The sequence below is a fragment of the Parambassis ranga genome, chromosome 3 (assembly GCF_900634625.1).
Source record: "Parambassis ranga chromosome 3, fParRan2.1, whole genome shotgun sequence".
NCBI lineage: Eukaryota > Metazoa > Chordata > Actinopteri > Ambassidae > Parambassis > Parambassis ranga.
The window spans coordinates 13,950,607-14,022,695 of NC_041024.1; the positions used below are offsets into that span (position 1 = coordinate 13,950,607).

The 72,089-nt window shown below is 39.3% G+C and overlaps 3 protein-coding genes across 3 annotated transcripts; 2 read left to right on the forward strand and 1 right to left on the reverse strand.

Moving 5' to 3' along the window:
• Nucleotides 1-8,989: 8,989 nt before the first annotated feature.
• myom2b (myomesin 2b) lies at nucleotides 8,990-36,480 on the reverse strand. The gene is made up of 39 exons (XM_028401968.1): nucleotides 36,331-36,480; nucleotides 34,208-34,311; nucleotides 32,552-32,609; nucleotides 32,134-32,288; nucleotides 31,856-31,942; nucleotides 29,032-29,120; nucleotides 28,640-28,690; nucleotides 28,329-28,493; nucleotides 27,717-27,878; nucleotides 27,471-27,612; nucleotides 26,921-27,120; nucleotides 26,704-26,757; nucleotides 26,506-26,633; nucleotides 26,166-26,349; nucleotides 25,879-26,053; nucleotides 25,673-25,794; nucleotides 25,379-25,566; nucleotides 25,096-25,222; nucleotides 24,814-24,992; nucleotides 24,103-24,217; nucleotides 23,729-23,891; nucleotides 23,509-23,615; nucleotides 22,449-22,493; nucleotides 21,666-21,802; nucleotides 21,301-21,445; nucleotides 20,768-20,830; nucleotides 20,418-20,485; nucleotides 18,827-18,940; nucleotides 18,501-18,588; nucleotides 18,239-18,277; nucleotides 17,249-17,354; nucleotides 16,576-16,642; nucleotides 14,613-14,709; nucleotides 14,154-14,190; nucleotides 12,748-12,770; nucleotides 12,611-12,666; nucleotides 12,438-12,527; nucleotides 9,801-9,926; nucleotides 8,990-9,466 (listed from the first exon to the last, which is right to left on the reverse strand). The coding sequence occupies exons 2-39, from the start codon at nucleotides 34,288-34,290 to the stop codon at nucleotides 9,239-9,241; spliced, it is 4,263 nt and encodes a 1,420-aa protein (XP_028257769.1). The 5' UTR covers nucleotides 34,291-34,311; nucleotides 36,331-36,480; the 3' UTR covers nucleotides 8,990-9,238.
• A 1,434-nt stretch (nucleotides 36,481-37,914) lies between these two features.
• On the forward strand, nucleotides 37,915-43,659 carry rnaset2 (ribonuclease T2). Its single transcript, XM_028401582.1, has 10 exons — nucleotides 37,915-38,067; nucleotides 38,781-38,858; nucleotides 38,942-38,996; nucleotides 40,853-40,902; nucleotides 41,445-41,502; nucleotides 41,692-41,756; nucleotides 41,987-42,100; nucleotides 42,212-42,257; nucleotides 42,430-42,504; nucleotides 42,589-43,659. Exons 2-10 carry the CDS (start codon nucleotides 38,788-38,790, stop codon nucleotides 42,778-42,780), a joined length of 726 nt encoding a protein of 241 aa, XP_028257383.1. The 5' UTR covers nucleotides 37,915-38,067; nucleotides 38,781-38,787; the 3' UTR covers nucleotides 42,781-43,659.
• Nucleotides 43,660-45,832: 2,173 nt separating this feature from the next.
• rps6ka2 (ribosomal protein S6 kinase, polypeptide 2) lies at nucleotides 45,833-57,829 on the forward strand. Its single transcript, XM_028401581.1, has 22 exons — nucleotides 45,833-45,945; nucleotides 48,266-48,382; nucleotides 49,326-49,407; nucleotides 50,030-50,110; nucleotides 50,207-50,286; nucleotides 50,628-50,734; nucleotides 50,823-50,860; nucleotides 50,945-51,087; nucleotides 51,940-52,010; nucleotides 52,248-52,336; nucleotides 52,726-52,784; nucleotides 54,240-54,342; nucleotides 54,479-54,615; nucleotides 54,890-55,012; nucleotides 55,115-55,204; nucleotides 55,319-55,477; nucleotides 55,577-55,738; nucleotides 55,837-55,913; nucleotides 56,086-56,203; nucleotides 56,297-56,353; nucleotides 56,583-56,663; nucleotides 57,149-57,829. Exons 1-22 carry the CDS (start codon nucleotides 45,841-45,843, stop codon nucleotides 57,296-57,298), a joined length of 2,229 nt encoding a protein of 742 aa, XP_028257382.1. The 5' UTR covers nucleotides 45,833-45,840; the 3' UTR covers nucleotides 57,299-57,829.
• The last annotated feature ends 14,260 nt before the right edge of the window (nucleotides 57,830-72,089 follow it).

Here is a 72,089-nt window from a genome sequence, read left to right on the forward strand (position 1 = left end):
AAAAATGTACACCCAAACACACATCGCTACACTGACTGCTCACATAGCTTACATTTTTATGTTTCACTGTTACAGAATGGTGGGATGTGTGTCAAATCATACATTTAATTCTCTTAAAAAATCACTGGAAACATTCTGTAACCTCAGTCTGTAATAATATAAGAGTATATACACACACACACACATATATATATCTATAATGTATTTTTTTTGGCCATAACTTGGCCATCTATTTCTAGAAAAAATATTATTATACATTCATGTCTCTGTGCACTATATACTTTTGCTGACAAGAGATACTGTAATTAAATGATTGCTCAGACATTTATTCTGCTCCAAATTGCTGCTCCCAAACTGCAATGACTGCATTCCTTTCAAAAATATAGATTATACATTTAAATGTGAGTACTCTACTCCTGTACAGTATCTGCTATGCTGTTTAACAATGTGTGTGTCTCTGTGTGTGTATGTGTTTGCCCTCATGTATATGCTTGTGTGTGTCCGTGTGTGTGTGGCATGATATCACAAATTTGTCTAATCTCCGAGTGCACAATGAAACATTTTGAACCCCTACTCCAGCTTCAAAAGATCAATACAGGTCTCTTTGTGGTGTGCATCTGGAGCAAACACACATTAACTACGCACTCAAAGATGTGACTGAATTATTTTCAGGACCACTGAATACAAGGCTTTTTTTCCTCAGGCTGAGATGTTCAAACATGGTCAAGGACTTGCGATATACAATTTTGCTGCATCTTGTTGATGTCTTCCACTCTATGTGTATATGAAAAGAAAGAGAATAACAGGTATGGGTGACTGCATTGCTGACCCTCATATTACTAGAGAGAGTAAAGGATGTGTGTGTGTGTGTGTGTGTGTGTGTGTGTATGTGTGTGGAGGAGCTGCGGTCTTCTTGACAATGATTAGTCATGACAGGGGAAGTGTACAGACCTGCTGCCAGGAGCAACAGCATCCTAGAACTACACAAAGACACACGGAGATACACCCGGCCCTTCTGTATCCTGACTTTAAATGTATTTATGGTATGTTATGCTTAAATGTGTCTACAATTGTTTTCAGTGTTGCTATTCCTGTTGTCCACACTGCTTCTCTGTTTCTAAAACAAACAGTTTGGTAAAATGATAGCCTCTCATCCCCTAATGTGACAGTACATCATGACAATATCACAAATGACAAGTTAGAGAAAGCCTGTATAAATGAACGGAACATTAAATATGCAAATAGCTGCACAAAGGGCATGATGGGTCACTGACTATAAAAGTGATGTGAATCAGATGGTATTGACTGGCCTTGGGGCGACTGGGGATCCTGCCTTGGAGGAGAAGGAAGAAGTAGCAGAAAACAGGGAGGTCAGAAAGGCTTTATCACTGCCATCAAGCCCAGAAAATGCATTCTGCAAGTTTCAAAAAGGCAAAAACGCATTGAACATCTGTGCAGTAAAAAACTAAATTAGTTTCTGTGATGATGTTTTCTACCATGCAACATTCAGAAGTGCAATGGTTAATGTAACACCTAACATGTACTTCTTCCTTATGGCCTGTTTCACAAAGGAGGCGTGCTGCAACAGGTGAAAAAAGTTCAAAGTAAATATTTGTATTTAACATAATGAGGGGTGAAAGCAGATCAGAGAGCGAGGAGATGACCTGAAGGCTTTTATCTGAAATGTTGCAACTTTTAAGTCGTTTCTTGTTTTCATTGGTTGGATTTACAAAGGTGCAAGATTAAAGAGGTGAAATAAGAAAGAGACAGAATGAGATTGACCACGAGGTGACCTGAAAACAATAGCTTTGTTAATATTTCAACCTTCAGCCTCACTGTGAAATACAATATAACATACCCGCAGTAGAAATGTCATACAGTAGGTCAGTGTACAGTATAATGACTGCAGTCATAACCGGTGAGTCACATATTTGAGTCTGTCTCATTAGACTGCCACTGGTGAATCTGATCCCTATGACCCCATGGGTAGGAGTCCTCTCCTCTGATTGTAAGGTCACTGCCACTGAACTCATCCATGCATATTAACACACACTTTCATTCAGCAGCAGCATCTCTTTACTGGACTTAAGCAGCTACCTTTCCATTACCAAAGGCTTTTTTACCCCACATACTGCAACTGTTCAAGTTATTTAGCCCATTATGTGCCTATACAGCTGCACACCAAGAAATGATTATCCTGCCTGAGCCAGTTTTTATTAGATTAATCAAAATGTAATAATTTCTAATAATTTCTGAACCACACAATGAAATGTACAAGTCTGAGTTATTTGTGCCCACATATCAACTCAAAGTTTAAATTAAAAGATGGTAAAACACTTACCGGTACATTTGTGCAGATGTATGAATATTTAAAATACATTCATTCTCCACAGCACTTAGTCTCAGGAACAGGTAGAGATGCACAGGCCTCCCTTTCCAGCAGGTACCCTTTGCGCCTCATGGGGGATCCCTCAACTGCTCCCAGGACAGCTGAAAGATATAAGCCCTCCTGCCAGGGCTTGGTCAGCCCTGGTTCAGCTGCCTCCTCACAACTACAGCACCTGCATTACTAGAAAAACTGAACTCAACTTTAAATCTCATCACTTCACCTGCAATGGAAAGAAAAACAAATAATTGTTTGGTTTGTTTTGTTTTTTGCCTTTAAAAGAATACTTGTCTCTATTGACTCTTATAGTTTGATAGTTACATTGCCTGAGTTAGTTATTAAGGCAGCTTGTTGTAAGCTTGTTGTCATAGCAGAATGAATGGTCGTATTGTGTTAAAGCAGAAAATAAATGAAAAAATATGTAAATTGCATGTTTGCATTTTTAAACATGTACACACACAAACATGAATATCTTTACCCATCCTTCAAACTACCAATATACCAAAACCTATAAGTATCACAAATATTTGTAACTTGTAAAATAAAGATTTATAAATGGATCTATATAAATATGCACATTTTGAAACTCAGGAAATCATTGCCATTAAACTGTTGATTGTTGTATCAGTTTTACAAAATTTTCCTCAAGAAATGTTTAAAGAAATGTTAACTCTTCACAGCATCAGAATGAATAAAGAAGGACCAGCTGTAAATCAATAACTGTGTTTATTGCAGTAAGAAAGGAAAGATGTCTGTATCCGGGCAGCACTGTAAAACATGTGGTAGTATGATACATGACTTTAATATGAAAAAGAGAGTGACTCTTTGTGACTCCTGGCTGTGTTGCTTACAGCTGGTGGCTTGATGATTTCTGAGGTAGTGTGGAAAGCTGAATTTAAAGGGGCTGATTATGATCAAGCTGGTTCCTGTGAATCTGCCCTTTAGCCTGAGGAGGTGCAGACACCTGTTCACTGTGCTTGGCAGTTCAACGCAAAAAGTCAGCTGATGTACTAAAAAAAAAACAGATGAGGCGTGCCTGTTACGCTGCCTTCATACAATAATCTCAGTGAGACAGCTGGCCCTCACACATCAAGAAAAAAATGATCATTTCCAGCACAATCGACAGGTTCCTTTGTGTCACTGTGACATGCATCACACACTTTCCAAAGAATTCATTTGTCTCTAGCTTGGGAGGAAATGCGGTGCCCAGCAGTGCATTCTCCAATGCAGATCATACATGTATTATATATTATTCATGTTTTATTGATAGACTCTGCTAAACTGCCAGCTGAACTATCTGCCTTCCCATCTCTCTCTTTCCCCAGCTGCATCTTCTGACTGCCTTTTTCTCAGTAACAGTTTCAAGGAAGCAACTGTATGGGCTTGTTGGCACCTCACCGGTATTACCACTTTTAGGTGTGAATGGTGTTTGTGTGTGTGCGCAACAAAGCAAGAGATAGTTAAATGAAAGAGTGAATGTGTGCAAAAGAGAAAAAGAGGGTGGGAGACTTCCAGAGTGTCAGTGTGAGTCTATCTCTCTGGGTGGGTGGGTGTGCTGCAAGATCATTTCAATTGGGAAAGGAGTGGAGGAATACTCACTAGTGATTCTGATCTGAGCCAAATTCCTCTGTCAGAAAAGTCCCTAACCAGCTGCCTTGCAATTTTACAGTGATTGAAGAAGGAGTGAAAAGAGTGAGAAGCGAGAGAAGACACAGAAGAAACATGAACAAAAATGAACAGAAGAAAAGACGTTAGAGGATGACAGAGAGCTGACTGAAGAGAATATGGTAATGCTGAGTCCATTTTTGTTAGACGAGAGTCTAACAGTTTGCTAGAATAAGTAGCAGGGAGTTAAATCACACATCATTTTTTTAATTGTCTCTCATTTTCATCAACTGCATTCAAACTACCCCAGAAAACATATTTTCAAAGTTTCCATGAGCACCTAACACTTCTATCTGCCCACTCCCTGTACCCTGTTTCCTGTGAGGGCACGGTGACACAGGCTCAGACATTTATAAATGTGAGCAATTTAGAGACTTCAATCAAACTACTGTAACAATACTTGGAAAGAGAGAGCTGTGGGGATCAAATAAAGATCAAAACAGCTGTGCTCCAATACTGATCAGGTGTTCTCCACAAAGAAATAATCAAGTTAAAAAATAATAAAAAAACTTTTTTGAACAATTTATGATACTTGTGCAATGCTGAGCACAGAGATAGATGTCTAAGAATGAATAACTTTGTTAGAAGCTAAAGGTGTTTATACTAAAACAGCAAAAAACATTAGGAATGAACATCTTGACGATGACATGCATGCCGTTTTTAGCTTCTAGAAAATAATGAGCTACTGTACTATTCTTCCAAATGCGACTCTTCTGAGTACAAAACACATCCTTGTATTTTTTTCCACTCTACAAGATGATTTATTGTGCTGTGTTGACACAAACAATGCTTTTGGATTTTAATGTGTGTAAGGACCCACAGTACCAGCAGAGTGGCATTATGGCTACAGCATGGAATGGCAAGTAGGCCTGCTGTCCTTGGAGCAGAGATCCAGGGTTTAAGTCCCCAGGCCTTGTCAGGCTTCCAGCCTCCAGCAGCCAGACACTGAGTCACTACAAGTTACTGGGGAGCTCTTGTGGAGCTGAGCTACCTGACTTCCCTGCAGAGAAAGGAGCACATTTACCTTATATATAAATCTGAACCTGCTTCCTTGTCAAAATGAAACATTTCCCTCTAGATGCAAATCCAGCCTTTAAATTAACAAGTGTGTTTGAAAAAAATAAAATATGTTTTTGACAAATAACTGAAGAAAGGACAAAACTAATTGGATTAAGATGAGCAGTATGAATGGAATTAATCTCTTTGATGTCTCCTGAAACTACCCAGTTAGCCAAAAACAGCAGTGCACAGCAGTGCAGCTGCACTAAGCAAACCAAGGCTTCTGTAGAATAATTTCACCCCTTTTTTCTTTCCAAGCCTCTTCTGACCAAAAAAAATATATATAAAAAAATAAAATAAATAAAAACAAAAGTAGGATTACTATGTTTTAATTAGTGCATGTAAAGTGCCATGGATGCCAAGAATACTAAAGAAGCTTGATGCAGCTGAAGAAAGTTTGTAATATGCCTAATGATGAAAAAAAGGCCTTTTCTAATCAGAACTTTGATCTAACCAAAAATAACAAAATATTTCAGTAAAGTGAACAGGAAATGGTCTGTTGTTAGAAAAAGGGCTGTCTGCTGGGCAGTATGTTAATCTGGAGTTTTTTCAATTATTGACTTCCTGACAGGACAGATTCTGACATTTATATGTACGGCAGTGTTCACCCACACTTTCATTCTTTATATCACCATCCCTTTGTTCTTTGTTTCATGTATTATCAGTGAAGGTTATGTCATCTATATTACTTGATTTGTACAAAACAAAAATGTCCATAGTAAGACCAGGGGCACAATGGAGGATTACTGGACTGATTTACTCTGGCTCTGCCACCAATCTGAGGGGAAATCCGAGCCAGAAGTTAGATGGGACTGATGGTCAGCTAAGGATTATCAGGTAGTGTGAGGGGTTTACAGATGAATGTTTTTTACCTCACTGATGAATGAACAGACACATTCCAGCTGCCTCAATTATGTTAAACGTTATATTTACTCCCCATCTATTTAGTTCTTGGTTGATGTGAGAGTTGGCAGGACACTGGAGGAGCTGACATGGTTTATGCATCAGGAAACAAGCGTGTTTACGTCAGTTTAAGCAAACTGTGACACTAGACTGTTTTCTGGTTGTGACATGATGTTCTGAACAAAAGTTGGGGATATCTGACAATGCGATTCAAAAATCAGATCTGATCTTGTTCCTTGGTTAGATCAGCCCAATCCTAATCTCTTCTAGCATCCCTTGCTCTTTTCCTGCCCTGCTTGTTTCCTTCTCCCCTCCCACCCTCCCTCCCTCAGTTCTCCTTGTATCTCCTACACATTTTCCTCTCCCTCATTGCTCCCTCCCAGCTTGATTTCTCAACACCCTCTCTCTCCCTTAACATTATGCTTACCTTTTTTCTCCTATAGCTAGCTTTCTTTTCCTATAGCTGTCTTTCCCACTCAAAGTAAAAAGAGAGAAAAAGACGAGACAACTTTGCAGCATAACATGCCTCTTGTTCCTTCTCCCTCACTGCTGTCCACGAGTCCCCCTCTCCTCCACTTGTTCCTCTGATGCCTCCCTCTGTCACAGTGTGCACCTCTCTCCTCCCTTCTCATTCTGGCAAAAATTAGCAGTAATCAATATCATCATCAGAATAATAAGCCTTTACTTGCAAATTAAAAAAATATGTGTGTTTGCATGTGCATCTATGTGCGTGTATTTGTGTAATAGTGTTATTTAAAATGTGGCTGTGTGTCTGTGCACATCTACAAAATGTCTCTGCTCCTAGTTTATCTCATTGTTTGAACAGTCCTGCTTTAATTAGGACGGCCCTATCTATCCGTGTGTGTGTGCGTGAACAAATGTGTGCATGTTCCCAAAAGTCAGTACTCATGTTAAGTTTGTGTGCGTGCACCCATAGTGCCCCCATGTGGAGGACTGTGGTGAAACTAGTCTATAGTCGGATTTCTCAACACACAAGCACACACGCACAGACTTCAATGACACGGTGTTATATTGGGAAACACAATTTCATGCTATCTGTACTGGCTAGCTATTCCATTTAGATAGCAGCCATCTATATGTGTGCCTGTACGTGTGTGCGTATGTGTGTGTCTACATGTATGCATCTATTTGTGTGTCTTTTAGTGCACAGAGTGTCTGTGTGTTTCACAGAGACGAGCTATTTTCCAAGTTTATTGAAATTAAAAGTTGGTTGCCATGGCAACATTTGGAATCTCAGTAATTATGTTGATTAAAAATGTGAAAATTAATTAAAAAGTCAGGAAAATGATCGCACAGCAGATGATCAGCAAAACATCAAAATGATTCAGATCTGTCTTCTTCCCCTCCCTCCCGCTCCAGTTAATACACACAGCCGCTCTCTCTTCCTGTCTTTCTCTGTCGCACTTCAGAAGTCCTTTATTGCCACAACGCTGAATTATCTACATTCATCTCTCGCACAAGCTTTGTCTCACTCCGTTTCTCCCTTCCCTTCACACTTATATACGCATAGTTTTGTGACATGATGAAATTTGTCCAAAAAAATGTAACTGCATCCTTGTTACTATATTTCTCTCCTTTCCTTTCCTTTCCACTCAATTCATTCTCAAGTTGTTAACAAGCATGACAGGACTTGTCACATACCAACAGAGCAGACTCACCAGCAATGAAACTAACAGAAAACACACTAGGAACCTCACAGTCTCACTTTCTCTGTTTTAGTCTCTTCATTACTTCAGTTCTTTCACTCCCACAACCCATCTCTTGTTCTCGGTCTCTTACCCTCTGACAGAATGAATAAACAGGCTCAGCAAAGTGTAATCTCTTTCTTTTATTAGCAACAGCAAACACAGAAACAATGACTTTCCCCTCCCTTCCTCTTCTCCATCTGCTCTTCTCCTCTCATCAGCTTTAATGAACCACAAATCTCATCAGAAATCTTTTCATCAGCTCTGCCATCACCACTTCCTGCACTTCAAACCGAAATACTCAGCATGTCTGTTTCTGCTGTTGGCTGAGGAGGGCTGTACATAATTTATATTAAGTATATATTATAAATAAATATATATATATATATAAATATATATATATATTTATATTAATAGTAAGGTAGAATGCATATAGATCCCCCCCCCCAAATATGTTGTGCTCACAGTCAGAGTTGATATTAAGAAAAATTTGGAAATGACAGGAAATTTTCAGAAGCGTTGGTGTAACAGTCCTGCTTCACAGCACTGCTTTACTTAGTGGTGATTCACTGTCAGCTGATCTTCAGCATGTTCAGCATCACACCATGACGTGACGTTAAGGAGGACGGCGTTATATTTGCTGCTATCACTTGACAGTGTTGAAGAGGTGGCAGTATGACGACTGCTTTGTAAAGCACAATCTATTTCTCGCTATACCCGTGTTAACATCGTCTTTGTGACAGATTTTTTTTTAAAAAAACTAACATAGCATACAGTGATCTTGGTGGATGTAGCCGTGACCGGGAGTTTTAAGCTCATGTTGTTTTGTGCATCAATCAACATTACAGGAGAGAGATTTTCCAAAACATGTAAATGTGTAAATGACTTTGAGACGGAGCCAAACCACTGATCATATGCAGAACCATATATAGGCAGAGTGGGCCCACTTCTAGGCCATGATGTGACTTGGCACAGGCTCCAGCTTCAAAGGGTGATGGTGAAAGTGATGTGTATGTGAGAGAATTAGGAAATTTTGCCAAGAACCCTATGAAGCATGGTATGTTGCACATCATCCAAAACACCGGCAAAAATGAAAACATAAGACATTTCAGCAGGATACTGAGGGCATATCAAAGCTAGCTTTCTAGTGTTCACTTACCATAGTGGAACATGTTATGTGACCAAAAATATGCTCTGTAGTGTATATTATATTGCATGTATTAATCTCTGTTGACTTGTGCACAGGGCTACAGTATGAATTTAAAACACATTTCAGGTTTTATATTTAAATTTCAGCTTTATTCAAGATTCACTAACTTCCAATTTTGTCATTTTCTTTTTAATCATTTCAATATATTTTAGGTTGAAACATTTTGTCTTCTATTACAAGAATTATTTTACTTTTCAGGAGCTTCTTGGCTCTCTAAGCTCATACCAAATAGGTAACACCAATTAAATGTCTAATGTATGTGTGGTCTACATGTGCACCAGCATTCATCAATAGTGACCAAAATGCTTTTTACTTTCTTCGAGTAGGAGTGGGACTCTTTACCCCTCTTCCTGGTGCCTTAGGAGGGGCGGGGCTTGGAGCACTGGGGGCAGGACTTGGAGCACTGGGGGCGGGACTAGGAGCAGGCTGGGCCTTAGGCTGAGGGATCTCAATGGGGAGTTTAGGGGGGATGATTGTTTTGGGAGTCAGAGTTGGTTTTGCCTCAGGGATTTTCTCCCCATGGCGGTACACACTGACCTGGAGAGGAAGACGGAAACAAAAACATTTTATTTGTATTTATTCATCACAAGAAGCAGAGGAGAGATTTGAGTTGTTACCTCTGGTTCCCTTGCTAATACAGAATATTGTGGACCACAGGTCTGCATTAGTGCATTAACGTAGACTGCAATGTACAGTCATTTTTTGTGTAAAAGTCCTGCACAGTACAGCTGTAGCAGCTTTGTGCTGCTGTGAGCTCAAAAATAACCTTCAAGCACCAATGAAAAGGTGAGATTTCAGCCACAGATGGTCAGAAAAATTTCATGGCTTTGAGGAAATCCAGTCATTTGTGGTACAGAGCAGTGACACTCACCACTATATCCACAGACTCCCCTCCATATTTGTTCTGGACAATCATGGTATATCTGCCAGAATCCTCCATGGAAACACCTTTGATCGTCAGACTGGCAAACTTGCCCTGGTCCAAGGAGACCACATACTGAAAAACGAAAGGTTAAGCAAGTAAGAAAAGCAGTATGGGGAATTTATAATGATTTATCATTTGAAAAGTGTGTCACTTAAGTTTGATTCAAAAATGGATTTATCTCTAACTGTGAGGCTTTGATTACATGGCTGCATGCGCTAAAATGGACATGAGAACTACTAAGGTCTTCCAGTTGTAGTTGAGCCTAACTCAGCCAAAATATGATGGGATTAAATAACAACAGAACAAGTGCCCTGTGTACCTCCTGAAACCACCAAACCAAAACTATAAGCGTTCAGAGTACACTTCTGTCTACATTCTTCAGACACCTGAGAGAGTACTCATATTCTCACTCGCTCAATGTGAGCATTGCAGAGAAGTGTGCTTAATTTCCCCTCTCATACCTGCCCACTCATTTGTAAGGTCTGGACATTAATACATTTTTGTGGAGTGGCCCTTGTAGCAGGCTAATTACATATCTATTAAGAGAAGCACTTGCTTTTAATCGTAAGAAATTAAAAGCTCTACTGGCCTAAAAATGCTAAAAATGATGGCCATTTTTTAATTAACATGTAATGTGGTCTTGGATAATTGCATTCATTTGTTTCGTGACCAGTGTAGGTTAATCTGTGAATTTGCTTGTTTTTACCTTGTTGGACTGGTAAAATAACTATGCTGCATGAAAAACATCTGATAATTATAGTTGTTTTAGTGACAACAAAGGTACACAAGCACAGAAAGCTCATACTTGATGACACACTAAACAAAAGTGTTTACTTGTTATTTTCCATTTGGTCCAATGTACCCATATTAAAGCCTGTATCGTTCTTCAGTCATACATGTTTCTACCCTAAGGTTCAGTGCAGTATTTTGGATCTGTATATATTCATCTTTGTTTATCTGTTGTCTTCATATCCTCAGTAGCCTCTGAAGTAACTAGGTATGGTAGAAGCACTCCTGGGGTTTTGAAAACACATCACTAAGGAACGCAATTCTTGTTTTAGACAGATTATTAGCAGGTGAGAGAATGAATAAACAAGAGGGCAATCTTCAACAGAAATTCCTCCTGGACCGTGGTTTTCAAACCTAAATCTTCAAAGCCGGTAGGAGCCGCAGGATCCTCATGCTGTTGAAAGCCTTGACTGACTAGGGACAGACCGTAGACTTAATGTGTACCGGTTGGCAAGTAGGTCAATAAGTTAGGAGAGGTAAATTTGTTCCATTACTGATACAGGAGTGTGCTGCCAATAGCTTACTTAATGTTCCCCAAAATAGGAAGAAGCCTTTTAAAGGACAGGATGTTGGATGACTGAGGTGTATGACCTGTTCAACATCAGGCTGAGATTGATCTCATTGTTATAATGACTGAGTTCTATAAATGTTTGCAGAAACCATTGCCTTTAGCTTCAGGTTTGAGTGATACATTTATTCAACAAAATGCTGGGTGGTCTATTACAGGGACAAGAGTCTTGACACACCATTTAAATACTTAAACTGCAAAACACAAATATAATCTACCTCTGCAGTCACACTGTCTTTGATGTTGACAGCCACTCCATCCTGCATTTTCTAACTGTATTTTTGTTGCTTTTAGTCTAATTATATAGTAATTGTGTGTTTAGCATATTTTTATTTGTCCGTTATTACATTTTTGTTTTTGTTTGCAATCTGGGCAAACAACCCTGTTTTTTGTGAACACAATATTACCGGTACCCAGATTTGGAAAACCAAGATTGACTTACACATTTGACAGCAAACCCTTGAGACAGTATAGAGTAGTTGAGATTTTTGTGTTTAATAAAGCGAGATAAGATATTCTGGGTATGCTGATCTTGATATTTAAGAAGTGTACTGGCCTCTGGTGACCTTAATCGTAAACACGTGGAGGGCTTTGGATTGATAGGGACTTCTAGCAGTGTAATCAGGCTGCTTCCAACAGGGAACTGAATTGTATTACCGGCATTTAGCTTCTTGTGCACTTAATCAATTTTGTGTGCACACATATTAAATATTTTTATTCCATTATTGTTAGGAGGTTGTGAAGGGTCAGGTTTCTTGTTGAAGAAGAATGATATTAGAAGTACTGCTGTCATGGTTGTCCATTGCATTGTGACTGTATACAAATCAATCGAGAGTGTAAGGAAAATATTGAAGGCTCACAAGGCCACAACATAACTTAAAAAACAACATCATCTAGTAGAGATGTAACAATATAATACATCCAGTAGACAGGTAAATAGAAACATACAGTTGCAATTGTCTTGAATTAATAAGATAATCATAATAAGAAAGGAACACAGAGCGAGAGAGAGAGAGAGAGAGAGAGAAGGAAGTTAAACAGCTCAGAGTCAGCCGTAGCATTTAAATTAAATAAAAGAACAAGGACCTGTTTGAAGCACTGAACATGAAGCAGAAAGCTGCAGATGACTCACACGCACAATTTAATTACGTGCTTGGTGGTAAGTTTAAAAACAAGTTGAGAAATATATTCTGATCCCTGTGATACATGCAGTGAAGTGTCTTTACCTGATCATCAGGTTCGACTTCTGTTCCATTCTTCAACCATGACACCTGAGGCTTGGGGTCTCCACAAACTGTACAAGTTAAACTCAGGGTCTATAGAAAGCAAAAACACACAAACAAATTATACAAATCTGCACACATCTGAGACAGAGATGTTGTAGACATGTAGACCCTACCTTCTTCTCCATAATGGTGACTACATCGGGCAATCCTCCCACCACCTTACCACGGTCTGCAATAAACCATTGTTAATTTATCAAGCATCTCTACTGAACATAAAAAAGGAAGAAAAAGGAGGGGAAGATAAACTCACTCTTCTCAGCATAAGCCTCAGCCCTGAATCACAGAAAAGAAGATGCTTATCAGTATAAAGAATAACATACTCCTGTCATTATATTTTACTTTTCCAAATATACGTTTAAACAATAACAGCTGTTATAGCACCAAATTCCATGATTACAGCAGCTACATTCGAGGCAGGTTGGGTCTGCTCACTATCCATTACCACACAAACAACCTTTTTTTTTGGTTAAGTAACAGTGGTCAGATGGTTTGCCACCAGGTACTCAAAATTTACAGCCAAACCACATTATACTGTTGTTTACTGCAGGAGCTTTCCGAATCTCTTCCCGGAGAAAATTAGATTGTTTGGTGAGGGTTGTCAGAGCAGCATGGCAGGACCAGAGGTCAGCAACAGGACCAGATGGCTGGGGGAACCCTGCTCTCTTCTTGGCATGTTGATGCTCAATCAAAAGGGCAACAGACTGTACTGTGTTTCAATGTGTTCATAAAATCTTGTGCTTTAAATGGCTTCCTTTGAATGTTAATTAGAAAAGGGATTTGGATGTTTCCACTCTGCATGCAGTGTTTAGTGTTTGGGGTTTCAAATGCTTTTTTTCCTAAATGGATTTGCAATATTCAGTGTGTAGAGTTTGCTTTGGCCCAATTAGTGAAAAGACCCCAAAGGATCCCCGCTACCTGACTGCTTCTATTTTTAAACACAATTTTTTATCTTAAATTGTAATATACCAGACTTTTTGCACTCAGCAAGGCTTGGAGTTTTTGAATTGAAGTCATTTTTACCGTTGTAAGTCCAGCAGTTATCTTAATTTGCTGGAGTTTTGTCAATTTCTTTAGTTTGATAAGCCACCATACTAATCTCTACATCAGTCTGGGATCTCAGAGAGACAGAAAACACTCACACTGCGTTAATCCACATTATCATTGTGGCCCATAAAGGACCACAAAAAAGGCAGCTATGTTGGAAGTTCTACAATATTTAGTTGTATTAGCAGTGTATCCAAACCACACAGTAAGAACGGTGGAGTGAACAGTGCAGGGGAAATGGGCTGTATGGATCTATAAGCATCCTATGGTCAGGTTGAATATGTTGTGTGTGCAGTCACCTGCCTGCAATATGCTAAGTGCCACACATTTTACGTTCCTTAACACAAACCAAGAAAAAGTTTTAATTTCAATCAATTCACACAAATATAAATAAAAAGTAAAGTACTCACAGGTAGTAAATTCTAGACAAAACGTCATATTTTTACAGTAAACGTCTTTGGATGCTTTATAAAGTAAGAATAAAGATGTGGTTCTCTGTTTATGAATAGAATTTCAAACTTGCAGTTATGAAGCAAATGTAAGGGGAACAGTGATTCGTCAACAGCAGTTAGTCTGATAAACATATACAGAGCAAAAAAAGTGTAGTCTTACTTTAGCTTCTGGAACTCAGCAAATGCCTTCTCATATACTGTAAAACACAAAAAACAAAGTCAGCGTACAGCTGTGTTTAAGAGTGACATGATACTAAAAAAAAAATAATAATAATAAAAAAAACACTCAACCCAAGCTTTAAAACTTTGGCAGCATACTAAGAATATGGAAAGAAAACAGGCTGCATGAGGATTTCAAGCTGACCACAGCTGCAGTTCTTTAAGAAATACCTTTTTTTGCAGCCAGTTTTCAGGCCTGAGGGGATGAGTGTTTGATACTCAAAGAATAGTTTCTGATTGCAGTATCACTTGAAAGTCATAGACTACAAATTGAAACAAGGGAAGCCATAAAAATAAAGTGAGTGTGTTTTTTCTATCCTTCGTTTTTACTGGATTATCAATGAAAAAAAGTAAATGACTTCAAGAGAGCAAAAAAAAGAAATAGTGAAAAGATACTGACCATCACCACTGAGGTCCAGGATACGTTTATGTGAGCTCTCAGCACCAGCAATCACGATGGAGTAAATGCCCTTATCCTTCTCCACAGGTTCAATCACCTGTGAATCATATGAAGTCAGGTGACTTAAAAACCAGTCAGCCCAGTCTGTGTTTTTAATCAGTTTTAAAACACATTAATTTTGGTTCTCTCTGTGATTAGCAATTTGTCTCATAAGTTGCCTGAAAAGTCACTAAGAACGGGTTAAGCATCATAGATGGACCCTAGTCCCACTGTCTAAAATGACCTGTTGTCATGGAATTAGCCATGTGGGACTCAACCAAGAAGTCTTTTATGCCCCGTTCACACTGGGGAAATCAATCCGGCTAGAGCGAGGGGTTTTTGACAGGGCTACAAAAGAATAAAAACTGCCACTATGAAAGTTACTATGTGTAGTTTTTTTAACCACACCAGAGTGATTATCACACTGGCTTAAACTCAAGATGGAAAAGGGATGGTGATGTGGCCTTATTGCTAATGGACTAGTCAGTATGTAATCGTTAGCATAGCTTCTATGTCGTCTACAGAGGAGGCTTCTACCACAACAAGTATTTACGACAGTGGCATTGAACCCAAACTATGGACAGAGCTTCCGTGACATCACCCGTTTGTTTCTGAAGAGCCATTTTGAAGTTCGGTGGTAGGGCTCAGGGATGCTCTGGCAGCCGCCATGTTGGCAGCATCACAGTCTGCCAAAACTCCAAATACGGACAAAGAGGGGGAGCACGAGCGGAGTTGAGGGGGTCGAGCGATCATGGAAGCAGGAAACTCGCGCTGTGAGCAACCACCTGTCACTCAAAGCTGCAACGCCCAAAATTATGTGTAATTTTAAGTCCAAATATAATTAAAACAAGTGGGTTCTAAAAACATTCACCCTTCGTACATATTCTCCGTGGTTCAATGAATTTTTACATTAATGTTGCTGTTGTTAGCAAACATATGAGTTTAATTGGTAACATGGGAGGGAGGCATAAAGAGGAAAGGCTTTACTGTAATGTTTGGATAAATCATTGTAAGTGTAATGGAACTTATTGAAGTCTTAACTCATAATGAAAGAAATGAGAAAACAGCGGGTGAAAAATATTAGGTGTTTGAGTTCAAAAGAAAGACCCAAACTCAGACAGACCAAAACGAATGAAAGGAAACTAACAAAGTATTAAACAAAAGGTCAAAGGAATAAAACCTGGACAAAGTGCATGCAGAAGACACTGAAGACACAGGACAAGACAGGACAAGCACAAGACTTAACTACACAAAGGTCGATGCAAAGGAAAACAATCAATCTTTTTTATTTTTTTTTATTTTAGATAAAAAAAGTTACTGTATTAATCCCAGAGGGAAATTCGTTACGGCTGCTGCACAAGCAGTGTCATACAATGACTAGCAAGGCGCGCCACAGGCTAGGGTGAAGTGTCTTGCCCAAGAACACACAACAGTGACTAGGGAGGAGTTGGGATCGAACCACCAACCTTCCGGTTATTGGACAACCCTGCTATCCCACTGCGCCACTGTTGCCCCCAATCATGACATCAGTAATACTTAAATGCTGCAGAAATGTTGATTTAAGAGATGAAATCCAAAATAAACTGTGGTGTCCCACACGCTTACATGTTTCCTGCCTTGAGTGTTTTTCAAAGTACTGTCAGTATAGAGAAAAGAAAACGCATGACGCATGCGCGCTCGCTCTCCTACTGCGGCCTGAATTGTCTGAATCTTACAATGTTCCACTAGCAGTTTGGAGGACAACAAAGAACCTGGGTTAAGATGGATTGAGCGCGGACACATGTGTGTCCTAGCCAGATTTTAAAATAGGTCTGAACATATCCAGCTTAAAAGCTATCCGGATTCAGTCCCACTTTAGATGTATTGACTTTCTCCAGTGTGAAACGAGCCTTACTGTTCAATGTTGTACAGTAGACAGTAATACCTCTATTGTTGCCATAGCAGGGGTTCCTCCAATCACAGACTTGTCACTGTGGCAGAGTTTAGTCTCACTGAGCAGAAGACAAGAGAAAAGAGGAGACTTAGCTTGTGTATGTGTTATGTGAATGGTAAAGGTCTGTTACATATGTACTGCAAAATTATGTTTACATGGTTCCCTATTGTTACCCTTATCTTACACAAAAAGGAGAGGTTAAAAACTTTAAGTAACTCCAGAATTTTTAACTCTTTTTTTGTACTTTTTCAATCCTTCCTTTGTTCTGTCCACTTGTTTTCATTAAAAAAGCCCTCAGTAAGTAAGACAAAGTGCTTCTAAGTGCAGAGGAACCTTGTTTCTTTATAGAAAACGATAGGGGTGTGATTTCTGTCACAAAGCAGGGCAATTACGCTGCAATAACCAGGATAATGAAAACACTTGCCAGCAGCCATCACAGGTTTTATTATGTAGCTTATTGTTTTTGCCACTCCTGGTGGTTAAACTTGGGAGAAAGGGAAAATAATGCGTTTGTGGTCAGCATGTTTATGGAGAGAATTAAAAAGAATGCTATAATTTCTTTCAAAAGACACTGCTGTGACTACAAATACTGAATTCCTCCTGGTTCTGTTCTTTATTACTTATCTTGCTAGTGATTGTTAGTCTTATAAAAATAATTCCTTACCCATGATACCAGGTGACATTCATCTCTGAGGTATAATACTTCATGTGACACTGTAGCTGAATGCCTGTTGCTGTGCAGTTAATCACCAGCTCTGCTGCACTGGCTCCTAAGAGAGGTGATGGGGGTGATAGTGATAAAGAGCACATTTGAAATCAAATTAAAACATGTTTCCCACCTGCTGCTGGATAACATGCCTCGCTCTGCTGCAAGAGCTACAGTATGCATGGAAATTAACAAAATAAGACTTGAGTTTGCGGTGTCTATTTTAAGATATCTCCGCTTACTGTAACCTGTGTCCAGTGTGGTGAGGAAAATTGCTCTAATGAAGCGGAATACTGATTTTAGACTGCAGACTGTTTGTCTGCAGCATTTAGTGAAACACTTCAACCCTTCTTAGGTCTTATTAAATTTTTTTAAAGCCATTATACTTAAAAGGGCATTTCTTATGACACAGTGTCGGTGTGGGACTGAACATTACAAGTGGACAAGTGTGTCATCCACCTGGTCGCATCACCATGGTTTCCCATTATCACAGTAATGAACCCTCTTCTCCTCTGCAACCACTGCTGTAACAATTGCTGCAGAGCTGTCAAGTGACTGTCTCTTAAAATAGGAGTAAGATGCTCCTCCACACTGTCACTGTGACAGCACAGTAGAATTTAAAAGTGATTTCACCACATGATGGCATGATGGCCAAATGCTTCCAGCATGACAACTTCTGCCACATGCTGATAAGTGTGTGTGTGAGGAGCAGTGGGATTTTAAAACAGAAACATATCAGCCTGGTGATGGATCTACTAAATCTCTTATCACTGTGGTGATTGTGTCATGTTAAATTTAGATAATATGAGCAGGATCCTACTGTGGGTTGAGGAGGAAGCTGGTGATGTTTAGTACTGTTTTCAATAGCTGTTAAGAACATAATTGACGTTTAGGTATTCACCTCTATGTATGTAGACATGTGTGTGTGGACAGAAGGTGGATACCTACCAGCCAGCTGGTTGAGCTTGTTTATGGCATCGTCAAAGACTAGAAAAGAGACGAGTATCATGAGGTCAGGGACAGAGCCAGAAGGATGGAAAGGCATTATGATGCCCTCTGGTGGCTGTGTTTACACTGAACAAAAAAGGTTTAAAGTCTCCTCTAATAGGCCATTACACTGGATAGGTTTTTATTAGTACTTTCTCAATTGGACCAAACGTGTTAAGTATCTCTTTTATTAAACAGTAATATAAATTAAGAGAAAGTTTACCTTTTCCTGAGATGTCAATTTGGCTCATATCTTTTCCTCTGTCATCACTAATGATGGCCTTATAAACTCCTGCTGTCTTCAGTGAAAACTGGAGAAGAAAAGAAAAGTTACCACAGAATCCCTCAATCTGAGCACATTGTTTTGTTTGTTTTGGGAATGAAGTGTCATTATTTTACGGTCTGCAGAGATATAATTAAGCTGTGTGACACTGTAGCAGAAAACCACTACCAAAATTATAGTTATAATTTCACATGACCACCACGCTTGTGTGTGCAATAAGGAATAATATTGTACAGTTAAAATTTAAAGCAATAATATGAAATTACCAATTTAATGGGCAGTTTACAGACTCCTGATCCAAGGTCAGGCTTCACATCAGGGATAATCTCTGTGTCTTCCCTGTACCAGTGAAACTCTGATTCCTTCTTCAAATTGGCAACCTGCAAAGACAAGCAAAGACAAACATAACTGAAATAGTTATACTTTTCAATTAACAAGACATGGAAGTTTAACTGCAATTTGTATTAATAACAAATGTTACTCATCACATGTGTGACCTTTTTCTTTTCAGACTAACAGGTCCATGTAAATGTAAATACGCTTTACTTTCACTGTACCGTTCCATTATTGACTAATGGTTAATTTAATTCTTATTAGATAAAGGTTAAAATATATAAACATAAAGAAAAGCGGTTAAAGGTTTTTTTATTTGGTGTATGCAAAATTTTGGGAATTGAAGACGGCCCCAACAGCGAAGTGATGAAACAGATTCAATAACAAAACCCTTTTTCATGTTTTTAGGTTTACCCACAGATTTGATGATGCTTAAAACAGGTTATGAAGAATATTTTCAAACATACACAAAAAGACATTTCTGTCTTCCAACACCGCTTTTTCTTCCAAACTGTTGAAATTTGTCATTGAATTTGGCAAAATCGCCTTTATGTATGAAGTGAATTATTCCAAATTGGCTATCCTAATATTGCTTTTAAAACTGACATCTCTGTTAAAGTTACATTATGTGGATTATTTACATTTTGTTTTTAATTAGTTCCCCTTAACTGCCTTTTTTCCTAATGGCAGTGCTGCAAGCCTCCTGCTTTGTAGGCATCAGTTAACTGCATTTTAGATTCTCAATCAGTTGGTTCGAGGTTACTGAATGGCAACAAAAAGTTTGTAGTCAGACAATTTGCACTGCAATATCATCAGCTGACAGTTGCTCTTTACAATACTTCACATGCCTCACAAGTCCTGATAAATCTATTAACTGAGCTAATGCCATTCTAAAAAGTAAAAATACACTTTAAATGTTTGATTTTAAGTCCATGAGCTAAAAGATAACAGAGGATTAATATTTGAAGAAAGGCTTGTTTTTGAATGTCTGTTTGCTGCAGGGCTAGAATTTACTACTTTTCACTTCAAAAATCAACAAAATATCTAATTTTTTTCAGGAGTGTCCTATAGGCACATACTCTCACCCCCTTCATGGATCATGAAGGGGGTTTCTTTTCACAAAGAAAGCTTTAGTTTGTTTTCATTTCATTCATGAATAAGGTGTGCCCTAAATATGTGCAACATTGAATACAAATACAGCATATACCAACATTAATTCTGAAGAATGCAGATACATGAGTTAAATTAACAGATAAACAAATTGTCTGACAAACTGTCTGGAAGGATATAAACAACACTTAAATTTTAAATTACCTTAATGACATATTTAAAGGTAAAGGCAGGACAAAACCCTGACAGCGTAATTCTGGTTATTTTAAGTCTCAATCTGGACCTTATCATTACAAAACATTGTGGCATTCAGTACTCAGCCTCCACAGAATGTGTAATCAGCTACCCATAAGTCAACTTTCTGTTTGTTTAGAGTGTAAATATTCAGTTATTATTGAGTTTGGCTGTGTTTACCTTGCAGACTAAAGTGACAGAGCAGTCGTCTCCAACCTGAAGTGACAGGAACTCACTGAAATGAGGACCTAAGATGAACAGAAAAAAGCCCAGGGAAGGTACACATGGCTTGTATTGAATTACTTAATACCTGCATCATGTATAAGTCAATTTATTATACAAAATACAACTTTGCCATTTGAAATGGCTCCTGATCTATGTAAAGCTAATTCTAACCTATGTAATTCTATACTTATACACCTGACTGATTAGTTGTCTCCAGGCAACATAGTGCAGCAGTGTTCAGGCTCAGACTATAAGAATGAGGCTCATACAATCTTAAAAAGTGGATGATGTTTTGTATTTCTTACCCTCCTTGACTCTGATGTACTCTCTCCTCTGGTAGTCTGCCTCAGCCAATGCTGCCTTGAAAGCTGTGTGCACACACAGATACACATAAACAGAGAATAATTAAAAGATCAAAGAGTTGCAAGTAGTTGCTATAGATTCTTTCTGTGTTACACAGCTAATGGTCCCCTGCATGAGAGTGGAATAATAATTTATGATTTATGAAGCGTTTTCGTCTGAATTTCAATGTTCTTCATACATAAAGTTCAAACACACCTACATTTATCATTTACATACATTTTCCATTATTCATTCTGGTTCAGGAAGCATCTATCTTTATGTAAGAACAAAAAAAAAATAACAAAAATAGCTAAAAATGTCAATTCTTGCACACATATAAATATATACTTATAGTACTGTTGTGTACCTGCTGGAACAAAATATTTTACTGCCCAGTGATCAGTATCTAGTGAGTCCTTCAGGTGGGAGGTTTTTAGTTTACAAACACAGTGCAGTTGTTGACAGGAATGGAGCAGTCACACCTAGCCTCTCTTACCATCTCCAATCAGAACCAATGAGCTCTGTGCTTTGCCTCCTCCATCTGTGATCTGGCAGGTAAATGTCCCCTCATTTTCCTCAGTGAAATGGTCCAAGATGAACTCAATGATACCTGTAGAGACGTCATGACCCATCTTGTTGGGCTGCAGAAAAATATACTTGCATTGTAAAAAGCCAATAGCAGACTTAACAGATGTTGTAAAAATTGGTACTTTTTCACTGGGATTACAGGTTTTATGCTACAACTGGCAGCTGCCTGAAACACTGTCGGATGAATAGACATTTTGTACACCTTGAAGTAAGTAAGTATACTTTTCTGCTCTCTTGACAATGTTAACAATTTTTAAAACTACAATATCTTACATCAGCCCCAGACAGTTCCTTGTTGTTTGCAAAGAATTTGTAGGTGACATTAGAAGAAATCTCTTCAGCCTGCAGCCAAAACCTCATTCTGCCTCTCTCCAAAATCTTATAGGCCAACTCGGACTTCAGTGGAATAACTAGAGGAAATGGGAAAGAAGTTAGAAGTTCAAAAACATAATTCCACTTTTTTTTTTAAAAAACACAAGAGGAGAGGCAGGGACAGAACATAAGACAGGTTAAGATGAGGACACACAGACAAGGAAAGGACACTAGAGAGAAGACAGAAGAGAAGACATGATAGAAAGGAAGAAGACAGGAGAACAGAGAAGACACAACAGAGGAGATAAAATGGGGGACAAGAGGGGATGCAACAGGAGAGGAGTGATGACAAGAAGAGATGAGAGAGGAAACAAGACAAGAAGAGACACAAAGAGAAGGGAAATGAGACAAGATGAGAGTGAGGAGGACATGAAAGGGAAGAGGATACAAATAAGCAGAGGACACAAGAAGAGAGCGGAGACTAGACGAGACAAGAGAAGGATGAATGGTGGTTAGGCAGGTGATGCAAAAACAGGTAAGACTTTTTTGTCTCAAAGAGAAATGTGCCACTAAAAGAATAAAGAAATCTGCAAGGTTCAAAGCCGTCAGAAGAAAGTATGAAAAGGAGAAATGTTGTAACAGAGAAAGAAGGTAGGATAGGTTAAGACATGGCCAAGAAAAGAAATTAAAAGGGACAAAGAGAGAGATTATAAGAGAATGAAAGAGTCAATCGGAGGTACCTACTTGGGTGTCTGATATCATAGCTGAGTGCCAGCATCTTTGCCAACTCTAAAAAAGGAGAGACAACTTGTTCATTACATGCAGTCAGGGCCACAAGTAATATTACATATTACACTTTATGCTTGGATGTAATTTCACCATGATGAGGTGTAAGTACCAAGACCAGACACTGCTTTCATTGTGTTTAATAGACAGAGACTTAAGACTGAAGCAAATATAGCGATATGAAAGACACTGTATTGTATCTCAGTGTTCTTCATTGCATTTGAAGAGGACCCTGAGGCTCACTCTGAAACTCCTCCAAGAAACTGTAATATGAGTTAGAGTATTAAATTACTGGAGCCTTACCAAGTACCTGTGATATATAAGTGAAATAAATGAAAGCTGTGTAGCCTATATGAGCAGTCCAACAATTATGGTGAGACACAGGAAAGTAACTGTAGGCCAAATCGGAAGCCATCAGTGGAAGGCACACTGAATAACATATTATAGCCTGGTAGCATAGTGGTGCAATAGCAGGGAAAATGCACTGAAACTTTTTTGACAGAAAGCCTTTTGCCATGAGGATGCGGTGGTAAAACACATGCAGATGTCAGACATCAGATGTGTAATGAAATTATTTGTTGCCTACATGCCAGTATGATCGTTTTAAAGTAGAGTTTCATTACTTTCATCTTTATTGCATCCTACACAGAGACTTGGTTCTTCTATAGAGTGCTTCCTTTTGATTCTCTCTCTCAAGCCTGTACTTTTGATGTACTTGTCTGGATCTTGCTGTACAGCTGTTCAAATTTTCATGATCAAGACATGAAAGATATTTGCATGCGCTAGAGGAAGGAAACAAATATTGGATATATTGCTACGTGGTGTAAATGCTGATGAGATGACACAGAAAATAATTATAACAATTTAACTAATGGCATGGCAGCAGGAATACATTTGCTGTCCATCTATGTTGTGTTTCAACAGTGTAAATACCAGGTTCTGTTTTGGTATGTTTAGCATACAGTCTGGATTTATGTTTTAGTAGCACAGCTAAACTTAGCAATGAAATAAATCCTACCTTCAGCAGTGACTGTGTAGCTGGATGACACCCCATTTGTGTTGGTGACAGAAACAGAGAATGTCCCAATGTCCTCTTTATCTGGGTTTTTAAAGATCAGCTTAGAGCTGTGATACATGGCCGGGGAGAGAGAGACACAGAGACAGAGAGATGTAAAAGATTAGAACAGTATGCAACTGTTTGCACATAAATACTGCAGCATGTGCATCTTTAGCCTTACTGGTTGCCTTCAGTCTTAATCACAACTCCTTTAGAGAAATCTGTGATTTCTTTATAGTCTTTTTTCCAGATGAATTGAGAACCCTCCTTCATTTGGCAGGACTCAAATGACAGGACAATGTCACCTGACTTTTCATCCACCACACAGGACACTTCCTGGGAACCTTCAATATACAGACACACACACCATTTCTGTCTCTGAAAATGGCACAGAAATCCTTGACAGACCTCAGTATTTTTTAAAAAAATAAATAGATTTAAATTTAAATTTCTATCTTTCATCTTGCCTGACATTTGAGGAAAGAGTGCATTAAAATATAGCTATAGAATGCTAAATTTCTTGATCTCCCACTTTCTGTGATTAAACCTTCCTACCTTCCACAGCCTTGGCAATCACAGGATCAGATGCCATTGAGGCCATACCCACTCCCGCTGCATTGACCGCACGCACCCTTAGCACATAGCTGGTGCCCGCCTCCAGGCCTGTTACCTAGGAAACAGAGAGTGGGACAAGCTAGTGTTGTTAGGTGGCACAGAGCTGTGCACATTGGTACACAGGTGTGTTGACTGTGAAATTAATATTGTAACAGCATTTTAAAATTAGCAACTGCTATAGGTAAATATGACATACTACATGTGACAAATATGTGACAATAATAGAGCATGGCAATACCCAGTAGTTAAAGCAGTGAGTAAATGCAACTTGTGTTTTATTCCCCTGATCTAATCTGTGCTGTTTTACAGTCTGAGTTTAATTAGACTTTTTTTTAAATGACACTCTTGTGGCTCATATTAATTAGCTTGTGCTGTAAATCCAGTAATTGTATACTTTATCCACTAGGTGTCACTGTTGCAATATAACTGTACTATAGAGGCCCAGTGAAGCAATGTAGACTGGTACAGAATACTGAGCTGTAACATATTATAGTGTGAAAAACTACACTGTAATTAGCAGAAGCAGGTAGAAGTGTAGAGAAAATGCAACACCATGTATCAGTAACACAGAATGTTAAGCGTTTATTGTATTTATGACAAGTTGCATGTTATAGATGTCAAGGATATAAGTTGATAGAAATATGCTCTCACCTTCAGGAAGCGGGAGCTGACAGCTTTCTCATTGGCTGTGGTCCAGTCAGAAGTGCCCTTCTTTGCGTACTCAACATGATAGCCTGTAATAGCTCCAGAACCAGTATAGACAGGCTTTTTCCATTCAACTACCAAAGAATTATCTCTCACTTCACAGAAAGTCAGGTCATAGGCAGGACCTACAGGACACACACAACAAGAGGAGGAACAAACATGAAGCATGAGTGTTTGATTTAACTAAAGAGAGAGGTCAGATCAGTTTAGCAGATAATATTCACTAACCAGGCTCTGGCATTGTCCAGGCTTCACACTTGAAATCAGCTGAGTGTTTGGAAGCTGGTCCCAAACCAGCCAGGTTGGCAGCATAGACCTGGAACTGATAGACTGCTCCCTCTGTCAGGCCCTCCACCTGTCAATAAAAGGAGCCCATGGCTGATAAGATCATCTTTTAAAAATATTGTATGCCCAACAATTAAAAGTTAAATAGATTAAAAAAAACATTGTTCATAGATTCATGGTCACCAGATTGCTTTAAAACATGAAGTGGCATAAAAATAGAATGTACCGTGTAAAGTCTTTCAGTGACTGGTGGGATATGAACTTCCCTCCACATGGTTGTCCCACTACGTCTTTTATCCACATAATATTCCTTGACTTTTGCACCTCCAGAATGTAGAGGCTTCTTCCAGTTCAGAACCATGGAATGGCCATCACAGTTCAACAGGCCAATGTCATAAGAAGCAGAGGGAGGGGCTAAAAAAAAGTACTGAATATTAATCCTTAAAAACTGACCATTCAGTGTAAAGGGGAGAGCAGATATTGTTGCATTTGTAATGGTTATCATAATGTGAATACTGACTAAGAGCGGCCCTGACAGTCAGAGGGGCAGACTCTTGGGATTCATCACTGAGGCCGAGCTCATTGATAGCCTGAACACGGAAAACATAGGTTTCTCCTGTAGTCAGACCACTAACCACAAACCTAAAGAAACACAATCACAGACAAAGTGTAAGGTATTGTTACCAAAAAACTCTGAGAGAAATGTTTGTTGGGTTTAAAACACACTTGGTTTCTTTGCGAGGTTTGTGATTGGCTGATGTCCAGTCCTTGGACCCCTTCACACACTGGTCAATGTAGTAACCAATCAGATTGTTGGGTTCCTTTGGTGGAGCCCACTGGATGAGGACAGAGGTGTCTGTTTCCCTTGTTGAAATTACCTGACCAGGAGCAGATGGTACACCTGAACAAAAATAACAATAAAGTACAATAGATAATCATAATCATAACAACAATATCTGCTGTTGTTTAGATTACTATTCCACTTTCACCAGTAAACAAGTGCTGACCCTTACCTTTAAGTTCCTGAGTCTCAATAGGTCCAGTTGGCTCAGATGCCTCACTGGTTCCATACATGTTGGCAGACAACACTCTGAACTTGTATTGTTTTCCCTCAGCCAGGTCAAAGACAGCATAGCGGGGAGATCGGATAGGGACCTGAGTGTTAACACGCTGCCATGCTCCACTGTCAACCATGCACTGTAAGGACACAGAGTGACAGGTATTAGACTTGTCTCACTAACATTATGGCTTGTTTTAATGAGATGTTTTATACACAAGTTCCATATACTAAATGTTTAAGGACAAAATAGTAGCAAAACCACAGCAGTACTGAGCAAAATAATGATATATTACCTTTTCAATGTAGTACCACATTGGAGCCTTGCTGGAATAAGCAGGTGCTTTCCAGCTCAAAACAACATAAGTTCTGTCTGTTTCTGAGGCATACATTCCTGATGGAGGGCCTGGTGGCTTTCCTTCAGCTAGACAGAATCACAGCAATTAAAAAACATTTTAGATATTAAATGTTTTTTACTCTAATTTAGACCTCACCTTCTATGTCATCATGGTAAGATACAACATCCAGTTTTCCTCCAAGCTTTTTGGCTGCAGAATGAGAAGGAATGTGGGGAGGTCACTTTAGAAAGACTAAATATAAATGTATATAATCTGACAAATAACAGTATGTGTAGTGTGAATCTGCTTAATGAATATAGTAAAAACTGGGTAACATGTTGCTATTATACATTACTATTCCAGTTATACGCACCATGCAGCCTCTCAAACTCAGTGGGGTCCAATGCAGCAATGGGATCAGACATGCGGGAGGGTTTGCTGATTCCGTGGGAGTTAACAGCTCGGACTCTGAAGTAGTAGGAGTGGCCTTCAAACAGCCCAGAAACTGGGTATTTGCAGATTTTAATGGGGTGATCATTGCACTGGGTCCAGTTTTCAGTTCCTACCTCACATCTATAAAAGGCGACACAAGAGAAAAGCATTATTGTATACTTTGTCTTGGTGGACAACATGATAGAACGTATGTCATAATAGTTGTGTTAAAATGAGTAATAAGTTAAATGTTAAGTATAGTAAAGTTGTAGATGTTGGCCCTGATACTAAGTCATGTTATTCATTAGGATCATCAACAAAACACGTGAGTGCATTGAGATGCTTGGCTACAAATACAGGCAATTTGTAACAATGATAAAGAGGTAAACTTATGTAAAGACATCAAAGGTAGCAGCTTCTTAGTAAAGCAGGCACTTTTGTTTAGTTGGTAAAAGCAATGTAGTATAGTAGTGTTTATTAACAACTCCTACTTGTCCACAAAATATCCCAGGATTGGACCCTCTGTTGTGGTATTGGGAGGCTTCCATGACACAATAACATAGTCTCTATTGGCATCATGAATCTTGATGTCCATTGGAGCACCAGGTGCATTAGGGACAGAGGGAGGACCATCTAGAAAAGAATAAGACAATATTAAAAAAAAAAACAGTATATGAATTATTGGTCATAAGCATACTGTTTGATTTCAACTTCATCTGCTTCTCTTTGACTCTCACCTTCAACCGAGACGAACGCACTGTGCTCTGCAGTGCCGCCTTTAGTGACCATGCGCAGCATGTACAGGCCTTCATCATCTTTGTAGAGGTTTGGAATAGTCAAGGTGGTGACTCCTCTGCCAGTTTCAATCTTTACCCACTTGGAATCAAACAGACGAACGTCTACAAATTAAAGAGGATTATGGATTTAGTGTCTTTGTATATTACTTATAAACCCCCATTCTAAATTGTTACATCAATATATATATTGATTTAACAATTTAGAATATGTATATATATTTAATATATATATTTTTATATAATATATAAAATATATAATATATTTATATATTAAATTTATCAAGGTTTGAATGAATATGGTGATTGTGCAATTGAAAAATTAGCCTATGAAAATGTGCTTCACCTACCCACACATATTACAAATAAAACTGCTCATGAATGCAAGATATATTATTCTATTTAAGTAAGCTCAGTATAATTAATAAGCAATAAAATAGTGTCCATAACATATCACCATTTTTCCACAGCTGTGCCTCTGGCTGCACACCAGCACTGTTCTGGCAATTATAGGGGTAATTACTTTGTCATAAAATGCTACTTTATAACAATTACCATCTCTATACCACTGTGCCTCAGGCTGCAGGTTGGCCAGGTTGGGATTTAAGGTCATAGTAGCAGAAAGAGTGGCAGATCCTCCCTCAGAAGCAAACACAGGACCAAACTTCTCCACAAAAGTAATGTTGATTTTTGTGTAATGGATCTTGGGAAGCATGGCAGCTTTGAAAAGAATGGGTAAAGACAGAGAATTTATCAACCACTGTCATCCAAACAGCACTAAACCAAGACCTTTGAGAATTAAAGCTGGTATTTTCAGATATATTCTGACAAAGCTGAAGGCAACTGGGTGTAATTATGGTGCCTACCTGTGAAGGGCAGCCATGCATATGGACATGATTCATCTTCTTGCTTGAATCCTACACAGTTAAAAATAAAGTGAAAAATTAACCATTTTGCACAACTGTAATAATAAAACCAGGAAGTACGCAGACAAATGGTAAAGCACAGTTGTGAAGTTTAAGATTATCAGCTGTAAAACATGATGACATTTTTGATGAATCTGAGTTAAAGGAAATGATCATACTTGTTAGGCATGTTATTAATATAATCAATATTATGAGATAGCACACAGCCGTGGCTCTGTGTGCTATCTCACGTGACCTCCTATCTTTGAATTGAAACCTAGAACTTGACGAATCAACTTCAACTGCCAAACAGTTTGTCCAATCTGAGATATCAGGTAATAGGAGTGACTTACTCTTGACAATAACAGAGGCCTGACTAGAGGCCTGTCCATGGCTGTTACCAGCCACAGCAGTGTACTGGGCTGTGTCATCAGTTGAACATCTATAAAACACAATACAAACAAATGTTTCCTGATCAGTATACCTCTTAAGAGACAATGTGGATTACTGTCACCAGATTAAAATGAAATGAAAGCATTGTTTAGGATTGTATAATTACAAGTTTCATCATCACATTTTATCAAGCTCTGTTAGGTAATGTGAATTCTACCATAAGTAAACTATACAGTCATCTGTGAAAGCATGGAAGTTGCCTAAACACCAGACATATTGCTTATCCATGCTTTGATGGGCCCTGATGGGAATAATTGTAAACTACCGATGATGCCAGTCTAGATTTACTCCTACAAGGTGAATAAAACCAATGCACGAAATGAGCAATTATTCCCCACATGAATGCAACATAATTCCAGGGATAATTAGCATTGAACCAGAGGTTGAGCGAAGCCCCATGCACACATACAACAGAATCAACAATACAGTTTAACCTCTTATTTTCTACAATCTTTTGGTCTTTCTGCTTCTCTCTTTAGTATCCTGACACTCATGATTATTATCCAAAACCTCATATTACACCAGTGTCATCTGAGCTAAGAATTTCACACTGTGCTGAATGCATAGGCTGATATCACACACAGCAGTGTGTGTTTGAATTTTAAATCATGAAAATACCTCAAGCAAATTGCCTACAAAACAGTGTGTCCACATGTGTCTGTAGATCAAGGATCTTGAGCAGAGAAGGGTGTGAGGTCTAAATAATCTTAAAATTTAACTTAATCTTAATCTGACTTTGCCTGGATAAATTGAGTTTTCTTAAATGTTTTCAGGAAACCCATTAACTTTTTTAAAGAAATGTATTAAAACTTTGAGTAAGCTCCAATTCATAAACACAGTGCAGGAAGTTCAATGTACAAAATGGGAAGTTGATTATATAACTATTTATAGTATGAATTATTTTTAGTTAAATTGACTTAAATTCAAATCCTTTAACTATTTAATAGTACATGTAAATTACAAAAAAAGAAAGAAAGAAAGAAAGAAAGAAACAACAAATTCTTCCTTCTGCAGGGTTTTTTAATTTAACATCAACATTCTATCCTTCATAAATGAGTGAGCTAACAAGAAAATTACTCACAGAGTTGCAGGTAAATATTATCACTTGCTGGACAAAAATGAAAGTGCTTTTCATACACTAATCAAAGTGAAGGGCACAGGGACACAGAGTCAGAAGGCTTGAGGCAGCTCAGTCCGCTCACCCATCACCATCATTGCGTCAAAGACAATTTCAGCTCTGGGTGTGTTTGCTCATCTTGCAGAGGATTCCCACAGAAATTCACTCTAAGTCATTGGTCAGAAGCACCCTAACATATCAAAACAAAAACACATTGGTAAGGATAATATATGAGCATGTTAACGCAGTCCACCAAAAGTACTACAGGCTGCATAAAGTGCAAGTGCTGTACATCTAGATGTAACGAATCTAAAAACCTGTTGTTGGTAGATTTAATCAACAGTGAGTTAAGTGTCCTAACACACAAGAAAACGTTTAAAGCAAGAGACAGAAAGTGAGTTCTACAAAATGCCAGTGAAACAGGTTAGAGTTTAAACTACGTTTCTGTTGCATTCCATTTTAAAACATCTGTCAAACCTGTTAAAACAAACGTTCTTGGATCTCACCAACAGAACTTCAGTTTGGAGACTGATTCATTAGCAGCTAACTAGCATGCTAACCAGCTAACCCGAAAATCTGCAGTAATTAGCACAACATGGCCGCTAACGCCAATTTAACACTAGGCCTACTTACAGCGGTACGGGAGCCCTCGATTCGACTCTCCACTGTTTTCTTCTCCTTTCCTGCGGCTGGGTCGGGAATTAGAGTCGCTTCTTAAGTCCATCGTGTGCCGCGGACGCTGCTCTGTCGCCAGCGCCGGGTGTTGTGCGGGTCAGTGTGTGTTTTACTTTAGTTGTAAACAAGGACGTAAATGAAAAAAGTGCTGTAGTAGGCCTACTTGATGTTGGAGTTTTCTCTCCAGATTATCATAAATCTTAATCTACCAAATTTGCAGTTTTTTCTAAAAGTAAATTAAAAATTCAAAATTAAAAGTTGAAGTATGTTTCTGGAACCACTGGCTCCTCCCTCAAGGTCACGAGGTAAAGTAATACCTATAACTTTTTTTTTAATCTACCTAAATGATTCACACATTGCAATATTGTTTTACTTTAAATTAGTAGATCAAACTTACATTTGCCAGTAATGCAATCAAACTAATCGTTTCTGTACAATGTGAGCTAACTGTTTAGATTACACTTAAAACATGGGTTTACAGTGTAAGGAGTTTTAGCTGTTGGCTGAACCGTGTGTAAGTAAGCAACACAAGGAGCTGAAGGTGATTGGATCCGAGGAAAGAGTGATGACTGAAAGAATCTCAGAGTATCACATAGCACTGAGGTCAGCACTTGAACAGCTGAGCTTCTGAAGACTGGAGCTAGAGCGGGACATGCTCTGGTCCCTGTATATAAGCCTGCACACATATTTAGCTGAGTCTGACTGAAACGAACACATTTTAAATGTGATTTTTTTTACAAATGCTTCTTGATACATTGAGCCAGCTGAGGCTCAAAAACCCAGTATATGGATTAACATCTGAATCATGCAACCAGGGCAATGATTATCTGTGTTTTCATCAGCAAATCTGGCATCATACAGCTAACGTAACCTTTTTGTGGTATTTGCATTTCTCCAGACATCCTTCATTATTGATATTTGCATCATTGTACCTTGGAATCTCCAGAGAATGGATTCCACCTTTGGCTTCAACCAGATACTTTCCAGAGGACATGCCCAGGATTGCACCGTCTCTATACCTAGAGAAGGGAAAATGTAAAGCTTTCATCCTTCAAGGCACCTTTATTTTTTAAAGTGGCTCTCTTGCAATCACTCCTAAGGTCTGTTTTCATATTACTGTTTTATCTAAAGTAGATGATAAGCCAAATCATATTGACAAAATAGTGTACAGCAATTAACCATGATTACAAAAAAGAGTATAGTGACTCACCATTTTACAGATGGTATGGGGAAGCCCTCAACAGTACAGAAGAGTTTGATTGGAGTGTTTTCATACACAGTGTGGGATCTCAGTCTGACCAGGAACTGTGGTCCCCTGATCATGGGCTCCTCACGTACATATTTGTCTCCCATCTTTGTGCTCACCTAGACAGGCAAACAGAATCATATGCACTTCTTTATCACGATATCACTACACTACCATTTAAATGCATTCAAATATATACAGTTAAACAACTTGCTGAAATTGTCATTGCACAAATATCAATTAACCCTTTCCACCCCATGCCTATTTGTAAGGCCTTAGCTTAAAAATGGCATGCCCAAAATGAATAGAGTATATCTCTTTGCTGGTAATAACTCCTAGTGTACTATGCAACTCTGGACAAAGATGATCACTAAATTCTTACCACTTCCTGGATGCGAGCTTTGGTTTTGTGCTCATATCTTTCCTCCATCGCCTCGGAGCTAAAGACAGGAACAGGAAGTCAGTTTAGCTAAATGAAAATAGCCGTGAGCAATTATAATATTATAGCCAATGTAACATAATGCTTAAAACACTGAAGCCATAATTTTCATCTTTGCCAAAGCACCATAGATATAAAACACCTGTGTCAAAAACAATACTATGATTTCAGTATGTCTGATATGGTTTTAGATTATTTTCCTTGATAACGTGGAAATTGAAATGATTTTTGTAAGACTGATGTGTCTACAAAGGCCTCTGCATTGTTTCCTGTGGAGCAATGCATAACAGGAACTTGTACTTAAACCGTCTACACAGAATGTGAGTATAACGCTGGCTTTAGTAAATAATTCAGGACAGAATTATAACTGAAATAACCTTAAATAGCAGACTATCAACATACACTCCCCTATGATCTTTTCTGTGAAGAGAGAAGAGACACAAAATATTCTATTACTATGCTCATGGCTAATGTACAAGGTTTGAGAAGATATGGTATTGCAGGACTTAACATTGCTATACATCTGTGTTTGGGATTGTAGTCTAGGCTTGTTCCTTCTGGAGGGCTTGTTCTGTCGAGGCCTTTGTTGTGTGTAGTATTTTTTGCCAGAGTCTGAATTTTTGATCACTGTCTTTGGCAAAGCCTTCAGGCCAGGAGTAACACTACTACTGCCAGTAAAAGCATCTTGCTGACCATAATGCCAAGGGGCTCTCGAAAGGTAGCAACACACAAATCAGTTATCTTCTACCACTGGGATGAAGCCAGGATGAAAGATATTTTGTGTGACAACACTTTGCACAGTCTGAGATTTGTAGGTTTGTTTCTAAATGGTGTATTAAATAATATGCAAACATATATGGAAAGTGAAGTATAGAACTATAGATGACAAGAAAAGCTTGTACTGTTTAAAAAAAACAATACCTTATAATACAGCGATTAGATCACTCATTCATTGTTCAGGGCACATTACAAACGCATGCAGACTTCTACCGGAAATAAAACATAGAAATCACTAAGAACAGAGCACTTCATTACTACACTTTATCCACAATTAATTAGCGCCCATTTTGTAATGGTTAAATGAATACAGTATCAGCAATAAAGGAAGCAACACCAAGAAAAAGACTTTTTAATATGGTAAGCATGAATAAAACACAGCAGCCAGAGCACCTATTGGTACCCCTATTAAACCACACACACTTACTGGTACTCTTTAAAAAGATTAAAAGTTATTCTTATTAAAAGTTATTTAATAGCCAGTTTTCCGTTCGAAAGTATGCCTTGAAAGTTTTAATAGATAGATTATTCCAAAAATATCCCTGTTTAACTATAGTACCTATGAGAAGCCCAGTATTGAATGGTTGCTGTAAAATGTTGGGATAGCCTCTTTAAAACCAAGAAAATATTTTAGGTTTAGCTTGGCCAGCTCAGTGTTAGTTGAGGGTGAAATCAGCGTATTGTTAACAAGTTGAGCTGTATTGTTATATTTTTGGTTATGTGGATGAATTGCAGGTTTAGTGGTAACAAAGCTTACTACTGTTACACTACTACTATTAGTAATAACACTGCTACTAGATTATAATTTGCGTCATCTTGTACCTGCTGTATTCCTTAACCACATATTGGCTCTGTTTGTGGTGGTATTCTTGGTTGTAATGTCCACGTTTGATCCACACTGACATGGTGGCACTGTAGATACTGACCTGTTGGACCAGCAATACACAAACACACAGACTGACATGGTAGCAAAGAACAACAGATCACTCACCAGTCAAATCAGGAACACGAAGACAAACATTAATTAACAATTCTAGATAATTATTAGTGTCTATACAAAAAGTAAAGAGGGGCAGAGAGGGTTAATTATGCTGAGGGGTGTCTATAATGATTGCGCTTTGCAACAATGTGTAGCACTAACACTGAGCAATATATTTCTATTTTGCTACAAGAAGAAAAGCCTTCCTGGAATTTGAACACATGTAGCTGGACAACAATGTTAAACATCCTAACGCACACACCCACAACGTGACTGACAAAGGGATGCTACATAGATTTAAAGACACCAGTAACACAGGCAAACACATAAACAAAAGGCAAGGACATGGACTATTGTTGGATAAGTAACGTACACAAACGGCAACTGACATACAGCTGCACCAGCTTAATCATCAGTTTGACACCTCCAAATTCAGCACCAGCAGTTATTTATTGAGCAGACCATAAATACTGGTATTTTCCAATGAATAGAGTGAACACACAAGACTAAACCATGTGCCATGACAACATCCCCACTGAAATAAAAATAAAATAAAAAGGGCACACTGGTGTAAAGAACTCGCAGAAGACGCACACACATACTGACAGTCTAGTCTCTTCGGATGTGTCATCTTAGACACCTGACATTTTGCCATATGTCAGCAGCCCTTTGAAAACCCTCAAGATTGAAAAAAAATATTTTGTCTCTTCTTTTCTGCCTTTTCTGTGCACTTTTTTCTATGCCAGTAGAAACATCTATTATCTGTACAAATTATTTTAACTCACTTGTCTTTAAACATATATGTTCAGACACCAACGCACCAAAACAAAAGAACAGCTTTGTCTTACATCATGCACACACAGTGGGGTATAATTGTCTTACATCACCCTGTGGTCTCCAGAGACCAGAAATAAGGTCAGCTGAAACATGAAGCGATTCCCTCTGCCCAACCTTTCCCTAAAAGCCACTGAGATGTGCTGCACAGGCAAAGATATCCCTGATTTTCACATCTGTGAAATGGTCTGTCTTCAGTGTCACTGTAACCATCACTTCTAATGCCCCAAAACTGTCAGTCAAGAAGGCAGTCAATCAAACAGACACAACCATAATGGCCCACACTCCTGACCTTTGACCTCTGACCTAAAGATTAAGTAAAAAACAACAGTTAGATTACCACTTCTGCAAATAAGAAGAATAAGTTTAAAACGATAAACATGGCAAGATGGTGTGCTTCAGCTGCCCACAGTAAAGCGGTAAGATCAGACAAGTCATTCTAGTCACATCTATCCTATTCTTCCCTGCCTCTGTCAGCCAGCCTCTGTTACCAGTACAGTAACAGCACAAACCTATGCCAATGACATTTACCTTCAGTAACAGTAAACCTCTGAAAATCTCTGCCATATTCTCTCTGTCCAACCCTCTGGAATTCTGCAGCTTCAAGTTAAACAGTTCCAGAAGCAAAAACATGATGAAGTTAATGGAATAATGTTGTTAAATCTATTTGTTCATATCTTAGTTTAAGATTAAATCTTCTTTAGGCAACAAATGCATGACAGCAAATGTCCATAACACCAACATGTTTATATTAGAAATGTTGAAATAACAAAGCCTCGTCCTTTCCAAATGAACCCATCAGGTCTGTTTTGACCATTCTATTGTAAGACAACACAGCGGGAAAATAAATAAGTGACCAACACGGGGTCAAAAAGAGCCCTCTGTTGGTCACTCATTTGATCAAACTGAATCTCCACACATCCTTTATTATTGATATATATTCTAGCATTCATCACTGTAACATCATTAGCTCCAGTTAGGTATCATGAAACCTCTGTTGGCTGTGCCCTAATCTGCTATGGATACCTCCATCCCACTGATCCCACCTGCATTTTTTGTTAAAATAAAAAAAATGAGGATACAGAGAAGACGAGCGAAGAAAACGGAATTAAAAAAATATTTTTTTTCTTACCCCTTGAGATTTCCTTTGCAGCGACTTCGGCTGTCAGCCTGAATCCACAGGGAGTCAGCCTAAACCAAGCACCAGGCCAACAAAACCACCACCCGTCTTCAGCCGTTCCCCACCTGCCTCTCCCTGAGTCCTTATAAGGAGAGAGAGCTGCCTATATATAACCAGTATCCTTCAAGACTCGTGGCCACTAGAACCAGGGAACTATTTGATGAACTGAGTTTATTCATTACAGGTTTTAGTGGATGTCACATCAGCCCATCTGCTGGTTTCTGGCATGTTATGCTAACAGCTGATTACAGTATACCAGGTGACCTAGACAATGCAGAGAATTCAACCATGAGGGTGTTATTTGGTAATATATTTTTTTAGTGCTAACAAGCCAAAGCATTGTGTGCTTTCTTAAGAGGCACAGAGAGCTGTTTGCTTCAATTTCATCTATATTGAAAGATAAAACATATTTTAGTGAGCATTTTAAAACGTATGCAACCCACACCTCTAAGCTCTTAGGTTGTGTTTTGCAATGGCAACAAAAAACTGTTTGTCATATACATTAAAATTTGTCTGCACACACAGTACTGAAGACCCTCTCTAAGATCTTTCTCCATCTGCTCATTGAAACGTCTTGAGACACTGTGTCGCATACTAACTTTTGGCCAGTATCTATTTATAAAACTAGCTACAGTTACAGCTGAACTATTTCTGACACACGGTAGAAGCTGTGAAACACATCTGAGCCTCAGTCACATGAGAAGACAACATGGAGTTCCATTTGAGAAAAGGAAGGCCTGAGATAGGCGGGGTCAGGGATGTGTGATGAGTGAGTGACGTAGACTGAGAAAACTGAAAACACTGTTCTGTCTGGACAGAATATTTAATGAAGATAGAGGTGAGGTCAGGATTATTTTGGCAACAATGAATGGCTCAAGACTGACTCACACAAACAGTTAAAATTATACTTATTCCACAGATTAGAGACTGTCATTTATTCATTGCATGTTTGTGCATCAGAGCATCTTGTATATTGTCTTTTTGGATGTGGGTTGAGTACTGAAATCCATCTGCATGTGGAAGAAAAAGAGCCCTCTGTTGGTCACATATACTCTGTAACCAAATAGCAGATTTCAATTTTCAATAAGACTTATTATTAATGTAGACTTATTATTTAAGACTACATTACAATACCTTCTAATAGTAAACAGGATACAATAAGAATTATAAAAATAAATTAAATTATGTAAATTTCTTGCTGATTAACCTGTCTCTCTAACATATGATAAAGCGATAAAGCATTTTGAAATGTGGAGGACAGAGGATTACTTTTGTTTATTTTTGTTGTTTAAATTATTTAAAATTTAAATGAAGCAACAGAAAAACTAGTTTTAAATCATTTTGTTACGATTTTTCCTCTGCGCTTTTATAGTAAAAGGGGAGATTGCATACTGTTCAATAAGAAAAGCGCTTCGAAATGTCGCTGAACGTTATCTGGGCTGGAGACAGCCGGCGGGGGCCGGACAATACATCCAGTCACTCGCTCAACCGCGTGATGACGTATGACCTGAGCGGCGCTCATGATTGGCTGAGCAGCAGAGCAGGTAGTAAAGCGACAGTGAACATAAACAACAGACTGCTTCTTCATCCTGTACTCTGAGTAATGCTTAACTGAGTTATCTAAACGAGACGCTGCTCCGTGTTCGTGAAAACATTACGAGTTTTTGCTGCAGTAAATCCGGAAACGAGGTAAGGCCATTTTAAACACTGCATCTGTTAAAACGTAACGATTTTAGTTAAAACCCGAGTTTTGTACATTGTGGATCGTTTGTGAGTGGGGAGTGTCCACTGTAAGAGTGTTACAGGCCGTTGTGCAGATTTACACAGCTAAAGAGACGAAACGTAAAAGTAAGTTTGCTCAGTCATTGAACATGTTCTCCGTCCATCGCCGTCTGTTTAACCATTTCGCTCTATTTTTGCACTTGGCCAATCAGAATTATACCCAAAGTTAGTTTGTCCGAGTGTATTTTGTCGCACTATGAACAGCAGTCTTGCTGTTTCATTGCAGTAATCATGAGTTTTCCTTATTTGAACGCTCTATTCTTTAACTGATGTGACTCGTCACTTACAATCTGCTAAACTATAGACTGCAGTTGCGGAGATTCTATTGTCTTTGTGCTTGGGAAGCGAGAGGTTATGTCTGTTTCTGTCACATGAGATTATTGCTACCACTTATTTCCTGTGGTTAAACCATAACCTGTTTTTGTTCGTTTCAGTCGCAGAATGCATTTGTCAGTTTAAATTCTTGTTTAGTCATTATGTTTTGTAACAGATCAAATATACTGACTTGCTGATGTTTCTCTAACACTGAAGGTTCTTTTAGAGTATAATTCTGGTGTTCTGATGTTAGATAGTAAAGGCTTTCTGTTTACTGGATAATCTAATAGATTATGTTGTTTCAGGTCAGCCATGAGGCTCTGCTCTGTTTTACTGGTCTGCCTGTCAGCAGCCGTTTCCTCTGCCTTTGTGATTTCACAACAGTAAGTTTCTGATGAATATTGCCTTTCTCTGTTTTTTATTTCATAATAATGATGAACAAACTGTAAACACATGTGTATTTCAGACATATGTGGACCAAACTGATCCTGACTCACCACTGGCCCAGCACTTTCTGCACTGTAAGTTTGTCTATTTTTAGTTATTGGTTCTTTTGTTCTTCTATTTTTACAGTTTTAAATCTGCAGTTTAGATTTTTTAGAAAACCTTGGTGTAATTAGTAAAACGATTGTCTGATGATGACCATAGAGGTGAAATGCAAGTTTCTGGCTCATAATGTATGTTGATAGATTATGGGAGAAAACCAAAGGAACCCAAGCTGACATCTACAGAGTGTTCCCAATAACATGCAATATACTTTTTGGACCATAGATGGAAAGTCGAAGCTTTTGTCACCACATCCTTATCTGCATATTTATATGCTGATGTCAAGATTTTAAGATTTTTTTATAGTCCCAGAATATAATCCATCACTGACTGAGCATGTCATCTGTAATTATCATGTGATGTGAAAATGTCTGTGTTTCAACAGTTTGGCTTGCTTACGCAATATTCTGTTTGTGGTTATGGCATGTGCATCAATGCAAAACGCACATCCTTAATTTTATGGTTGTTCACAACAGTTTTATTTCTGCTCATTCAGCCTTAAAGTACCATACATCACATGCCTGACAGTGTCTGTAAGGTTTTTTTTGACAACGTTGCAGTCACAATGGGAAGTTCTTTGACCACCCTTGTCATGAAAAATTACGCCTTTTCATAAAACGAAAGCACCAAGACGGACCTCCTTTAAAGTGTTCGATATCCATGTCCTGTGCTATCGTTGCTGCCTTCAGTCGAATGGTGACAGTAGAGACGCTTCTCCCGGCAGTTCTTTGTTCAACAATCCACTGCTCGAGTCGGTCTTCTAACTGTGGCCACCTCGCTTTGTTGCCACGGAAACTCATTTTTGTTTTCTTTGCTTGCCGCAGTTCGTCTTCCTGCTTCCTCCACTTACGAACCATCGACTCATTGATGCCGAATTCCCTTGCAGCTGCTCTATTTCCCTTTGCAACCGCAAAACTGATCGCCTGCAGCTTGAATTGCGCGTCGTAAGCAAGTCTCTTCACTGGTGCCATCGTCAGGGGTCCGTAGTTGTAGTTGTAGTAGTAGTAAAAGATGTTATTATTTTGCAGCATACCGGTTATATACCGTTATGTACCATAGTGTTCAGCTGATTGGTGAATTGCTGCCAACGTACGTAATGTACGTATGACGTAGCATTCAGCTGATTGGTGAATTGCTGCCAGCGTATGTAGGGTACGTATGATGTAATATCCATCTGATTGGTTCATCGCTGCTAGCGTGCGTAGTGTACGTATGACGTAGCGTTCAGCTGATTGGTGAATTGCTGCCAGCGTACGTACTTTACGTATCATGTCCCCGTGTCTGGTACTCAACCCATACACAAGGTGCACCGCATTATAAGGCGCACGGCCGACTTTTGAGAAAATTTTTGACTTTTAGGTGCGCCTTATAGTCGTGAAAATACGGTAATAAATGAGTATGAATAAGTCAGTCAGCAGTATAGCAACAAACCACAAACTGTGAAGTCGAAAATGAGCACACTTCACCTTTCTAAACAGTTCAAAACAGAACAATATAACCCTTATGAGGATAGGACTTGCTGCAAGACTGTTGCATTAGACTACAGTTGTTGTTTTTTTACTGGGTGTGTTATTACATTAGCAGGTCACTGTGTGTACCTGCTGTTTCTTAAGAAATACTGCAACACGGTTTTAACTTCCCCTGAAGGCACTGTGGCATTCCTCAGGTGGATTGTGTAACACTATGAAGTCAATATGCCACATAAACTACAGTTTAAACTGATCCAATTTACCAATCACTTTTACCTCAAATAGTTGATAAACAGTTTTGCTATCTTTTGGATCAGACAAATATACAATTATATTCACAAGTTTCTTTAAATAATTTCCAGATGGAAAAGTGTCACTCCAACATTAGCTACTGGACACTACATGGACTCTGGTAAGTTTATGTCTGTTTGTGATTTTAATTTCAAAGTGATATTATGAGTTTTTGCCCGTTTAAAATAATGCTTACAAAGTTATTGTGATTGCATATCAAATCGTAACAATGTAAATAGTCCACAGCTTATGTGCCAGTACTATATAACTGTTGTATAAGTGTGTTTATCCCACCTGGTGGCAAGGCTGTTTTGTTACAAGCTTATTTGATGTTGGGCTGTGACAGTAAAGTGTCGAATCCTCAGGTTATGTTCATAAGCAGTTATTTGTTATAGAGTGGTTTATCTGTTGATGTTGTTACTTCCAAGATATGCTGGTTCCTTTTCCATCAGTATGTCAATAATTACACGTTACACCATTCATAATGGAGGCTGCTACTGTTACAGGATTGCCATTATTAGTTGCCACTACATATTTTGTGTAGAAGTGTATTTCTGCAAGAATATGCAACAAGTGCCAAAACAACCTTTATTGTTGTCAACATTGTTTCATTGAAGTATCTGTTTTGTGATTCAGTGAATTGTGAATCTTTTTGTATTGCAGGCCTGATAAAGGGGTTGACTGCAATTCATCGTGGCATTTCAACTCTTCTGAAATAGAGGTACAACACTATTAAGACTGAATGTCTTAATTGGGTGCAAAAGTCACAGATTGAGATCGAGACTGCCTTAAATTTCTACTTTGTTCAAATGGAACATGCATTAGACACCAATTTCCACCATGAGAGAAGAAAACAATAAACCAGCTGCTGACGGATAAAACAAATCTGTTATTGGGTCTGTTTTTTCAGGATCTCCTACCAGACATGAAGAAGAGTTGGCCTGACTTGCTTCATCCCTCCTCTACTGGATTCTGGTATGTCTGGTACCTCGTACTCTCATAATTAGTTTGATTCTGGAGTTTCAATGCTAATTATGACATGATCAGTTTGCACACACAAGAAATAACAAGTGTTTACAAATTTCTGTGTTGACTTTCCATTGTTTTACAGACCAGAAGAAATATTCCACGATCAAGAAAATCACTCCTAAGACTTGTATTTTTTGATAAAATAGTGACACATATTGCCTCTTGTTTTTCTGTAGGAAGTACGAGTGGCACAAACATGGTACATGTGCAGCCAAGGCTGATTCTCTGGATAGTCAGCATAAATACTTCAGCAAGGCACTGGAACTGTATCACAAATTGGATTTGAATAGGTAAAGAACACACTTAAGTACACACTGTTGTTCACATAAACTCTCTTGTGCTTATTTGAACTCAGCGTGTATTACAGCTTCAAATATAAACCAGTGTTTCTGTTGTTGTAGTGTCCTGGAGAAGTTTCACATCACACCTTCTGAAAAGTATTACACTGTAAGTTGGTTTGTATTCTTACGTTCAGATATTCAAATACTCAAATACTGAAATATAACTTGTCCGTAGTATGTGTTTTTTTATGTGCAAATGATTGAAAAAGTCTTATAATAACAAAGGTCCTAACTGCTGGCTTTCACCTCTTCTCTCTGCTCTTATTGTCTCTTTGTAGTTTTCACAAATTGAAGGAGTGATAGAAAACTTCTACGGCATCAAACCTAAAATTCAGTGTGTCCATCCGTCAAAGGTACAAACGTGTTCTTTTGTCTTTGGTACTATTTTGTCTGACCGCCTGTTAGATTGTTAAATTCCATATATGTGTTTTTTACAGAATGCTGGTGTTCAGATTTTGGGGCAGATAGAGATCTGTTTCAACCCTGATTTCACCCTTCTGGACTGTGAGAAGCAGCTCACCAATGACAACAAGGCAGGCTGGGGCAATGCTATGGATGTTGACAATAGGGGGTCTGGGTTCAGTGTGTGTGACCACGACATGGAAGTTTACTACCCACCTCTTTCATAAAAACATACAGGCACAAAATAAGGCACACACTACAAGTGGTCTTTAACACACACACACACAGCACAAAAACAAAAGCATTAACAAGTGTACTTTAATTCAGCATGCACACAAAACACACATTTTCTGAGGATTTTACAATAAATATCAAAGCTGATTATGATAGTTATTGTACATATTATTTTTCTAATTAATATAAAAATCTATGAATCAGTGTATTTTTAAACTGCATCAAAACTTGAAAGAATGTAGACGTTTAATATGGTAAATTTTCCTTTCCTGCACAGACCAGACACACCTCACTACAGCACAGTGCTTTACTGTAATTATATCCCTTCCTGACTCTTACTAGTGAGTGAGTCTGACAGTGCACAGCATGTGTGTTTCCACAGCACAACAGGGGGCATGGTGACAGTTTCAGGTGAAGGTAGGCATGCATACACACAGACAGTTTATACTAATTTGTATTCTATAGTTGCTGTATCTTGATTGTGTAAAATGTCTAAAACTACTGGGTGTATTTTATATTGCAACTGCGTGCTTCCTTTTATTAACTCTCCCTCTCTTTTACAATATTTAGTTGTTTAGCAAATGTATGTTTACCTAATACATCGAAATAAATGAATCTGCCTCTGTCTTAAATCATGTTTACACTGGGCAACATATATTTTAATGGTGTTTTTGAAGCAAGTGCTCCTTTTTTATGTTATGCCACTTTGCAACTCCTATATCTTGTGCATTAGTAACAAGGGATAATTATCTTCAGGTATCCTATAATATTTGCCAATTTCACACACAAATGTTTCATGTTTGTATCTTTTTGCTGGTATGTAAATATAATTGTATGTAGAAAATGTTTTGGTAAACACTGTTGAATCATCATTTGTACTATGACTTTTTCTTTTAGATTTGTTTTTTTTTTTGTTTTTGTGCAGATCTAAAAGGTAGGGTAGGAGATTTTGAAAACTCAGTGAGAGTCAGCCAGATTTCAAAAGTAAACACACGCCTCTTTCTCTCGGAGTTCACCCCGAAGCCACGCCTCCCAACCAGTCTGTGACTTCGGCCATCATGCACATACCTCTCTGATGCGCACACAGCAGGAAGAGAGCAGCTAACGAGCCAATACTCTGCGCAGGGGCACCTCACAGGATTGGCTGATGTTTTTAGTGTTTTATAGCTTCCACAGATGATTAATATTCTTCGTTTTAAAGCGAAACTGCCGAACTAGTCGGTTGCTATCGGTTTGTAAAGTTACACTAATTTAACAAAAAGTGCATCAGAATGAAATCTCCTACCCTACCTGTAATGAATTTAGTTTAAAGCCAAATCATTCTTGTAATTATTTAGTGGACCAGGACTGTTGATCTGTACTGTCAATTAATAATGTCAATAAATCATTGAATAAGTAATCAATCTCCCTTTACAGTCATTATATAATGAAAGTATGTGAAATATATTTCCCATGCAAGTTTACCTGCATTAAAAGAGGTTGGTAAAAAAAGGTCTGCCACAAAATGACATAACATGAATAGGACATCTTGTCTGTCCTAGTAGTTTAATATAGTAACAGTAACAGTGCTATATTTCAGCCTATCTCTTCTCTGTCTGTCCATATCTACTCTGTGTGTATAAATATTAATGTTGTGATCTCCTTACAGGGCCTTAATCCTACCGGGACAAAGACACCAGCCCATAATCCTGAATCTCCTCCCACAACACAGCACAGCAGATTGACTAAACACATCTGATTACACTTTCAATATAGCACTAAAATGCCCTGAAAGTGCGTGTCAGTTACATTCAAATGTGTTCTAAATCCGTTCACATTAAAACAATACTATACACTCTGCTTGATGCAGTGTTTGATTGATGGTTGGTTGGTTTGGTTGATTACACTAACTGATGAATTTAAAGCCTTATTTTAGAAAAAAGAGAATATTACAGCCCAGGTCAGCGATGGATGCTTGACCTGGGTATGACAGCGAGTCCTCATTTACCCCATACATTCATCTAGTAAAGCCACCTCCCATCTCTCCCACTTCTTTTGGTCTCTGTTCCCATCTCTCTCTCTCTCTGTCTCTGGTTATGTAACACTGCAGCTCTGCAAAGCTGCTGATGTGACAGATCCAAGTACCTACCACACACTCACACACACACACCCTTAACCAGTGATCAGCCAGATCATTCTGTACTCTGTGATTGCTGTCCTCGTTTCTGTCAACATTATTGATCACAATATTGATAACTGTCCTCAATATTTTATTGAATTTTGATGTCATGTCAAAAGATGTGTTATATTTTTAACCTGCATGTGTGTACAGGATAACAGGAGGAAGGACAGAGGAAGAAGACAATCGGACAGACAGAGGTAGCAGGGTTACACCATGTGACCTCACCAGCTGTTGCTGTATGCTGTTGGGAGAAACAGAGAGGGAGGTGAACACGGGAGACTGAGGGAGGGAGGGGTAGGAAGCCTAGCTGCCGGCGCACAATGTGACTGGTGACAATCCCTTGTTCTGCAAAGAGGGAGAGAGGGAGAGGCAGCAGGGGATGAACACACACACATGCACATGCACAGGGAGAGATGTGAAGAGGGAGCTCACACACGCCTCTCCTGATTCAGCGGAACAGATTTATTCGTCACCTCTCTCTGCAGCCTCATGCAGTGAGCCTGCCTGCTGCAAAACAGAAGACAATCCCAAACCCAGCAGCAGCAGCAGCACCTGCCCGGACCGTCGTCTTGCTGTCTGCCTGCGTAGAGTAACGGCTCTGTTACAACTCTGACTGTGTTCATACTGGTGTCCACTGCAGCTGAGAGACAGAGACAGAGACAGAGAGGGGAAACGACAGGCTGAACCCCATCAGAGAGAGACAGAGAGAGCAACGGTGCATGTGAGTGATGGGAAAACTAAAAAGCGACGACTGCGTTGAGGATGGGCCAATGGATGAACTGCGGGACAAATAGATAACCAATACAAGCTCTATTTCTGCATCTCTACCTAAGGCTCCCCTGCAGGGAGATGTTCATCATTATGGGATAGCTGCCCAGGTCCCCTCGTTGCCATGGATACCAGCACGCGAAAATTCACAGTGCGGAGATGGTTTTCTATCTACCTGAAGAACAAGGCAGCAAGGAACAAGAACAACTCCGGGTTCTGTCAACTGGAGGTCAGTCAAACTTCTATCTGCAGACACCAGAGGTGTGTGTAAATCAACAGCCTCAGAGCTTAAGTACCAACTAGCTGAATTGTATAGAAGATGAGGTTGTGTGTAAAGAGTTTGATGTGTCATGGGTGTGTGTAGGGTTCCAGGAGTTATTGCTGCATCATTACAGCTGATGAACCTGTCTGTCAACAATACAGAAAACATGCAGTAGGGAGGAGACACCGTGTTTTGAAAGAGGTAAGAGAGAGGGAGGGACAGGTAATATGGAAATACACTCAGACAGAAATGCTAACAGGGAAACAAACAGCCGGCCAGGCAGGTTGATAGATAAATGGATACAGACAGATTGATTCAGTGGACTGCCACAGCAGTGGAGGACTATTTATAGCCCAAACAAACCAGCAGGGGAGAGAGGGGGAGAGAGAGAGAGAGGCAGTAAGCTGTTTGCAGCACATCTACCTGTACGCTTGGGATATAAATGAAGACACTCCCCCCTCTCATCCTGTGTTTTGGTTGTAAATGACTTTGCTGATGAATCAACTTGACAGACTATCAGTCTGCTTGTTTGATTGTTTGTCTTCTTGGATGGCAAACGTCTGTCTGCTTGTATTTGTTTACCTGTTCGTCTGCCTGTCCACATGCGCAGTGGAATGCTTTGATGCCCCATGTGGGAGGTTACACTGTCCTCCCCTGTCTGAGGAAAGTGACTCTGGCTGGCCTGTTTAAAGGACTAACAATCTGTTCAAAATAGACTGAGATTACAGCCTATAAATCCCAAATTATTACATTACAAATGCTGGTTGCTTTTGAAAAAAACATGAGTCGACATTTTTAGTGTGTAAATCACCATTAAACCCCAAATGCAGATTACTCTTACCAACTTTATGCATGATGCAATATATAAATTACATAATCACTAGAAAGTACCTCTACACACTAGCACGAGCTTCAGATTAAAAAGTATTTTACAGATTTACACATTAAAACTGAACGGTGTTAATCCACACACATTACTGTATTTTACTGTGCCTTTACTGTTTAAATGCACTCAACGTTTAATATTGCCTTTTTTTTTACATGTACAGACTACAACCAGGATATCATAAAAACACCATCATATTCAGAGCTTTTCAAAAAGAATCAACAGTGTGATGACACTGCTGTATTTGTTGTATGTAAAGATAAGGTATTGTTATTGTTATCATTTGAAATGTGTGATTTTCTCAATGGTCCACTAATCTGGAGAAATTGCTGATATAAATGAAATAACCAGTGGAACCAGTGGAATCATCAGACTTAATAAACATTTTAGCCCCAAGAGATCATTTGCTGCTTTTTGGGGACTGTAACAGGAAACAAATGTGTTGTCGTTATCTCTGTCTCAGCACTCACACTACAGAGATAGCATCAAAGAACTTGCTGTCTCCACAGAAGCAGATGTGTTGGTTTGATTATTTTTAGCCTTGTGCAGAATTTGAGTCTTAGAAATGATTCTGATACTGAGCCTGGATGGATGGATGGATCCCACTACAATATCAGACTGTATTGCTGATGAATGGGGTTGTTGCTAACAAGACTGCATGTAGTAGCAGATTACTCTGTCACTACAAGCCACAGCAGCAGCACCTGAAGAGAAAACTCATTCTCTCAGGGCTTACATTTATTTCTATTGGTCTAATAAATTAAATAAAGCATGTGCTAGTAGAACTGACGCCTGCATTAGACCCTCGGTTCACTGCAGTCTTTTCATTTTCTGACCATTTCAGACTGCTCAGCCGAGTGCCCCCTCAGGGAGCACAGAAACACAAACATTTATTAGAAGAATTAGCCTAATATGACATCTTGCATCAAACTCATAAATGATTTACAACCATTACCTATCTAAGGCTCACGAGTCCTGTTAGCATTTCCTAAATGAAAGTGGTGTCTAAAGCTCTTAACTCTTCAGTCACGCTGACAGTGGTACAGAATTACAGTCTGTTGCCACCCTGTCCAATCTACGTTGCACCTCAGGTTGGCAGTTGATCATCTGCTTCACTGAGCAGGATCAATAGACTGAAAAAGGCAGCATCACTGTCGGTGACCTCAGTCCATACCTGCCAGCAATAACATAATGGCCCATAAATCTGACATTGGGTGTGGATTTAAAAGGGATTATTAGAGTGATATACTTTATTTTTAGGGCTTATGGCAATGTGAAGGTTACATAAACACCACTTTAAAGCTTAAGGTCACAGTTTGAGTTTTTTTCTCCAGTTTCTATCTTTGGAAATATATGGAAATCTTATGCACCAGTAATGACATGTTGTTTTTTTCCCCCCAGGATGACAGTGTCCTTAAAGAGATTGACATCAGCCATCATGTTAAGGAGGGCTATGAGAAAGCAGACCCTTCACAGTTCCAGCTGCTTAAGGTGCTGGGACAGGGTTCCTATGGAAAGGTATTAAAACCACAAAGACCTTAAGCTCTTCACAACTTCATTTGACACAGGCAGACAAGTGTTATCACTACACAAAAACACAAAATAATTCACCACAGACTAACTGTAGCTCTAAACTTATTATTATATACAAACAGTACTTTGTCTGTTGGATGTGACAACAGTGTTAGTACATCTGTTCAAAAGTTTGTCCACACTCAAGAATGTTTAACATTGAATTCACAAACCACAAATATTTATATGCTGTTAAAAGTCTCCTGTCCTGTGGGACATCTTTCCAAGAGTTTGAAACCACACTATGTGCAATCCACTGTCCACTCATCCCATAAGTGTTGAGTTAGCTTGATGTCAGAGGTCTGTGCAAACCAGTCCAGGTCTTTCACGGCAAACTCAGTAAACCGTGAGTGGGTGTGGCATTAGCATTTCCCTTAAGAGGAATCAAGAGGCCCAAACAATTAACCCAGCAAAAGAATGCTGCCTTATGATGTCACAGTTTATTTACATTAGTCAAAACTAAAAAAAGAGTTGTCAGTGTTACTACATTAAAGGCCTGCTTGGGTCACAAATGCAGTCCTGCCTTATGTTAGATGCAGTTTCCAAATCTGCAGTCAGGCACTTGTGTCAAGTCACATGTGGCCCAGCAAGCATGTATACATATAGCTTATATACAGGTGCTTCATGAGCATAATGACAGACTGTGTTTCAGTCATAGCCAACATTCATGATGCTAACTGGCACTCACCTCAGCTTGGTGACCTGCATATTATGCAGATAAGAATGGATGCAGCTTAAAATGTGTACCATTGTGTATAGAAGTGTGTTTTGTTGACATTATTATTTTCATTTTTAACTGATAGTTTTTCACTGCTAACTGTTATTGATTATTGTAGAGCAAGCTCACGGTGTAAGGATGACAGTGATGGATGTTGGTGATTGTTTCCAGGTTTTTCTGGTTAGAAAGATCAGAGGAGTAGACAGAGGACAGCTGTACGCTATGAAGGTCCTGAAGAAAGCCACGCTCAAAGGTAATTCATGAATCCAGAATATATTTGATTTATACAGAAAATTGAAAGTTCTGCAAAGACACTTAAACTGTAACGATTGCCTAAATGAGTCTATTAATACATATTTACCACTAATAATATTAGCATTTGTGGATTGTGATTTTGTGTGAAGTGGTTTTCCAGATAAAAAACAGCATAACAATAAGAGCTATGTGATAGAGTTCTCACAGTGCCCTACATTCAGGGGATTTTTAGTAAAAGAGGTTAGTTTGTACTTTTGATTCAGATAAGCAGTTTTGTTTGGGATTATTGTAAACGAGGGTGTACTGTAAAAGCAGGTTGAGATGTCATGTGCTGATTTAGTGTCTTTGTACAAGCCTTAATCCTCTTAACCCGCACCCCTGAAATTTAAAGAGTTAGTATCTCATCCTGTCAAAAAGACAGATGCAGGCAATAACGCATTTCTTGTGGCACCCTTAGCACCGTAAACCAGCAGCACCACAGGGTGGCTTAAACTGAATTCACATTCATTAATTATGGAAATGCATTTTCATCATACATAAAACTCATGATAGTACAGGCCTGTCACATTAAAACAGAATGAACTGCAAGTAGGTTTATAAAACAAACTCTTTCATTTCAGTTCGGGATCGTGTGCGATCGAAGATGGAAAGAGACATTCTGGCAGAAGTGAACCATCCATTCATAGTTAAACTCCACTATGGTAAGTGTAAATCCCTATTTCTAAATAACTTAGCTTGTTTTAAATAACAATTTACAATTTAAAATCCTGTAAGAATACATATGTCTGTGTGTGTAGCTTTTCAGACAGAAGGGAAGCTGTATCTCATCCTGGACTTTCTCAGAGGAGGAGACCTTTTCACTCGTCTGTCTAAGGAGGTAGGTGTGCTGCTGATCCTGTGTCTTTGGCCCTATCACTTCAGTCTATTATGGGGTTCACCAGGAGTAAATGTACCTGCCATCACCCACTTGTGAACACTGTGTTACTGAAAATGTTGCCTTTTATTATCTTCATGCTGGTTAAATGTGCTAGTGTGTTGCAAAATGACCCATGAAATCTAAATAAATGCTGCAGTAGGCAGACTGGTTTGTCTTTTGTATCCTAGGGTAGCCTCACAAATTCTTCTTTTTTATTCTAGAAATTCATTCATCCTATACATGTCTTTACTGACATTTACATGTTACAGTGAAATAAACTTAAATGTCTTTACTTGTTCTAGGTAATGTTCACAGAAGAGGATGTGAAGTTTTACCTTGCAGAGTTGGCCCTGGCTTTGGACCATCTGCACAGTCTGGGGATCATCTACAGGGATCTCAAACCAGAAAAGTACAGCCTCATAAAGAGTCACTGTTTGAACCACATGTTGTCCAAAGTTCTTCTCATAAGTTAATTATGTGTCCCTCCCCTTTGTTAGCATTCTCCTGGATGAAGAAGGACACATTAAGATTACTGGTCAGTTCATTTAACAGCAAACGGTGTATTTTTTCTTTGTGTCTTTATTTGTCATTTTTTTAAACCATGATGTCTTCTTCTCAGACTTTGGGTTGAGTAAGGAAGCCATCGACCACGATAAAAGAGCGTATTCTTTCTGTGGAACCATAGAGTACATGGCTCCAGAGGTTGTAAACAGGAGAGGGCATACACAAAGTGCTGACTGGTGGTCGTTTGGGGTACTTATGGTAAGAGTCTCATCCTCACATGCACTCGTGATTTTGTCTCTGATGATCACATTGCTGGCTGACCTTTATGTCTAATTATAAATTTACTACATTTTATGACTCAGCTCTTTGAAAGTGTGCCAGTGCACTGCTTTCTTCTGGCAGTAAAGCTGTTTAATTACTGTGTCAGGCAGATTAGGTCCCATTCCTCTCAGTTATTGTGCATCAGCTGGATTCAGCTTCTTTTCTTAGCATGGTGGCTTATTTTACTAATACTGAGGAGGAGGCTATCATTTAATGACAGCTGGCAGCTATACACCACGACATTAGGGAAAGATGGCACTCCTGTTTCCCCTAAGCTGTTGGAAATACTATGAAAATATATAAAATACACAGACATTCATGAATTCAATATAAATGCAATATAATCTATAAGCTAAGCAATCGCCATTAAAAATTAAAAGTATTGACACATCTGCAACAGTGGCACATGTGGCCATGACTGATTTTTTATTAGATTATTATTATTATTAGATTATATAGGTTTCCTTGTTGTTACATAACTGGGGAGAGGCATCAGTGATCAATACTAAACAGTATCATGAAATGTCCAGCTTTTGTTTATCATCACCGCTGTAATAATACGATTTCACTCTTCAAACTTCTGATTGGTTGAGGTCTCTGATCAATAAATGCTTGCTTATGTCAGTATCTCATCAGTATGATTAAGCTTCCTTTGCCATGAGACATCTGATGGTGTGATTGAAGTCATGCAGTATTGCATATTTTAACAGAAAACAGAAAAGTCAGCTTTACAGTGCGTTTCACCGGTCAGCTGACCTGTTTTTACAGTTGTTGCCTTTTATTTTCCAGTTTGAAATGTTGACAGGATCATTACCGTTCCAAGGAAAAGATCGGAAGGAAACAATGGCACTTATTCTAAAGTAAGAGCATTTGTTGCTGTATTTATTCATGTTTTATTGGCATGTTCTAAGTTTGTGAACCAGTTACACAACTGTATTTTCCATATACAATATTGCAGAGTGTTATTGGTTTTTCCAGTCAGCTTCCTCTTTCCCTTTGAGACTGTATCTCTACAGTTTGTTCTGTATACTGTTCAGTGTGGTTCATTTAAGGTGAACAGCTTATTTAATCCATAAACATGTTGTGTGTCTGCACAGGGCCAAGCTGGGAATGCCACAGTTCCTCAGTCCTGAAGTGCAAAGTTTATTAAGAGCCCTCTTCAAGAGGAATCCTGCTAATCGACTTGGTACAGTAAAATCCTCATTGATTGACAAACATATCTACTGTGTATAAATAAATGTCAGTCTTGATTGATAATAGTTAACAATAAGAAAATAATGTCACAATGTAACAAGAGCAAAATTAAAGCCAGCAAAACAAAGCTTTTCTTTGAACTAATATATACAGAACAAAGACAGACACTATACTCACCCCTTCCACAGTCCATCTGTATTTCGCCCGTGATGTTCACAAACAAGTAATGTTATAAAATCACTAAGGAACTCGTCAGACTGAAAGGTTTAATAAAAACTAATCTAATGTATCCCTGATCATTTAAGATGATTCAGTTTCTCCTATGTGCATTTACTAGATGTCACTAATTAATTTCCTGATCTGTGGCACCGACAGGAGCAGGACCAGACGGAGTGGAGGAGATAAAAAGGCATCGGTTCTTTGCATCGATTGACTGGAATGTAAGTTCGGTTTGGAAGAAATTTCTCCATTATACGTACAGTAATTGGATTCATGTATTGTATTAAATATTTATTACACTCAAAATTGCAGTTATGAGAATAGATTTAATATAGGAGGTCTAAAAATGAAATGTGTTTTTGTTGAGTTCAGGATATTAGTAGTCCAGAAGTTGCCCTTCAAAACAAAGTGAAAATAGACACATCTGAATCACATGATTCGTTTTGTTTGTTGTTGCAGAGCTCCACAGCAGCATCTCTATTTCTGAATAGTTGCCTGGAATCATGAATCCTTTCACATCCTTAATATGAGAAGTTGCTCAGTGGGAGAATCCCTAACTTCCCTTTCTGTCTGTCTTGCCCAATTTTAGTGCAACTAATCCTCTTATCTTCAGTAGTCTTTCTTTCAGAAAGTGTGCTCATGCACAAATGTTCTGGCCCCTGGCATTACCTGTGCTATAAGAATCTAACCTTGACATCTACTCTGTGGCGTGCTCTGCTTAAAAAGGATCATTTCAGCTGTAACCACTCCTCCAATTTAAGAAACCTGTCAAACACTGAATCACAAAGACGGACACAGTTGCATTATTGATAGTAATCATTTTTCTTGCAAGTATCTGTATGAACTCCTAACTAAAACTAAGCATTGTCTCCTTGTTTAAATATTCAGGAGGATGGTCAGTCTTGTGAACAGTGTCGCTCTCCACCAGAAATATCCACCATTATCTGTTCTCACTTGCCTCTCACTCTACTCCTCACTGACTACTCACTTCATGCCAGAGGCCGCATTTACAGATAGTGTTACTGGCTTGATGTGATGAGCTGTCAATAAGAGGCTTACACGCTTGTCTACACTATGCTAATTAAATTACTAAACTCTGTCTGCAGATTGTCCCCTGATTGTGTATCTGATTTCTTCCTTTTTTGTTGTGTTTTTTTGCTCTGTGATCATTTTAAAAGGTGTTACTCCTTAGTTTGATCAAACTGACACAGCCTTCACCTTCTCTGCCAGTTGTCAGACATTTATTTTTAATACAGCTTTTACAATCATTTTATTTTTAGTGCATGTGACCTCAGTTACCTAATGTGTTTACCACTCAAAGAAACCATGGTTTCATGGTCATATCAGGCAACAACTTATGCTGCACTTGTGACACCTACAGGCCATACTAAGTAATACATTAAATAAAAATACAGTTTCCACCTGGCATTACATCCATCCATCCATTATCTATCAACCCGCTTCATCCTGCAGTGCAGGGTCACAGGGGGCTGGAGCCTATCCCAGCTAACTACGGGTGAGAGGCGGGGTAAACCCTGGACGGGTCACCAGTTATCACAGGGCAACATAGAGACATGCAACCATTCACACTCACACACCTAGCTTAATCTAACAAGCACGTCTTTAGAAGAAATAGAGTTGCTTTTGTGTAACTGTTGTTTATTGTCCTTCTGTAGAAGCTGTACAAGAAGGAAGTGAGACCTCCATTCAAACCAACTGTTGGAAGACCTGAAGACACTTTCCATTTCGACCCTGAGTTCACCTCCAGGACGCCAACTGGTAACTAAAACATGCACATAAAATACAGACACAGGAAGCACGAACACTTTATTCTTCTTTAGTCCTTTAACTGCTGAGTGAAAGTACAAAAGAATGTTCGGATTTCAATCACTCTATATTCTTGTGTCTGTGACAGATTCTCCAGGCATCCCTCCCAGCGCAAACACACACCAGTTGTTTCGTGGTTTCAGCTTTGTTGCAACTAATCAAACCCAGGAGCCCAGTGTTGCTACAATAGCACCTTCTCGTCCGGACATCAACCCCATAGCACAGGTATATATATCTTAAGAAAAGTTTATAATCTAAATCACACACTGGTGCTGTGTGTCTAATTAAGTGTGTAAATAAATCCCTGTTTTATGTGTTAACAGAACAGTTATTTGAATGTGCTGACCTTTCTGGTCGTTATCCTCATAAATTACTGTCAGCTAATATATTACTTCAGCATCTTACAGCTGAACAAAGCAATTACTCACTCAACAAATATATGACTGTGATAAAAACGTGTGTGTGTGTTTGTGTATCTGATTATGTGTGTTCTTCGTAGCATTTACGTGGGGATCTGGCTTTCAGTGCTGTTTACGAGCTGAAGGAAGAAGTCAGACAGACAGCCAATTCTGTCTGCAGGAGATGTCTGCACAGAATTATTGCTGTGGAATATTCAGTGAAGGTAGTGGACACTAAACCAAAACAAAAACTGAACAAACTCTGCATACGCATTGTAGAAATTCAGTGTTGACATATTGCAATCATGTGTTTGTTTTTATGTCAGATTATTGAGAGAGCAAAGAAAGATCCATCAGAAGAGATTGAGATTCTGCTGAGATATGGACAACATCCAAATATTATTACCCTGAAGGATGTAAGTGCAATGCAAACATGCACACAATATGTTATAATTGTAGTCTTACAAGGTTACAAGATAAACATCAGTGTGCTCTATGTGTAATTTTTTGTGCTTTACTTCTACTTGCAGGTGTTTGACGATGGTCAGACTGTGCATCTGGTTCAGGAACTGTTGAGAGGAGACGAGCTGCTGGACAGAGTTTTGACGTTGCCAAGTTTTACTGAAAGAGACGCATCGGACATCATCTGCACGCTGACCAAAACTGTGGAGTATTTACACTCCCAGGGGGTAAGAGAACAGAATGAAAAAAAAACATTTTGCATGCATACAGTGGTCTGGATTATATGTTATTATGTGGGTTATAGTAATATGCACACTTTCCTTCAGGTTGTGCATCGAGACCTGAGACCCAGTAACATTCGCTACGCTGATGACAGTGGACTCCCAGAATCCATTAGGATATGCGACTTTGGCTTTGCCAAACAGCTCAGGGCTGAAAATGGTTTGCTGATGACACCCTGTTACACAGCTACATTCATGGCTCCTGAGGTAAAACAGTTATTGTAATCATAATCCCATCTATCACACTCATACATTATAAAATAGTGATGATTGATGGTTAAGTGTGTCTTTTTGTGTGTATGCAGGTTTTGAAGAAGCAGGGTTACGATGCAGCCTGTGACATCTGGAGCCTGGGAATCTTGCTCTACACTATGATCGCTGGGTCAGTTTAAATACACAGCATGGCTCAGCTCTCGGGTTTAAATGTGTAAACTGTTTTTAATGTTTTAGTTTTCTACATGCATTCAGTGAGGACAGTAACAGATTATGTCAAATCTTAGGCCATTTTTATCATCATATCTGAAACTTTGTGTCTGTTTCTCTTTATTGGTCAGTTTCAGCCCGTTTGCCAGCAGTTCTGAGGACACAGCAGAGGAGATTCTGGCTCAGATCGGCTGTGGGAAGTTCATTATCACAGGAGGGAACTGGGACCTAGTGTCAGATGGTGCTAAGGTTACATCCTAATGTTTTCTGATATATACACATTTGTTGTTTTTGTTAACACATTGCTAATATCACCTGTGTGTGTCATATTATGTTCAACAGGACATTGTGATTAAGATGCTCCATGTGGACCCCCACCAACGTCTGACTGCACCACAGGTAGACCACTAATAGTCCATAATATAGCTCAATAAAGGCTGTAGGCAGAGTGTCCACTGAACAAAACATACATCCACTATAGTGTATAAACTAATTTTGATATTGCTTAGTCCTTAAATCTTGTTGAAGTCATGGCTATAAATACTTTAAGCAATGTTAGCTCTGCCATATGTTGAGCTGTTTAAACAATACATGAGAAGATATGTCATTTCTCTGCACTGCTCTTTAGGTTCTTCGCCACCCTTGGATAGTAGAGAGAGACCAACTGACTGACAGACCTCTCACCAGACAGGATGTACTCATCGTTAAGGTCAGATATGTTGTGTATAGGACATGCATATAGTGTCTTTATGTATCGGGACCAATTCAAAAATAAGTTTTGTTTAAATCTTCAGAATATATAACACAAACCTCCAATTCTAATTCAATTTTCAAATGTTTGTGTGTGTATGTGTGTACAGTCAGGCATTTAGAAATATTTTGGACACACATATATTCCTATATTTTACAATATTTCCCTACATTAACTATGTAATAATTTACCACACTGAAGTAAGCATCAAATGGCTGAAAATATTTCATTTAACACGATTTAAATAAAGGAAAACAAATAAAACACACTGGTCAGCCTATAGGCCACATATGAATAAAGGGTCTGGAATATTTGCTGTTATATTTTATATTATGATATCATTTGATGTAATTACTGCAATGTGCTTCTCCAGGAGTCCATCAGGTGGCACCCTTTCTGTCAGTTATACTTATGTGTATTCTTTTTTTTAACAAATCCACTAGGGGGCACTGTCTGCCACCTACTCTGCTTTGAGGCGCTGTGCTCCTGCTCCAGTCCTGGAACCAGTTCAGTCCTCCAGCCTGGCTCAGCGGAGAGGGATGAAGAAACTGGGGAGTCCCAAACTTCATTCAGACTCTAAAGAAAAAAACTAATGGTCTCCAACAGCATAACTGTAGAGCCAGAAACAGAAGGTTTTTTTTTCTTTGAAAAGCACAAACAATGCCTAATTCACATAAAAAAGCAGCCCAGTAGCATTGGTATCCACATGAGTGCACATTTTAGACCTTTTAAATTAATCTGACACTAATATGAACGCTTGTCATGTGCACCTTGACAGAGGACTTGACATGCAAACACTTTATTAGATCCGTTGGATCTCACGATCAGCTCATGGGCATTACATGCTCAGTTTGAATCTTGGCCTTCATTTAACTGTATATTATTTACCCTCACCGTGGCTCCTAGTAACTGTTCATTTATGTATTTATTTATTTATTTAGTCATTAGTGTGGGATATACACTGTGCAATCAGACAAACTTGTTAACTGCCTTGAACTATATCTGTAGCAGCTCCTGCAGCTAGAAGTGGGACAAATTCAACTTAAGAGAAAAAGCAGCATCCAGTGCCACAAACAACATGCAAAGTAGTCACTTTCATTTCCATGGTATATTTACTTTATAGATAGACAGCCAATAGCAAACATAAGTACCATCTCCTCATTTACAGTCATGCCACTTACACAGTACATAACATACTGTGTATTTGTACAAGGTGGTGTCACTCAGATTATGATATTTTTCCTTCGGTCAGTCGTCTGACTTCAGAAATGTTATGCATGTTAAAAATGTAAATATTCTACCAAAGGGAATAATTTATTAACGATGCCACTAAGTCTTATTGTTAATAATATTTAATGTGTTGTTGTCCTCCATAAATACAGCCTTTGACATTACTGTTAGTTGTTTCACTGCTGCACTTGAAGTGAAATATGGCATTTCTGTTGTGTTTTATCATAGCGCTCGGTAAAGCTCTGCTGTCTATGCGTTGTATTATGGACCCAGCATTCAGTGTGATAGTTTGTCATTCTATGTGAGTTTGCTGCTGGTGGGCTTCTGTTTGCCATTTAGTGTCAAAACACCAAAACATGAGAGCTGCTGTGTTTGTGTATATGCTGTCTTTTGCTGCTGCGTTGATTGTGTCCAATAAGATGTACAATCATAAACACGAGGTCAGCCTGAACAGGGTGTTCTGCAGATATGAATAGCACTTTGTGTCACTGTACAATAACAGTGTTGTACAGTTTACTTTAGGAATGTAGATAATGACTCCACGGTACATTCACATACTCGCTGGTCAGAGATAACACATGCAGTGTGAGCACCATAGCAGAGATAAAATAATCCTGTTTGTACTACGTTTACTCATACACAAATTATATGTGTTGTGTCTGCTGCACAAGAGGCGTAGCTGCGATTTAATGCGACCATGAATATGCAAATATAAGGCTGTAGATATGTTGTACACCCACCTGTTAGAGGACATGCTGTACATATTGTTTACTAATTAGACTGTAAAGACCATTGTGCTCAAACAACAACAAAGAGGTTAGTTTGTATATACAAATAGTACCGGACAACTATGGCAACCACTAAGACTGTATAAAATGTGTTAGCAAATACACAGAAGGTGTACATATTATATTGTGTTGTGAATCCATTGCTCAGAGTGTACATACTGTCTATAACTGGCCAATCATGGAAATAATTGGCTAGAATGCCAAAGTTTTACAAATAAAGAAAACAACAGAAATTACATGTTTTTTCCATTACATTTAAATATACTTGGCTCCAGAAACATAATAATATGCATAATTTTACCTCACTTTCTTTATACCTTAAAGCAAAAAATTTAGAAAAAAAATGTGCAAAGTAGATGACTGCATATCATATGGTGTTCATTTGTAGGAACAGAAGCAATACTCAAACACTCATCTCATAATATGGAAAATGTATAAATGTGTTGTTGGATTATAGACTACTTTTTTGTGAATGTCCTACATCTAACCTTTCTGTCAGCCAAGCCAAATGCAGCAGGCCCTTGTTATAACCACTAGATGGCAACACAGCCCTTCCTATGTTCCCACTTTCCATCTATTGCTTACCAAAAGTTGTCCCCTTTGGAGGCATAATTCTAAATCAAAAGAAAAAAAGAAAGAAGAACAGGAGGAAGAAGAAGAAAAAACTCTTTAATTTATATCAACCACCAAGCTCACACTCCATAAAAGCTTTTAGCAGGCGCTGAGCTGATGTGTCAGGTGGGTGTGGCAGCCTCATCAGCCCTGACATTTAAGTGCAGTAGTGCTCAGAGCAAAAGGGATTGTAGGATATGAGTAGATACAGATGACAAGCCCCCCTGCAAAGATGATTGCAGTGGAGTGACAAGAGGAGACCAAACAACAGATAGAGCAAGGAGAAGGTGTCGGGAGGGGAGAGATGAAAGGCAAAAGAAAGAAAAAGAAAGAGAAACAATAACTCAACCCGACAATTACAGCTTTGGCAGAGTTTATATTAGCTTTCATAAAGAGAGAACTCAAATGAATTTAAAAATGGAAATTTCTTAATTCAGCTCAGTATATTGCCATTCAAATTTTTATGATTTTACATTAATGTAGCATTTAATTTATTAAAAAAATAGAATAATGCAGTTTTTCTAAGTTGTCTTTTAGTGATATTTGTACACCTGTAAGGATAATTACATTTTAAAATCATAAAATGGAAACCTGTGTCTTCAATATAAACATGTCTGTGAGGACCTGAGTAGGAGCTGACCCTTCTGCGAAGATAAAATAAAAAATAAATCAAGAATTTTATGATAGGTCCTTTAATAGGTGCTCTGCTTTAAACTTAAGCTACACTAAAGAAAATACAGTCATATGGGTTAGATCATGCTACTGTGTTGAATTGTATCAGTTTACATATTGAGCATTATCATGTATTCTATCATACAATGTGTATTTCACCATTACCAGTCCATAAAATAAACAATTCTACAGGAAGTAAGTTCATATGATCAACTAACAAGCTCAACCAAACATGTGAAATACATGAACATTTGAAAACATAAAGTCATACTGTCACATACTCTTATATCAGCAATTTCTCTAGATTACTGGACCACTGGGAAAAAAAGAGTAGAATGATACCACAAGGTGTTAAGGGTTAAACAGTATATACTGAGGTATAACTCATAGCAGGCACAGCAAAATGCTGAACAGGATGTTTTTATGCCATGCATCAAGTTATATTATACAGGTATTATAATCACAAAGACTATCTTCATCTTGATACAAACTGAGCTGCATGATGGTGAATTGAATATTGCCTATAAACAGTGTAAGTGGATGTACTTAATTTCAAAATGCAGAGCCACCTAGTGGACGGATATTTACAGATTCATACCTAAAATGTGATAGATGGATGGCACATGAGTGCTGATGCATCTCTGATCATACAGTCTGAAGATGGAGAAAAACAAGGACACAGAACGCAAGACTATTGACTTCAAATTATGCTGTCTTGTATATCTGTTCCTCTTGTGCCCAACGTTTCTCACAACAGAGGTCTGTAGACAAGCGATATACACACTTTGACAGGGAAGAAGATCCCACCACCTATGGCACTGGATGCAGACGCACACACTCACACAGACCTTTGGACACCCTGTGGCAACTACAGCTCGACCTGCCACACGGACATTCACCGAAACAGACGGACAAATCTCTAACAGACGGCTCCTGACAAAGAGATTATCACCGTGACAGGAGAAGTGTGTGCAGCTGTGGGTGGTGGAGTTTATAGCGAAGAGATGGGGGTGGGGAGAGAACACTTTGTACATTCACACATATTTTTTTGTGTGTGTGTGTCTCTTTTTTTATCATACCAATGTACGGAGTCACAAAGTCAACTTTTATTGTTGTTGCACCTATTTGTCCATCAACCTCCATCCATCAGTGTGTATGTGTGATGCGTGTCCATGTACACTCTTTTTATGTTGCATAAACATGCATAAACTTGTATTACAGGCAAACACAGTTATTTGCATCTTCCTCTTTTTTGTCATAGTGCAAACCGTATTAACTAAGACAATCAGTATCATTATCCATTTAGTTATTTGCTATCTTTCAAACATCTCCCAGCTTTACCTCGGAGGAGCTTCTAAACCTAATGTGTATTTACTGCAATTGACAGTATCTGCACGCACACACACACACATGCTTTGCCATAATTTGTCATGCAATTTCCTGTGCTGTATCATCACTCATCTGTAAATGTAATGAGTGTGGATCAGTATCTTAAATAAAAATCTTAGTGATCAGTCATGCAAATATAACGTAATATATGTTGTTTGCCACGTTTTTGGGCTACAAATCTGCACTTCCAAATGTGTAGTTTGTTTTATGGCAGAATTACAGTGTCAACAAGAAGAACTGAAAAAAACAGGTGCAGAGATAAGCAAAAGAATTATTTATTATTATTTATTTTTTATCAGGATTGTGCCCATTATATTTCAACTGTAAATGTACATTTATGATTTTAGCTTGTAAACCATCTTTATTATATTAATATTTTGTAGTCACTGAAGATTTTACCAATAAGAGTGGCACCAAGACTTGATTGCATAAAGGTGCCACTGTGGATAAAATGGCTGATGGGAACACAGTTTGATATTTTCCGACACAATTTTGAACAAACTATAAATTGCTGCAATAATGGTGATATAATCATGTAATCCAAACACAAACACACTCACAAGTCAAAGGTGCCAGTGGAGGATAAGTGAAGCTCTGTAGAAAGTCAATTAATCTTTTCAGCGGTCCCCCTTCCCTCCGCCCTGCTTAAAAGCTTCATTTACCTCCTATGGAGAAGAGATAGAAACACCATTAGTGAGATGATGGCAGGACTGGAAAGGGGAAAGGAGAATCTCACAGTTGGATGAGCTGAAACAGTATAGGCCCCCATCTCTACAAAAAGTGTGTGTGTGCGAAAGGCGAGAGCATCTTCTGCATGGGTGAGCTCAATTAGGTTCTATCTTGATTATCAAAGGTAGTGGTGTACAACTTTTAAGGCGGAAGTGTGCCTGAAATCCCAAGGCTGGCAAAGGGTGGGCTGACCTGCAGAGTGAAGCAAGAGTTGCACTGATAAGAGTGGAGGTCTGGCTGAGGGGCTTTGTTGCTGCATAGAGGTGCTATGCAAGGCGTACATTAGGGGATAGGACCCAAACATTTCCATTTCTGAGGTGTGTGTTTGTGTGTTTGTGTCACGGGGGACCCAAGCTGGATAAATGATATTCATGTGTGTTTGCATGCACGCGTTTGGGTGTGTGAAATGCCAGTGAGCATATAGGCTTTGCTTCACTGAGCTCGGCTGGCTACTGGAACACAATTGGGGGCCTCTCTGTGTGAAAGAGGTCAATCACACACACACACACACACACTTACACACACAGGGGCAAAAACACAAATAAGGAAGTTTGGCTAATGACTCTGATAATCAAACAGTTTGCAAATGAGCAAGTTCCTTCTCCAAAGCAGAGAAAGACAATTCTTATATGAATGTCTGCATTCGAACAATGAATGCTACTGAAACTCATATGTCACACTGTTGCTAGATTAGTCTGTTTATCTCTTGACATTTAAATTCAAGCCACCTGAGTTCACCACTCAAAATTATGTAAGACGAGGTGCAGTATGCTACCTCCTGTCCCTGCCGATCCTAATTATTGTAGGTGTGATCTCAGGGCAGCAGGGCTTTACTTAGGTTAATAAAGTTGCAGCTAGAAGAAGGTCAAGTTGAATTTGTAGTCAGAGGGAGGACACACATACCCAGGGCTGAAGACATGAAGGGGTAACTACAGGCAGGAGGCCCGGTCTCCATCTTCTTAATTACAAGAAGCTTCCAGTGTTGATCCCGAGGACAGATACAAGCCAATAACATGCGTGCCGTTCAATATGTGTTCTATTACATGCTTTGTGCTGCTTCTTCAGGGGATAACAGACCCCAAGCTGAATCAAGACTGTCACTTGCAAGTTAGGCTTCTCTTTATGTGAACACAGAGCATCTCCTCCATGTAAAAGCATGTGTTGTTCAATGTGTCTGTGTGCCTGTCTAGTGTGTAAACAAATGTTTTGTCCCAGTTAACTAGGTCCCAGTCGGACCAAACCTATTTGGCATTGGTCCACTGACGCTGGTGTGCCTGTGTTTGGGTTGCAGCAATATATATACAGCCACTCACACAGCATATGTATATATGTGGGCATATGTGTGTGATGTGGATGTGGCAGCCGGGGGGATAGCATGCTGCTGCTGCTGCTGCTGACACTGGGCCTGTCTGCCTGGTGTGCCCCTTTCTGCACCAGTAGAGCTGGCACTGCCTCCTGCCTCTGCCCCAGCCGATTCACAGTATTCCAGCTGGGCGCTACCAGGAGAGGCCCTACAGAGAGAGGACACAGGTCAGCTGTGACAGAGGGACAGAGAGAGAGAGGGAGGTGTGGAGTAAAGTGGAAAGGTTTAGATGCAGAGCAGTGAAGAAGGAAAAAACAAGCAGTTATTGTGTGGAGAAAAATCAACATTAAGCACATGTTTGTGTTTTTCAGTTAAGATTCTCAGCTGCCATTAGGTGACAGAGTGATAAAGTGTTAAACATAATATATTTTGAAAGAGGTTTTGCTCCTGATAAAAATGTCTTACATTTATTCACTTTTGTTATTTATTTAGGGGCACCTTTTTAAGGGGCAAATGATCCTGGAGTCATCTGATGTAAATTACTATTCAAGAAAGGAATTCTTCTGACATCATAAAAAGGAACTCAAGCAATGAGATCCTTTGGTTCCCATGAACACCTTAGAATCAGTCAAGCTCTGTGTTTCTTGTTTTGCTCACTCATGTGTAAATAAGACTTTTTGTAATGTACAGTGATTAGGGGAATTAGAGACTGCTTAGGGAAATCACAGTGTGTACCAGGAAGTAGGGTTGTTGCACTTTATCAGGATACTGTCTGACACTGGGTCAGACAGTGACAGTGAGCCGTGTGACTTTTCCAGATGGAAAAGAGGGAGGGAGGGAGAATAAAATTGGGTTTTAAAGTAGTTATTTCATCTAACCTTTAGTTTGATTTGTTCAGCAAACAAACCCTAATAGATATGGTACCATGAACCCCTTTCAGGAAGGCCTGGCATCATCATTTATTTTACTATGATTTATAATCATTTTTGTGGTTGGTTATTTAAAAAAATAGCAGTAGAAACTTCATCATACCCATTTAAAAGGGTCAGGAAAGGTTGGTGGATTCAATATGCGGATCTAGTTTTGATTTAGTTTGATCTTTGCTTTCTAATGGACCAAAACTTGTTTGTTATTAAATTATTCTCTGACATTAGAATGCCATACTAACCTCTGTGTGTTGAGAAGGAAACACCTCTGTGAAGACAACAAAAGTCAAGTACGAAAGATATTTTTGGCTCAACTTATAGATGCCAAACAGAGTGCATATATGTAACCCTGCTGGTTTAAAGGATAACAGCTGGTCCCTTACACCTTTGCCGTCACATCCCTATAATGTACTGCAGCTCAAAGCCTGACTGTGCTGGCTTTGACACCGAAGAGCCACAGGGCCGTCCCCTTAGCGCAGCATCAGAGGACTCAAGTAAGAGCAAAGGAACCTGAGCTCCCTCACCTCCTTTCTCCTTCTAACCCTACCCTCCTGCCCCACCACAGTCCCCTCGCTGAGCACATCACCCCAGTCTGTGCCTTCTCCAGAGAGGCCTCTCTCCCGCCCCTTTCTCCATGGGCCCTGGGTCTCTGGCTGGGGCAGGCTGGCACAGCTGTGCCGGGAGCCATGCTGTCACAAGTGGTTAGGGTGACAGCCACTCACACTTCATAATGTCCCTCTCACAGGTCACCGAGCGACAAGCTGGGTCACCTCGCTCCAGCAGGCAGCCCCAGGGGAAGCAGAGTGCCCCCACCACCACTACCTCCCCAATCTCTCCCTCACCCACCACCTCTCCATCAAATCACACCCCCAACCCCTCCACCCTCCTATAGCCGAGGAAAATAGAGAGACAGGAGGGGGCAGGTGGAGGGAAGAGGTGTTCTATTCTGCTGGACTGGGCTATGAGAATATCTCCATGCAGGCGACTCTGGCAGGGTCACAACTGGGGTGGGCACGGTGCTACTTCTCTGATATAGATGATGCTGGAGAGTGGGTTAGGGTCAGTATGAGCTGCTTAGATGGTAATTGAAGACCACAGTGGAACATAATGATGTACTGTCTCTTGATACTGTTGGCTATTAGGTAGTGGCATGAAATGCAATAAAACAGATATCTAATGTCAGACTGCAACTTTAAACCTAAGTATAACAAAAAGGTGCATTATTTAGACAATATGGTGTCTTAAAATGGATTTGATTTTCCATACTGGTGAAGGGACAGTATGAACATGGTAATGGCCATAAGAGAGCACCATATGTTCCTGATGTCTGCCAACCAACTGTCATTAATGTGCATAATCTGTGCTCTCAAACTCATTGTCTAATCTAACAGCAATACAAGTCTGAATAGATAACATTAATGGGCCCACGCAGGGTCTAATTGGTTTCCCATTTCTACCTAATGTATATGTAGAGAAGGTTGAAGCAAGGCGTCTGGACTTGTAGAGTTTTCTAGAAGACGTTTCGCTGCTCATCCAAGCAGCTTCATCAGTTCTGACTGTTTGGTGGGGAAACATGGTTTATATGTGGTTACAGACCTCAGTGGGTGGGTCTGGGTAAAACTTTAAAAAAACTTACAAACAATAGCACTAAATGTTTCCATACTTACCTGTGATGTTCTGGCTGACTGGGCCAGGTGTGTCTAACGACTGGCTAACGACTATGAAACTGCCGGAGGGGGACTGATTGACAGCCCTTTGTTCTTACTGTGATTATGTGCAAACTTCCTGGGAATGGATGGAATCACTGCATTGTATGTGGTAGAAAGATGATGTCTGAGGCCACCACCTCTGTTAAGGGAAGGTTTTTCCAGCTTAACATAGATGGCTTCCTTGACTCCTCTTTCATACCACCTTTCCTCCCTGTCTAAAATGTGAACGTTGTTGTCCTCAAAGGAGTGTCCTTTGTCTTTGAGGTGGAGGTGAACAGCTGAGTCTTGTCCTGAAGAGGTGGCTCTCCTGTGCTGAGCCATTCTTCTGTGGAGTGGTTGTTTAGTTTCTCCAATGTACAGATCAGAGCATTCCTCACTGCACTGGACTGCATATATCACATTGCTGTGTTTCTCCCTGGGAATCTTATCCTTCGGGTGAACCAGTCTCTGTCTCAGTGTTGTCATAGGTTTGAAATGGACCGGGATGTCATGGTTGTTGAAGATCCTGCGGAGTTTCTCTGATACTCCTGACACATATGGAATGGAGATGTTCTTTCTCCGCCTGGTGTTGTCCTTCTTCTTGTTGTTGGGGGGTCTTGTTTTTGTGGCTTTGATGAGTGCCCACTTCGGGTAGCCACATGTTTGCAGGGCCTTCCTGATGTGGTGTTGCTCCTTCTTCTTCCCCTCTGAGCTGGTGGGTACAGTTTGTGCTCTGTGCTGCAGGGTCCTGATGACTCCCAGTTTGTGTTCCAGTGGGTGGTGTGAATCAAACAACAGGTACTGGTCCGTGTGTGTGGGTTTCCTGTACGCCTTCCTGTACGCCTGGACGCCTTGCTTCAACCTTCTCTACGTATGATGACCTGGATGACTGAGAATCTTCATCAACATGCTACCTAATGTATAGCTTTCAAGTCATCAAATTAAAATGCCCTTAATTATTTGGCTGGCCCTCCAATTTCTTATAGTATCTGTAGTCTTAAATTACTTTTAAATGTCTTTATAGGTGTGAAAATACATACAAAAATGAAACTTAGGAACAGTGTAGCCTACTGTACACAGAGAGCCAAAGAATAACAACTGTGCTGTGTTGTTCACAAAAGTGTTTTCCTTCTTTACGCACTGACTCTTTACGCACGACAAGTTAAGCATGAGAATTTGGGGGCAGATAAGCTAATTGGATGCAATGCCTGGAGTTGGCTTCAGCTGTGAGTGAGAGGCCTCATACCTAATTCCCGTTATTCAAACAGTCACACCCTGAGAGCGGTTAATTCACTGAAGGTGCGCACACACCCACTGAACAATGTGTAGCAATTAATTTCGCTCTCCCTCCCACATCTGGCGCTTCAGTGTGACCCTGCCTCTGCTGTGCCTTGTCGCTCAGGCTAGGCAAGCCTCAGGAATTTCACACGTAAAGGACCCCAATGAAACGTGAAAAGAATATGTGGCATTGTTAAATTGCATTAAAGAGTTTAAAACAATAGATCTAAGCCCCCTCCCTCAATGTTTTAGAGAAAACAAAGCAGTGTATGTGATCAAATGCTCAGTGACAAGATGTGACATAATGTAATGCGCACACAGGATGCATTCTCACAAAGGGGAAAATTTCATCATCAGGCTGTATCCAATCATGATAAACACCTCAGGAGAGAGGGAAATGCTACGAGGGTCAAACCAAAGGGACTGTCAGGCCGCCAATCATGCACAAATTGTCCCCATTTCCTTTACACCTCTTGTAATCAAACCATCCTGAGTGAGGATCAAGGTGAATTATAACAATTAAAATTAAATTATACTATTTTTGTACAGTTTTTAAGGCAAAGTCATGAAATGAGACAAAGTGGCAAAAATGTAGCATGTATATCTGGATGCCAGGCTAACTTCATACTGATTGGAGGTAGCCAATAAATGTCTGTGAAGACACAACATGAGGTTGATATTTGACTCCTTGAAAATAGAACATGTGAGCATATTTTTTCCAGCTGCAAATGGTTTTTCTTCTAAAATTTATTTAACGTTATAAATGTGTGTGTTTTAAGATAAACTTTACCTAACCCTTTACCCTGTTTTTAATGCTTAACCTTAACCAAATCCAGTAATATTCCAAAAAGAAAAAAAAAATTAACGGTGAGCGATAATAAACTTACAGCAGGTGAACACAGCTCGCTGTGTCTGGGAAACTCGTCTTCAAGAAAAAAACTCTACAAGGCCAGTTGCCCTGCTTCAAGCTCTTGAATCTGTTGTGTTGCATGACCTGATGGAGTTGGATAATATGACCACATGTTAACACAAATGTAACTTAATGTCATATGTTGGCCAATATGTCTATATAACTGTAACCATGTGTCGTATGTTTCATGTCATATGTATCTGCCAGATACGACACATGGTTCACAACCAAATGTGTTTTTGTTGTTGATGTTGTTTGGGCTATGCAGAGAAACAACACAGACATTTCTCCTGTGAGGGTCTAATAAAGGATTATCTTATCTTATCTTAAACAAGTTGTTTCCTAATAAAAAATAGTAGATGTTTGCTGGTCTGAGTGTTTTTTTGTCTCATCTGACAACGGCTTGAAAAATATGTGGGTGTGGAGTTCCAGATCAGTGCTGTCGAAGTTTTGGGTTTGGGTTCATGGCATCACTTTGTGGAGGTAACATGTAAAAAAATGGGATAATACACCAGCACTCCACCAGCCAGCAAATGGATTACAATTTTAAACTGACTTTATATATAAAGGGGGAAATGCATTTAACACTTTTGACCAGACATTTTGTAGCAGTTTATACCTTCATTAGACATTGGATTTGTACAGTGAAGGTTGTACTGTACCACCCCTATATTATAAATTTAATAGTCTAAGTAATGTAATAACAAAGCTGTTATTCAGCACTGTATCCTGTTATTTACCACTTTTTCCTTTGCCCCAAACACACAGTCTCCTTCTTCCACTCCCCCACTGCACCACCTCTCTCTCTGCGGCTCTCCCTCTCTCTCTGTGCCACTGTGCCAGTCACCCTGCTCTAGGGCTCTGGAGATATTTCAAACATATCTGGGAAATCAATCTTACAGCAAACTGAAGGAAAACATCGAATGTCATTGAGCAATAAGTATGAAGCCTGTCAGAGGTGGAGCTGAGAGCCGGGCCTGCGGCGAGTTAGGCCTGCCAGTGTCCTAGTGAGAGGCCTCGTCAACTGGGCCCCCTGCTTCTTCACATGCACACAGGCAGACACACACACTTCTGACAGAGACAATTACAATACCATTTATGCTGTTACATCATTTTGCTTTACACCACTTTCCTTTTCCACTTATTATCTGTTGTATATACGTAACTCTCATATTTACACACAAGCCAAGACTTTTATCGACTTTTGTGACAACAGCTTTATTTTTAGTTGGGGGCACTAAATTTGTGTACTTGCTAGTGAAGGAAATGCAGAGAGCAAGTGTTGGGCTGTACAATAATTTACAAAAAATGTATAGACAATGAGCTAGAGCTGTAATTAATGACGGCTTTCTTCATGAATGGGAATTACAGTTAAAGATTTTTGTCTTTACGCGAGGTATGAAGGTTGAAAAGTGTCACAACATAAACAACCTTTTACCTTTTTTATTATTTTATTTCTGTAAAATTAATGATTCCATGCAAATCGTCATTAAAAAAAAGTTGTGTTTCCTAGTCGGTTATGTGATGCTGCATATACACATTTGTGAAGATAAACTCCTGGGATATTATATTAACCATTATGTCCAGACCTGCAATGCATTTCAAAGTATCACATGCTCTGAAACAGCATGTCCTCTAGTACATAGTTCAGGGTTATCCTTTACATCTACCAGAGGCAGACAGGCAGTTACAGGGAAACATGAGAGGGAGATGGATTTCAAGAGGCAGGAGGGGAGAAGGGCAGGAGAAAGAGAGAGACCGGACCCAGACAGACAAGTGAAGGGAAGCAGAAGTTGATGAAACAAGATGTCACCATTGATGGGTCATTACACCCAAGTAAGCATGGGACACTAGCTGGGCCTACACTGACCCCCTCCTCTTCTCTCTCTTTTTGTCTCCCGCACAGGCAATAATGCTATTGCCTCAGTTTCACTCCTACTTTTGAGGCTCTGTGGTGATTATCCTCACGGTACGACAACTCACTGAAGTTCACTGTTGCGGCACTCCTAATTGGCCCTCTTATATCTGCATATACATGTGTTTACATCTCCAGGTCAACAGAATCAGGCCCTATAATGAGCCTGTGTGCTGAGAGGCTAACACACTTCAGCACATTGGAGCATAAACAGGCACAAATCAGGTGAATCCAGTTAAGAGTGATTATACTTAACATCACATCCATTTGTTTCATAGTCCCTTGCTGCACCTATCTTGTCGTCTCATTATAATAACTCCAAGGCTGCTTGAAGATGTGCATCTGTGAGTCTATGATGCCACATCAACGAGGATATGAGATCAAAAAGCGATACTAATCTACAAATCCTGTGTGTGAGAGTTTAATAGTAAAGCTCAGCCATTATTTGTTTTAAAGCTTACTCATTACTGAGCCTCCTTATCACACAGCCACTGGCCACGTCTCACGGATGAGCCAGTTAAGGATGCAGAAATTGAGATGCTAATGTATGGAAAAACTTTAGATTAGTTATTATTCAAAAATATGCTTGGGTGTGTGAGGGGTTATCTGCCAGTGATTTGGAGCAATAATAAACAGTTTGTTTGATGGACAGAAGAGCTCGGATTAAGTGCTGTGATGTGAATATGACAGAGTGGGATACGGACGGTCGCTGAGCTGTTCAGTGGCAGGGAACAGAGAGGTCATCATTTAAGCAACAGTACTGGAACAGATAGAGCTACTCAGCCATGAAATGTAAGGTTTGTTGTCCGTGGGCTCACAGTCATACACTCTGAATGTGCTGTGTAACAAATTCAATATTAATAAAATTTACAGAAAAAAGGTTGGCATGTTACCATGCTGATAAATTCTTATATATTTAATACATAAATACGTGTTTATTTATTGATTTATGTTATTTATGAGCCCATTATTATTTTATTTTGACTCATAAAACAAGACCACACCCAGCCACTGCCATCTCTATCATTAAAAAAAACCCCATACTAATGCAGTCAGAATCTGATAAGAGTTTCAGGTTTTCGCACATGAAGCGGGGGAGCAGCAGCCCAGAGGGAGTTCACATCAGCTTCCATGTGTGCAGTTAGACTAGTGAGTGGAACTAAAACCTGGCCTGTGAAACCAACACGCTCCGCCTCAGATGGGACATACATAAGCGACAATAACAACCAAATTAACCATGCACACGCAGGCGTCAGCTTGTTGAGCTAACACTGGTTAGCTGTGGGCTCAGTCAGCAGCCATGAGTCCAGTCTGGTCCACTGATTCGAGGCACTACAATGAAGCATCATGCAGCTAGGACTCTGTACTGTGAAATTAAACTGGGGTGTGAAGGTGGAAAAACCAAATAAGCATGAGGCTGAAACACACGCTTTCTCATCTGTCTCATGCCCACGCCTCAACACTGTCAGACTCGATAAGGGGGAAACAGTCCATGAAGTGTCTCCAGTTCTTTGTGGTAACTAAAGCACCATCTTTTTCTCTCTCTCATAAAAATGCTGCTTTTATCCCAAACATTATTTTAAGCATTGCACATTTTAAAACATATTCTATTTCACTTCAAGGCGACAACGCTCAAGAAGGTGCAACTAATAATGAAGAATCTTCAACAGTGCTGCTGCAGGGGCTAACTTTTGAACATAGTCATAAGTGATGTTCTCTTTATTACTGTGTGCTGTTTTTAACTTTGACAGCTGAGGATCACTTCTCTCATATTTTTCCATCCATCTGAAATCCTCTTTTGACACTGGACATGCTGCTGGCTTTCATGCTGGCAGCTCTAATAGCATCCTATCCACAGAGACCAGAGTCTTGATCCACACAAAGACACACACTCTCTCTCCACTGAGACTTTGTTGTACCCTTCCCTATAACACTGATATAACT

Excerpts from the sequence above, each read along its gene's own strand:
- rnaset2 (XM_028401582.1), top strand. The coding sequence starts at position 38,788 with ATGAGGCTCTGCTCTGTTTTACTGGTCTGCCTGTCAGCAGCCGTTTCC. Across the intron at positions 42,101-42,211 it reads CACAAATTGGATTTGAATAG|TGTCCTGGAGAAGTTTCACA; the intron begins GTAAAGAACACA and ends CTGTTGTTGTAG. Across the intron at positions 42,258-42,429 it reads CTTCTGAAAAGTATTACACT|TTTTCACAAATTGAAGGAGT; the intron begins GTAAGTTGGTTT and ends GTCTCTTTGTAG.
- rps6ka2 (XM_028401581.1), top strand. The coding sequence starts at position 45,841 with ATGGATACCAGCACGCGAAAATTCACAGTGCGGAGATGGTTTTCTATC. Across the intron at positions 55,914-56,085 it reads CTCTACACTATGATCGCTGG|TTTCAGCCCGTTTGCCAGCA; the intron begins GTCAGTTTAAAT and ends TTTATTGGTCAG. Across the intron at positions 56,664-57,148 it reads AGGATGTACTCATCGTTAAG|GGGGCACTGTCTGCCACCTA; the intron begins GTCAGATATGTT and ends CAAATCCACTAG.
- myom2b (XM_028401968.1), bottom strand. The coding sequence starts at position 34,290 with ATGTCAGTGTGGATCAAACGTGGACATTACAACCAAGAATACCACCAC. Across the intron at positions 31,943-32,133 it reads CCCATACCATCTGTAAAATG|GTATAGAGACGGTGCAATCC; the intron begins GTGAGTCACTAT and ends TCCCTTCTCTAG. Across the intron at positions 24,993-25,095 it reads CTGGACAATGCCAGAGCCTG|GTCCTGCCTATGACCTGACT; the intron begins GTTAGTGAATAT and ends TGTGTCCTGTAG.